General features: G+C 32.4%; 5 protein-coding genes across 10 annotated transcripts in view; 2 read left to right on the forward strand and 3 right to left on the reverse strand.

The window, feature by feature from the left end:
• LOC134721799 (uncharacterized) overlaps positions 1-9957 on the reverse strand; it is a 21404-nt gene extending 11447 nt beyond the window's left edge. For 4 of the 6 annotated variants that reach the window (XR_010107926.1, XM_063585026.1, XM_063585027.1 and 1 more), the window contains exons 1-5: positions 9209-9474; positions 8920-9009; positions 6566-6677; positions 4690-4835; positions 684-2123 (exon numbers count right to left, since the gene is read on the reverse strand). Coding sequence is in view for 5 of the 6 variants with exons in the window: in XM_063585026.1 (XP_063441096.1) it covers positions 684-2123; positions 4690-4835; positions 6566-6677; positions 8920-9009; positions 9209-9247 (1827 nt within the window). In the remaining variant the exon portion in view is untranslated. Of the gene's footprint in view, positions 1-683; positions 2124-4689; positions 4836-6565; positions 6678-8919; positions 9010-9208; positions 9475-9798 lie in introns of those variants that run through there. The other 2 variants (XM_063585024.1, XM_063585028.1) reach the window with 2 other exon arrangements.
• Positions 9958-21452: 11495 nt separating this feature from the next.
• On the forward strand, positions 21453-25039 carry LOC134722974 (uncharacterized). Its single transcript, XM_063586608.1, has 3 exons — positions 21453-22341; positions 22615-23660; positions 24998-25039. The coding sequence occupies exons 1-3, from the start codon at positions 21453-21455 to the stop codon at positions 25037-25039; spliced, it is 1977 nt and encodes a 658-aa protein (XP_063442678.1).
• Positions 25040-29531: 4492 nt separating this feature from the next.
• LOC134721800 (synapse differentiation-inducing gene protein 1-like) lies at positions 29532-33403 on the forward strand. Its single transcript, XM_063585029.1, has 3 exons — positions 29532-29675; positions 31832-31960; positions 32906-33403. The coding sequence occupies exons 1-3, from the start codon at positions 29613-29615 to the stop codon at positions 33047-33049; spliced, it is 336 nt and encodes a 111-aa protein (XP_063441099.1). The 5' UTR covers positions 29532-29612; the 3' UTR covers positions 33050-33403.
• Positions 33404-37748: 4345 nt separating this feature from the next.
• On the reverse strand, positions 37749-44830 carry LOC134721801 (heat shock 70 kDa protein 12B-like). Its single transcript, XM_063585030.1, has 4 exons — positions 44476-44830; positions 40116-40334; positions 39182-39335; positions 37749-38881 (listed from the first exon to the last, which is right to left on the reverse strand). Exons 1-4 carry the CDS (start codon positions 44818-44820, stop codon positions 37830-37832), a joined length of 1770 nt encoding a protein of 589 aa, XP_063441100.1. The 5' UTR covers positions 44821-44830; the 3' UTR covers positions 37749-37829.
• Positions 44831-71796: 26966 nt separating this feature from the next.
• LOC134722975 (uncharacterized) overlaps positions 71797-72089 on the reverse strand; it is a 1878-nt gene continuing 1585 nt past the window's right edge. Inside the window, exon 1 of the mRNA XM_063586609.1 lies at positions 71797-72089. This exon is cut by the window's right edge and continues 1585 nt beyond it. Within this exon, the coding sequence (XP_063442679.1) occupies positions 71797-72089 (293 nt within the window).

A 72089-nucleotide genomic window follows, 5' to 3' on the forward strand; every position in this document is an offset into this window, starting at 1 on the left:
CCTGTTACCAAAGGAGGGAAAAATAAAAAAATACTAGTAACCATGGTAGCATTCAGATACTGAAAAAAATATACCTTACCGTAAAATCAATGAATTTTTGTACACATTTATGGCAGGTTTTGAAACACGGACCCAGTCAACCGTTCTTTCAGTGAAAATAAACCGAAATATGTTCATTCTCATGGGCGTTTATAGATTTTGCTTATTCAAGCAACCTTCTGTTCGAATTAGAATAAGCAGCACGAAACAAAACTAGTTAGACATACATTCAGATCGACTACTCCATATTCTAATTTTAACAAATATTTTTGATACATTTTAGAAATTTTTCGCCAAAAAGAACACAATGAATTCAAATTCGATGGATGAACTCATTACTCTTCATGGGAATATTTTGATACTAACATATATATATGTGTGTTAAAAGATAAAGGAATTAAAATAAGGTCCGCCAACGTTCTAGGGAACTCTCTAGGTAATTTGGAACTCATACGAGGTTATACTTTAAAACTATCTGGGAGATTTGGTAACTCATTCGAGGTTATGCGTGCTCTATGAAAAAAGGTGGAGTAAAAACACTCAAAACCTGAATATTATACACATCGTGCTTTTATACTATTTCTAGTTAGAAATGCAAATATAATTGGTATAAACAAGGCAATGGTCTGGTCATTCCCAGTTACCTTGATGTTGATTTTTTCCAAAGTTGACAGTTCCGTGCCTTTTGCACTTCCTTGATACAGTTCCACGGTGTTAGTGTGACCAGGTAAGTGGTCATTGAGAGCCTTCATGCCTTCTTTTTGTGATACAGGGAATACCACTAATGAATCAGTTATGTCCGTGTCTAGGCGTTTTCCATACCCGCTTGCTTTAAATCTGTTCTCAATGTCCTCAAGGCGTTTTCGGAGATTACTGATGGGTAAAGACTCAGATGAATATCGCACAGGTGATGAAGATCTAGGAATATATGATGAACCTCGTACCGGCGATAAAGCACGTGAAAAATTTCTATGAGACGATGTAATGATTGGATATGAATGACCCTTATATTTGGATGTAATCTCGCCTAAGGTTTTATAACCAGTCTCAAGTCTATTTCTTACTTCTGCTCTGAATGCTCTCGAGTCATCCATATACCTACTGAATGCAGAATCAGATGCAGTTGATGCATATGTGGCCGGACCGGCAAGCATTGGACCCTTTAGTGTAAGTGGACGTGCTATGTAGTGAAATCCCATATTTTCGCCTTTAATGGGATCTTTATATTCACCTTCCACGCTTATTACCAAACTAGCATTTTCGTACTGATCTAAATCTACGTGTTTTAATGCCTCGCGAGCCTTGTGGGCTGTATGTGCGACCACGTCGTGAAATACAAGGTCGTCTTTTATTCGGGATTTGTCCGGATCAAAATCTGGTTCCTTTTTGGACGGATGATAATGTGATACAGCATAATCGATCATACTTGGAACTTGACATTTATAATCATCACTATCAAAGTTCATTCTACTGCGTGGACCAAAGGGAATATATTCAACTGGAGAAGGTGATCTTTCTCTATTTACATAATAATAATCCCCATCCCCGCCATCAGTGACACTTTGATAGTCTTGGTAGTCGTCGTCGTCATCACGATACTCACCGTTAGATACGAGGTCATCATTCGATGCAATAGATTCAACATCTAAATAGGGATAATATCTGGGGTTTGTTCCTGGTCGTACCGCTCGCCTTTGTACTAACTGCTTATAGTAGTTACCAACTTTTCTATGTGGTAATCTTCGTGCTTTATATCTGCGTGGCCCAGTCCCGTCGTCTCTTTCAGGGGAGGATCTTTCGCTCTGTGTTGGTGTCGTGTAGGATGAAATTTCCGACACATCGTCTCCGTTATATAGCTCGGGAATTTGATACTTTTTTAATGGTGACGTCCAATCAAGCTTTGTTAATATGCCCAACGGTTGAACGTTAGTTGTTCCTCTATAGATCGGCGGGGCAAGTCTTGGATAAGCAATTGGTTTCTTTGTAAAAGATGGTGTTATCGAAGATATCGAGCGGGGTGAAAAACGCCTAGCTGGAGTGAGAGAAGTAGTCTTCTTATCTTGGATAGCAGGCATCGTTGAAGGCTGCATGAATATGTTATTGATTCCATATAAATTTAATATTCGTATTTAGGATTTTGTAGTTGGCCTATGAGTTGGAAAATGCAGCCTAAATAGTATACTGTGATGTTTGAGATATGTTAACTCGTAATATTGTTTTTGCGAACTAGAAACTTTTCAAAAAGAGCCATCCTCCTAACAAGGTCAGCATATCTATTATGGGAATATAAGTGAACTTAGTTCCTATCCGTTTCTAATGACATTTATATTGTACTATGTTGAAGCATTTTGTAGTCCAACATTAAAGATAAGACATTGGTGCTTCGAGACAGTATAACATCAATGTCAAAGACAGCCGGCTTATCCCCGACTTTGGCTTTGTGTGTCTAAGCATTTCAAAGTTGTTGACATGTGAAGAAAATGATTGCTACATATATACACTTTGCATAGACAATGCCTTCATTGAATTGTTTTTAAGAGGGCAAATAGAATATAAATTTTATGCCAAACTGGAACTTAAATTTTACGTATTAAACAGATGACATATTTTAAAAATGGAACTCAACCAAAAGAACCATCTTAAGTACAGATTGATAAAAGCTTCAAAACAATCGATAGCTAATAAAAAAGCAAGAATATAGTTAACAGGGTTAAAAATTATTTCGCTGATATCTATTGTTTTTATTTTTGCCACTTTAAAGGAGGTAAGGGGTTTCAACATACATGTCAACAGCAATTGAATACTAGACCTTTTTTTTTTGGCAAAGTCGGAGACAATAACTTCATTTTTTAAAAGATTTTTTCCTAGAGATATGATAACATTCAAATCTCGATCAAACATCCGATCAGCTTTTAAGACAGATTTGTTGTAATGTTACAATTTTGCTCTTTTTCTAAATAAACAAAACAAATCATAGGCCAACTCTTAATTTAAAACTAAATTTATTTACTACGGAGGAAAAACAACAAACATAATCAGGGATTTGATTGAACTGGGTCCATGAAACCATAAAACGGCCTGCCATATTGTCCGTTAGATATAATTGAAAAATAAAAATAAAAACTATAGGATAATAAATATTCGTATCTTTTATAAACACATTGTGTCAGAACTATTTGTTAGAGTCGCTTTTTTGTCATATTTGAATAGTTTAATATGATGCAACTTTCATACAAGTTAGAGGTTTAGCGCTATAAAACCATGTTCAATTCACTATTTTCTACATTTGAAAATGCCTCTACCAAGTCAGGTATATGACAATTGCTGTCCATTCGTTTGATGTGATTTGTTATTTGATTTTGTCATGTGATTTGGGACTTTCCAACTGAATTTTTCTCGGAGTTCAGTATTTTAGTGATTTTAATTTTTATAACCTATGATAGAAAAAGTCTGATATGGAATATGTAAAACAGACACATTTTTGTTAACTAATTTGATGTATCAATTCGAATGTGTGGCAGATTGCCATTGATATTACATACTCAGCAGGTTGTAAGTGTTCACTCTACATTAAGATCCGATAGATCGATGTTTTCTGCCAATTTTAAGTAAAAATACAATTAATCACGAATTGCAGTTTTGCCAAAAATTATTAAACAATAACCCCAGAACATCTTGTAAACGACATACATCGGTTTTCATTTAAGTGTTTCCATGACAGCGCAATTTACCATTTGTACCTTAAGTATATCTTTCACCAAAGACTACTTTTCTTAACTACATTAAAATGCCTTTTAGTTAAGTTAACGCTTATTTCCTACACAATTCGATTTTTTTTCGAAGGATTGTAAAATTATATTGATGATGTAGGATGATTTTTTTTGTAAATTATTTCAGAGACTTGTTCGAGTAAAAATACTACAATGCGATTATGGCCATTAGAACCTTCAGGTAAACCTGAAAATAATTAGGCTTCAATTTTAAACAAACAATAAAAAAAGAATTTCGTTTCAATAATGACATACCGGGGTTATTTTTTTTTAATCTTTTATACAAAAATATAGATATATAAGAATTGTTTGGACTACACAATTATGATGTGAATCGCATTTTTTTGGGGTTGAATTATGGTCTTGACGACATTGTTCCTAAGGTAACGAGAACCGACAATTATACCATTATCCCAATGAAAAATATCGAAATTATACTACAATAGTTTAACCAGTCCAATGTGAATTGTAACTGGGTCATTTAAAAACATGAAATAGTCAAAATGACACCACTCCCCGGCGCTATATCTCATTTTAATGATTATTTAACGGCAAAATCTGGTTCATAATCATAATAAGTCGTATATTGTAAAAGGTATACATCAAAATAAACATATATTTCAGGTTGATATGACCACAACTTTATGATGGTAACTACCTGAAACCAAACATTAAACATGATAATGTACGAACGAGCGTACCGTACCGTCGGTCGCACAAATCCGAAAACATATACATTTTTGTGTAACTTTAAAATCCACATTGGTCTGGTTAAATTATAAAGTTTCAAAACGTATGGTAGTTTTCTATAAAATTTGAACAATAATCTTATATCAAAGTTCATTAATGTAAAAATGAATTAAGAAAAGTGCAAACTTACAAGTGCCCTTGCGGCGTCTCTCAACAGCTTTTGGTCTCTACTACGTGACATGGCTGCTACATCGTAGGTGTCGTCCATTAAATTTGATGTGTACACCAGCTCATCGTTGACACCTCGTCTAATGTCGTTCTCCTCTCTAGATGTGTCTGATAAGAAAATAAAATGTTGTGTTGACCATTTTATTCAAAAGATGGCAATATTAAAATTAATAACTTGATTGTAATATAAATTCTTCAAGTATTGAATAATTAATTCGAGTAAAACATAGGAGTACAATGTGCGATACATAGGGGGAATTATTATTATGTTTGAGTTTCATAAGAATTTTATATTATAATGATCGCTAATTCAAGCTACGACTATGAGAACACCTAAAGTTTGCTATTCCAATGCGAATTTACATAAATCATAAATCGAGTTTTATGAGTAAAATTTAATTAATGAATGCTTTATTGTTGTTGGCTTAACCTCCAGTGATAAATATTATTTCGAACAAGAATAAATTAATAGTCTGAGTGTTGGTAGACCAGATGGAGGGAAGACATTTCGATGACAGCTAGAAAGGCATAGTCTGACAGCATGCATCCCGCTGACCTATGAAAGAGTTCGTGCAAGGGTTGTCCAACGTACAGAGAATTTATATAAAAGAAGATAAGGTATGATTGCCGATGAGACAACTCTCGACAAGAGACCAAATGACACAGAAATTAACAGATATTGATCCCCGTACGGCCTTCATCAATGAGCAAAGCCCATACCGCATCATCTACTTTCACAAGGCATCGAAATAAATGTTATTATATTCCGACCGTTTCGTCGAAGGGTGTGGTAAACCAGACATGACCATATTTTATACATTTGAAACCAGACCGATAATAGATATAAAAGTTTATAAAAAGTGAGTTATGCAAAATTGATCGACTGGAGTGAAGGACTAAATATTTGGACAGCCTTTGGAGAAATGTACACGGAAAGAGTAATACTCTCCAAGTACATGTGGTATCAGGCGTCTGTGGGTATAATTAGTTATCAAAGGAACCAGGATTACAATTTAATACACAAGACGCGCGTTTCGTCTACATAAGACTCATCAGTGACGTTCAGATCAAAATAGTTATGAAGCAAAAGAAGTACAAAGTTGAAGAGCATTGAAGACCCAAAATGCCAAAAAGTTGTGCCAAATACGGCTACAATAATCTATGCCTGGGATAATAAAATCCTTATTTTTTTTCGAAAAATTCAAAGTGTTGTAAACAGGATATTTATAAAAATGACCATATAATTGACATTCATGTCAAAATACACGCATCCCGCTTAGCAAGAAAACTAAATCCCCAACCCCTCCCTATATGTATGTGGTTTTATTATCGGATCGGATAATTCCATTTAACTATATCCTTACCCTCCATCTTTGGTGTCTATAATTCAAGGGCAGTTGTTCAAATGTAGCCGTTGACAAAAGAAGAATTTTGATTAAAAGATTTTCATAAATTTCTACAATTACTTTTGGTTGGGGGAAAAAAGGGGGGTCATGTCAGTTTCGCCGTTTATAGCTTCTCGTTGAAAAATGTGTGTGTGTGTTTTTCCCCAAAGAATAATTTTGACCTATATTGATACATACGATTGACATTTTAGAAAACAAAAAAGTAGGTCTTATTATTTCACTTTGTCTTTAGTAGAATTCAGAAAGAAGTCAATATTGAGGCCCACGTGTGTAAGGGTGGATCATTCATTATATGTAATAAACATATCCTATTTCGATTCTCCTTTGTCAAAAATTTGGAGTGACAATTGTCCCAATAGCAGCTATGCCAAAGCACCATAAACGTTACAACTTGTCAATGCCTGGGCAAAGCTGGATGATTTGGTGACTTACCATAGTATGATCTTGGTCTGATGACCTCGGGGATATAGGTATCCTCGTATAGGGCAGATCTTGATTGTGGGGCATATGACCATCTCTTGAGTGCTGAATGTCCTTTTGTGCTCTGTTTAAAGATGGAAAACAAAGCTAGTTTTATACATTTAAATTTACATGTTGATCTATTAACTTTAACATACACTGATATACGTTTTAGTGCTTTTGAAATATTTAGTTCAGTGTGAACCTGAATAACACTATGTTTTAATTTAAAAGAAAAATACATGTAAGTTGTGACTGACTTCATTGGATTTTTATAATCACACGATTGTTTTTCAATTAAGAAAACATTAAGAACACTTATTGATCCATTTTTCTATTAAACAGGGGAAAATGGATAGTCCTTACAACTGGTGTGAGGGGTTATTTTTTTTAATTTATTTTTTTCATTTACAAAATTGAGACAAAAGTAAAAATACTACCATATAAATCTAGCAAAATTTATCAATATTGTGTGGTCGTTCAAAAATCGTTTTCACTCTCAAATTGTCTTTCAATTACACCCTTATCACTTAAAAAATATGCATTGTCACCGTATCAATAGAAAGTTTGAAGATGTGAAAGTCAAAATTAAAAAAAAAAAGTTAAAGATTGGACATCAAGGGTGATGGACTCGTGTATAAATAATATTCAACTTTCTATAAACATAATATTAAACGACCAAGCCTGTAGATTAATCAGTTTAACAAAACTGTTAAGTTTGTATGTTGTACATTCACTTGTCTGTACTAATAATTGATAGCCTGTTTACGAACTGCTGATGCCAGTCATTACATAGAAGCTATTTCACCTTGAATATTTGGCAAGGCCGTGGTTGTTTCTACTTTTAGTAATTGGTAATCGGATACTTCTTGCGCGAGCGGCATGTGATTAAGGTAAAAACAAAACATGACTGTACACTAATGCTATTGATATTATCTATTTATTATTTGTTTCATCTTAATAATAGTTATCATATGTTTCCAATAATAAAAGCTTAATTGATTGATTTTGCTGATTGATTGTGTAATCTTCAGTATATATGTCATTATTGTGATAAAGAAAATATGTTAAAGTGTGTGGTTTGATAGCAGAATTACACAAACTTGTATATGATGACGTGCAGACATCACATAAAGATAACCTTCTTCTACCAAAGTAGCAATAAAGATAATTAAAAAAAGTTCTATATGTTATATTATCTGATCATCGTCGATATTATAAGAATAATAGTGACAATTGTATAGAAATACTGTAGTTATAAAATACTAAAATCATAATTATTGACATTTTTTATGCTAAAGTATAAATTGAAGAAAACCGAAATCAAAACTTTCTAATACAATTCAGCGAATGTAGAAAACTATACTGTATCTCCTTTACATCAGCAGATTATAAATATCTATAATATTCTACATTTGGTTCCTTTATTATCTACATCAGATACATTGATGAGGGTGTGAGCACGATATATGATGTATCAAAATATTATGGTTAATGTAAACAAAAATAGTTTTCAAAGATTAAGGAGGGAATCTTTCATATAATTCGATTATAAAGCAAAGATAAATACAGTTTATTCCATTACATTTAATGGCACTATGGTGTCAATACAAATACATATGCATTTATAATTACATCTAGAATGAAAAAAATCCTTTTTGTTTTCTATAAGTTCACCGGCTAATATTACAGGTAAAAATCAGAAACGATATTTTTTTTCTTCAAACATTACTAAATAATCAGTTTATCGAGAAAAAAAGAAAATCTATGTACACATTCTATTACAATCATGAAAAATGCACATTGATTTTTATTACCCTGCACTAATAAATTTAGACAAACATATGCTGCGTACGAGTTTAATAAGTATAATGTATGTTGAGCGGACCAAAAATACACAGGGGCGAAAGGAAAACTTACGTTAAAGAGCTAATATGACACCATTAAGATGATAATGCGTAAATGAAAGTACGCATTCCTATAAAATCTTGCATTTACTTGGTTAAGATTTGTTATACAACTTTTCTTCAAGTTGGAGAAATCGATCACGGAAGGGGGGTTTGATTTATTCGAGTTAAACTTAGATGGAATCAAAACTAATGTCGAAATAAACGATTTTTATGAAACGAGCCAATTAAAAAAGTCTATGGACGGGATTTACATTTTTCGGAATGAACATTATGTATACAGAGCCCTTTTTCTTTTAACTGGGATTTTAAACTGACAACAGAGGTATTGCTTTGACCTTTTGTATATCAAAATGTTTGAATTGCAAACAATAAAGCATGTAAATTCCAGAACAAGCATAATATTAAAAAACTACTTACAGCGAAGTATCCTGGTGGCACCGATGAATACCTGCTCCTCCTGACAGTCATTTCGTTTGTTGAACTTGTTGAACGATCTGAGGGTCCTGCCTGCCAACAATAAAGAATACACATTAGAAAGAAAAATAAACAAACTAACTGTCGAAAGCAAATCAAGCAAGCACATATATATTCAATATTTATCAAGCAAAAGCAATGTTTCAATGCTGAACTAATCCTTTTTCCTAAATTTGAAGACTGTTCCTATACAAATCCAAAAAGTTTCCGGAAGTCAGGAAATGTAACGTACCAAGTATTTGTTCCATCTGGAGTTTCCTGGGAATAACATCTTGCCCCTTATGCTTTCTGACTATACAAGAAAGAGAAGTAATATTTCCTTGAAAAGATCCTAAAAGCAGGAAATACTAGTTAAAATCCACAGAAAAAGAGAGGAGAATACTGCCACTCCAGCTAGGCTTTTAGTCGAATCTAGCACTTCATACTCCAAGGAACTTGTGTTCTTTATAAGGTGTGCGCGATACACACAAAAGAATGCCTGAGTATAAACATTCTAAAACATCATCTTTTATCATGAAAACACGTACTGATGCACGTGGGCAGGTAACGGTTAACGAATAGCAAAGCAGATGACTTATTTACTGCTGATGAATCCAATAGATATATTTGAAGACATATCATAAAATTCCTGTTAGCATAGTTATGATAATCCACTAATTTAATTTGTCAGCACATACATGTCAGTCGAGTTGACACAAAAAATAACATGCTACAAAATAATGAACACAGCAAGAATCCAAGTTCTATAAAACAGAACTTCAGATGATATCATAAGAATAAGCAACAATAACAAAACAATAAAGCAATACAATGAAAACTTACTTTTAGGGGTGAAAATCGAAATGCAAAAACTACGACTGTTCAGAGTTACAAAATTATAGAAAGATCCAAAGCCGAGAGTTAGTTCGATGCCACAAGGAAAATGTACTCGGTTACCATGTACATCAATACATGGCCCCATCCATTTAAAAGAGGGTAATATCCGGTACAAAGATCATGCCTTCCTTTTAATCTATCAATACTAATTATAAATATTAATTGATATTAAAATTGCTTTTGACATATATTATTTAGTGTTAGTCACATGTTAACATATTACAATAAGAAAAAAAGGGATGACTAAGACAATTGCAATTAGCGCATAATTAATAAAAACTTAAAACATTTATTATTGTGAATGCACACCCCTGAAGATGGACTGATCCATTTAAGATTCCTCGACAATCGTCAGCATCTGCCTAAAAATGGAGAGTGATACTGAACGTGTTCAGGTATCTCTCTTTGATGTATAGATGTGCTTAGTTACTAGTATACATCGATAGCAACCAAAGACGTAATGCTAATGTTTTCTATCATTTGCACACGTTAATTGATTGCAAAGTATATATATGTGCACAGCAGTCGGAGTTTTTTGTTAATTAAGTGATAAATTTTATATGAATTAACTAATTTTGAACTGATTTTACAACATTCGAAGCATTTGACCTTGTTACAGTACGTATAGAAAATAGAGCAAAGTGGAATATGAACCAAAATCTTTCATTATGCTCGTACCTCATAGTTTACGGAAATAATGATGAAGACGGTCAATATTATAAAAGAAAAATATAAAATATTATTGTAAAACTTAATGGTTTTAACAGTGTATCAATGTGATATAATATTGTAGATTAGACATTCTAGAAAGATTTATTTTTATAGCTACAAAGTTTGATAGAAAATAATTTTTATTCATTTGAATGTGATCGACTTCTAATAAAACACGAACTGAAAAGTAAAATAATAAGATAAGTTTAAAATCTCCGACGATGCTGTAATAAGGTAGTTCCAGTCATATTTATAGCCATTTCAAAGACATAAGAGTTACACCTTATGATATATTTAGTTATATACTGATTCAATATATATCACAGACTGTTAATAACATTCATATCATCGAGGAATTTCCTATTCATCTATAATTATCCCTAGATATCTTGATGTTTTCGTACTGATGTAAATCTGAAATTTGAAAATAGTTGCAATTAAAATAAAAATATTTATAATGCAATAATAAAGGATATGGGATATCCATCCTCCACAGAAAATCAGTGCATGTACGGCAAGTACAAACAAACAGTAAAAAAACAACACTTGTTTTGCTGTTTTTCATCTCTAAGTCAAAGTGATGCCTTCAATATGGAGCAAAAAGCTTGAAGTTTGCCCATGTATTTTGGTGTTGTTAAACTTTTTAGGTGTTTACATATAAACCAGATAACAAATAATTTGTAATAAATAAATTTGGTGTTTTTACTGTCTTCTGATTGGTTAAAATTATTAGTTTTATTTTCAATGTTGTCAATTTTGATGGCGACACGCCCACTCTGACGTTGTGTATTCATACGCCAACATGTGTGTATGTTGTTATTGTTAATATAAACAATATAAAATGTTCTTTGAGCCTTATTTTTGATAGAAATTTATTTATAATGAATGGCAATAATATATTTTGATTTTATTGAACCATAAAACTAATTTTTGACTCTTCACATTTTACATAATCGCTTCGCGGATTATTCAATGTGAAGAGTCAAAAATTAGTTTTATGGTTCAATAAATTCAAAATAGATAATAGCCATTCATTAAATAAAAAAAAATAATTGAAAAACATATCTATGAATTGATCTTCATTCCAAATCCTTCAACTCGAAAATAATAAAGTAGTATAAATTAATTGAATAGCATACTTCAAATACCCATAACTCCCAGTTATAAATTCTGTCTGATAACCGTATTACTTTTTTTAATCTTGTATAACACAAATGCATTGCACAACATTATTTGCATTAATCAAAACTAAAAAGAAAAATTAAATTATTAATCTTATTTTTGACACACCCTTGAAAGTCATAAGTTTTTGATTGATTATATTTATTTAATGATTTTTTATTGGCACTCATACCACATCATTTTATCATTATATCTATATCGACTTTCAACGTTGTGTTGAGAGATACTAATTCTAGATAATTCTGAATACTACCAGCAAGTCTCGAATCAGTTTTCTTCATTGATGTCTGTGTCCTTTAGTTTATATAACATTTTTAATTTATATATGTATTATATGTTCTGGTCGCTGAAATTTTTCATTAGGAAAGAATTATAAAGAAACTAATGATTAAATTCGTTTGCTTTTGCTTGATAGATTTATATATGTTTTCAATTTTTGCATGATTGAAATTTTCATGACTGATACTGACATTGTAACTGTGTCCCATTTACCGCAAATTGTTCCATTTGATTCCTTCGAGGAAAAAATCAAAACACAATTTGTAACAATTCAATTTTTGTTCCGACACATTTTGTTAGGAATTTTATTTTAAAAGAAACATTCTCTAGTGGCCTAAAAACTATTTTTTAAATATTATAGCATTTTTAATAGAACTAAACAATGTTGTTTTCTTATATTGTCTCTAATTTATGTCTAATCTTACGTACTTGTATGTAATGTCATGAAAGCTCTTTATAGGGCCCTTTAGTTGGAAATAAAATATTCTTATTCTTATTCTTATTCTTATTCTATACCTTTCACATTTTCTTTATTTATAACGATTAATATTTTTTAGACAAAACTTGAATTTTACCCCTGTGTTTTATTTTTAGCCATGTCAGCTATGATGGTTGGCAAGCGGAGTCAGTTGACGCATTTTTATTCAAAGGGCAATAACTCTTTAAGGGGTAAATTGACCATTTTGAACATTGGAGTTATTTGAGGATCTAGCTAACTAGCTTGAGGTTTGCTGAACAATTTTGCCGTTTACAGTTTATCTCCATCTATTATAGAATTCAAGATAATAACAAAAAAACTTCAAAATTTCCTTAAATTTACCATGCAGTTTAGGGTCAGCATTCCGACAAGCGGTTGTCTGATGCGTCTGAAATTACAGAGGAGATAGATCTTGACCTAGTAAACATGCTAACCCCATGTCAATTTGCTCTAAATGCTTTAGTTTAATAGCTATAAGCCAAAAACTGCATTTTATTTTTAGCCATGGCGGCCATCGTGGATGATTGGCGGGGTCGTCGGATACAATTTTTAAATAAGATATCCTTATGTTCATTAAGGCCAAGTTTTGTTTCGTTTTGCTTAGTAGTTTCAGAGGAGAAGATTTGTGTATATAAGTTAACGGACGACGACAGACGCCAAGTGATGCCAGGTGAGCTACAAAATGGCATTCCAAACTCCCCACCTTCCCAACTTGATTTTTAAAGGTAGCATTTGACACCGCAGCAACATCGGTTTTGAAACAATTTCAATCTAATTCCCCGGTATAAAAATAAGTTCAAGAATCCTTGTTGAAAAATGAATTCGTTATCTTGGTGCAATCAGGGGTGTACGAAATTTTACATCGGTGCTGTAATTGCATATCCACACTATTCGGCAACACCATTGTAAAGAGAACATTATACACCCCAGATCAAACCAAGCTAATTTAATATAACCAATGTTATCATCTTTGTAAGATGTATTTTGAAATTTGAATATATAATAAAACCCGCTTGACATATATCTTATATATATATTTTACCAATACATATGTAGCAACAATTCCTACAACAGAATGTTGGTTTGGATCTAAAAGCAAATTCAACTGAATACATTTTTTTGTAATACATACTTAAAGTTAGTCAAAATCTGTCATATATGCAATTTTTAGCTATATTTTCATGCGATCATTTATAATCATTTTGGACAGCTGTTTAGAAACAAGGCATGATACGAGGTAGCAACCCGAGAGTACACACATGGAGATGTTCTGTGGATATAAGTAGTGATATAAGTCATGGTAGACAAAACATTAGTGGAAATTGATACCACCACTTACCAAATCAATCCATACTAATCATCATTAAACAAATTTGTACCATGAACTCTTTTAGTCATCTTTCAGTCCTTTTCGGGATCTTCAATCATGCTTTAGATCAGATAGATTTAGATTAAATAAAATGAAACTGTTGATTATATAAGGTAAATCTGTGTCCTTACTTGAAGAACTTTTAGGAAAATAAAAACAGTATATTTTGTTTGATAGATGATCATTATCTGAAATCAAAAACTCACAAGTTTTTGTCCCTCGGGTTACCTGGTTACCAAAAACATAAAACCGCAGAGCAATCTTTGATTGGCAGTTACAATCAACACTGTGTCACTCTAGTAGTAAAAACTTTTCAAACTCGGAGTCTTACTCGAACTCTAACTGAAACTTTAACTTGATGGACATAATATTGTGCTGCTGTTCAACCATTAGGAATAAGAATATGAATATGACATTATGAAGTGGTAGACATCAATCATGGCATTTGTTTTGCATGATTATCGGAGGAGCTGGTTTCGGTTTAAGCTTGTTCTATGGTATGGTTCCCTGTTTGACATTAAATATATATCGTGCGGTAAAATTTGTCGTTTATATATTTTAGCGTCTTCCCTCATTCAATGGAGAGGACTGCTGAAATTTTACCTGAGTTTACATCAAATTGATATACCCTGCACAAATATTTATAGAGAAGGTAAACTGGTGCTTTATTTGTTTTTTTTTTACTGAACCGTCCTGCCGGCGAAAATTAAAAAAAAAAACAAAAACGAGTAGGTTCTGCTGATTATCTAAAAACACACTATCTTCAATATACACAGCCACAGTATAAATGTATGCCAAATATGTGAGACTTTTTTGCACAGAGCCATTTATCTTGTACAGTATTATATAAGATATAAGCATCGTGAGTGACGTACGGCTTGATTCACAGTGGCATACTTCTTAACTATCTACTATATAATGGTTATATTGTAAACTCATATCAAAATAACATCTTTAGTATGCAAAGACTTGATCATCTGGTATTGAAGATTATTAAGTACATTGTATTTTTTTCTCGATGTAGAGGTATCATAGATACTAGAACACACCCGCGAAATCGCGGGCATTCAGAGCGAAGTTTAAAGTATGTAAAGTGTTATTGGAACAATTTTCAAGTTGTAAAATATTGAATGACTGGAGAATTCAGCAAAAGTATCATAAGTCATAGCTGGTCCAAGGACACAGTTATCGTCCTTTGGTTTTCGAATATAGTCCCTAGTGTAAACAGTGTATAACTTGCATGTCTTATTTGATACACTTTCCCAATTTATTTCTTGATATTAAATGCATGAAATATCAAGTAGGGGGGTGTAATTACATGTAAAAAAAAATTGGGTGCTGAATCTTTATGTTAAGAAGTAAATTGGTCCAGTTCTAAAAGGTCAAATTTTAGCACGTCTGAAGCTGTCAAATTGAATTTTACACCCCCTTAACACAGAATTGTCAATATTTTGAGTTAGAGCTGGTAGAAGTTTCTATAATTTTGATATTATTTGTCTCACTGGTAATAAACTACACTGTAAAAATCTTGTTGAGAAAGAGCAGGTGCGATTTTTTTAATTTGAATTTATTGTCTAAAAGAAATGCACTACGAAATAACTGTGTTCTCGGGCCAGCTATAGGTTATTGGGGACAGGAAAATGCTTTTTTTTTTTTTTATCCCTCCTCCTTTATTTCCAATCTTCTCATTTTTTGGTATTCTATCAATTTCAATATGAACATACATTTAGTATGTTATGAACATTCAAGTAAGGAGCCTGTAATTCAGTGGTTGTTGTTTGTTTGTGTGTTACATATTTGTTTTTCGTTCATTTTTTTTGTACATAAATAAGGCCGCTAGTTTTCTGGTTTGAATTGTTTTACATTGTCAGTTCGGGGCCTTTTAAAGCTGAGTATGTGGTATGGGCTTTGCTCGTTGTTGAAGGTCGTACGGTAACCTATAATTGTTTATATCTGTGTCATATTGGTCTCTTGTGGAGAGTTGTCTCAACAGGGCAATCATACCATATCTTCTTTTTTTTTATAATCAATGAATTTTGTAAAAGATTTAATGACTGGAGAATTTCAGAAAAGGTATCAAAAGTTCACATGAATATTTTTAGCGCTTATCTGTTTATTATGAACATTCATTACTATATAAATATAGTGCATTTACTTTCAATTCTAAGTTTACTAATCGATCCATAGTGATCATTCATATAGTATACAGACCCGCTCTATTTAATAAACTCTGTGACTGCCGTGGATAGTAAACTTGAAAATGAAAGCAGATAGAATTCTGAAAATACACTTTATTCTTTGTATAGTATGTTCAAAGTATACAGAAAAACGCAAACCGGAAGTCTAATCCGACTTAAAATTTCGTTCAATGACGGGACAATATCCGGATGCCTTTTTTCTCGTTTTTCTACAAAAATAACTCAATCTGAATAATCATATGAATGGATGACAAATGGCACTATGCACTGTACCTATAGGACACAGAGGCGTGTTGATCAATTAATTGTGGAAAGAAGAGAAGCGACACCCAAAATGAGGTCTTCTCGTTTAATAGTATAGAAGATTAAGATTCCTTATACTAGAACCTGGGAAAAATATTTTAGAATTTCATACCTGATTTGTTTTAGTGGTCTATTTAGACTGTATGAAAGCATCCTCATTTATACAATTAGCCGGAAAACCAATATGGTTGGAATATTTATTTTTGAATTAAAATCACATTAACATGTTAAAAGAATAATATGATCAACTGATTTTGAGTAAAGTGAATTTTTAATCGTGGTCAATATATTAAAAAAAAAAAAAAAAAAAAAAAAAAAAAAAACCCCAACATGATTAATCGAAAATAACATTTATTTTAATCTTTCGTACTTGGAAATCAAATTGTTATGATTGACGAAAGAGTATCCAGGATTTATAAAATATAACACTTATGTTCCTTTCTTGCATATCTCAGCTGAATGTTATAACACAATGAAATGTTTATGAGTATACGAATCACAAATGTATTCCTAAGAAATGTCAGAGACATATAATATGTCTCTGGTAATGTCAATCAATCAATCAATTAATCAAGTTTGAATATAATTCAATCATTCAGATGATTTATTCAATGATAAATCAGTTTAAAAATATTTGATCAACAAATTAATAATAAAAAAAACTTTCAATAACTATTGTTGGCGAATTGCAAATAAAAAACCAACATGGTAAAATGGCTATACTCAGGCCTTTTACATCGTCAAATTACAACCAAAATCGTGAGAAGTAAAATAATTAAATGTAAGTTCGTTTCGTGATGTTTTTTTTATTTATGTACATGTATCAATTTTTATAATTGAACAGTGTTGAATGTGCATGGTGATATTGCACTTTTAAGTATGGCACATGCATTCTAAATTTATGGCACATGCATTCTAAATTTTTATATTGTGTACTTAATATTGTATTGATTTTATACTTGTATACATGTATGTGGTGAGACTAAAATAAACTACTAGTATTGAATCTGCATCTGTTATTTCCGGGGGTTTCAACAAAAGATATGGTATAGTTTACGAAACAACCGCAAAACTATCCAAAAGATATGAAAAAGCTAGAAACGTGAAATAGGTACATTTAAACTGTGCAGCATATCTGATCTGAGAAGGTTTAAACACACCCAAGTTATGCATTATCCAGGTTATATAACACTAACAACAACGAGATGTTGCCTATGTCATGTGTTAATAAAAGCATAAAACTTAATAACATCATCATGATTATGCCATCATGGATAAATAAGAAACGAAAGCTATTTGCTATAAATCTTAGTAACGTGTAATAACTGAAATTAAAGCCAAACTCACATAAAATATTGACGTTTTTATACAAATATTCATAACAGATATCTATTAAAACTTCAAAATATTATATCATTAAAAATCAAAGGCACACTTTTGCTGATGGGTCATTCATCATTTTATATATGATATCACCTACTAGTGTGCTCGTACAATAATTAATAGAGCGACATTCTCCTGCTGAACAGCACTCGTATACTCTCAGACTCCGATATGATGTTTGACAACCATGCAGGCAATTATAGTGTGCCCATACAAAATGAGTTTTTAAAATTCATTTCATGAGTATCCTATCTATAATTTACTATTGAGAAAAATGTTTAAAAAGGGGATTTTACTAGCATCTTATAAGTCAGAAAGTTCAAATAAAAATGTTCTGGTTGTGGTTTCTTGCAAGATGTCGATATCTTGTTGCGATTATTTAAAAAATTTAATGGCATTCTAAGAATTACAAATGAATTTTAACTACAGCTTAAAGGTGACATGCCGATGCACTTTCCACCATAATTTTATAAATATGTCAATTTACACGTATTTTGAAATATTTTAATAAAAATTGATTAACCACAGTTTATCACGGTACCATAATGAAATATTGTATAAATGAAATCTGAATTTAACATGACCCATGATAATTAAGGCTAGTATGTTCTGCTAGCAAAAAATTTCAAGTAGCGTGTTATGCAAAATATTTAATAGAAGGGATATATACAAGTACGGATCCAAGAATTTGAATAAGGTGGCCTTGCTAATCCAATGTTTGAACAGATACCTGTAAGAAAGTCGGCTGTGCACTTAGCTTATATACATGTAATGAGCTCTTGCTTCTGGTATACACATATTATAATAGTTGTATAATCCATGCACTGCACTGGTACTATCAAATTCTAGTTAAAGTTCTGTAAACGGTTATAATAAAACAAAAATTGAGATAGAAGACTTCACACAAAATGTGATTTGTTCAACGCCTGTTTTTTTTTTTTACTTTTTTTTGTTTTTATCACTTCCTTTATTTGTCATCGACAAGAACTGCATTAATTTTATTTCAAGTTGAAACTTGCTGGTTGCATGGTGAAGGTAGACCATGATTTCTCTTGTTTTATATACAGCATATTACTAGAATAGTGTCATTATCTCTAATGTTCCAGACGCAGTAACATTTTCAGAAGATGTTTTGTAGTTTTTGATTTGGAATGAAACCTTAATTGTTTCTATATTTTGGTCATCAAATTGATACCTTTTTGTATGTCTTGTATGGCAATAAATGAAACTTATAATGATATAAATGCTATCTTGGCTTTTCTTGTTTTTTGAATTGCAAAACCTGATTTTTTTTTTATGATTATTGATAACACCTGTATGTAAGTATTTATAAATCTTGATTATTTACATATCGAGGAGGACAAGAATTATTTTTATCGAGTCGTTTACGGATAAGTTTAACGTGTTTTAGCAGTTTTTCGACTGTTCCTTTTATGTTTTAAAATCAAAGCGAAAATGGGAAAGCAATAGTAAACCAGTTTATTTATAGACGACCTGCCTTGGGTTAGAATTAGAAACTTACACTTACCAGGAAACAAGACACAGGCTTAAAGGATAAGAAAAGAGCCATACAATACAACAAAAAGGAATGCAAGTTTTGCTCCCGCATACATATCTTCTTTCTACAATCATGACAATAAAATTAAAACAGCCTGGCACTGTCATTTATCAGGTCAGGAATAACCACCTATTGGTGGATTATACCTCAATTGATGTATAATCCACCAATTGAGGTATATTGGTATAGACCAATTGGTGTATAATGCAAGTTTTTTGTAATTAAATGCTAGTGTGAGATAGGAGCATCATGTCAACTCGTACTTTCGGCAACTCGTTCTCAGCCAACTCGTACTTTTGGCAACTCGTACTTCTACCAACTCGTACTTCTACTAAGTCGTACCCAATATTTTTTTAGCATTATAATATAAGTTTTCTACGTTTATATCCGTAGATATGGATATTTTAACGCCCTGAAATATCCCAGTGCACCCTGAGGTAGATCCATAGAATATGAAAAGGGTATTTTTTAGTGAACATTGTGTTGAACATGTCTTAGTTTTTTCGCGTAAGTAGGAAATATTTTTAACATTATAATGCTTCATATTTTATTATTTACCTACTGATTTATCTACTGATAGGATTTATATCTAAAAAAAATCCTCGAGTGTCAAAGTGTGCTCGATCCTTAGAATTTTTGAAGAGATTTTTTACTGAATATTGCGATAAACACTATGTTTTTTGTTCTTTTTTATATAAGTATGGCAGTCAGTTCGTTTTCTCGTTTGCATTGTTATACATGGTCATTTTATAGCTGACTATGTGGTATGGGTGGGCTTTGCTTATGGTTGAATACTGTACGATTACCTATATAGTTGTTCATTGATCATTGTTTCACACCTGAAGCATGTCGATTACCAGTAAATCAGCCCTTATTCACACACGAAGTGTGCCATTAATTAACCGTTATCAACACTTCACACCTGATCTAATCTTTCTGCTTGTACGTTTGCACAATATTTTAAAATGTATATTTTACCATGGTTTATATATTTTTTCTCAAAGCTTGGTTTTTACAACGTTTAAGCCATGCATTTTCTTTTCGGTGAAGGTAGTGAATATTGTTTAATTTTACTCAACGGTCTTTGATGTTCATAGTGCCGCACTTATACCGATTTTTTGTTTTCATTTACTTCTCTCTGTTTATTCTACTTTTAACAAATCCATTCTATTTTTGTAGGTATCTGGGTATGTTATCCACTAATGACCACTGATTAGCATATTGTGTAATCATAATTATTTTGATGTGCATATCAAATAAATTGCCGTCCAAACAAAATTCAAACAATCAATTCTAAGGAATACTAATGATTATAACGATTAGCATTTTATAAGCTTATTTAAAACAATTATGATTGCATTTTATTAACAATGAAAGTTTTTTTTTTATTTGTATTTTGCTATATAATGATATACGAAAGAAAGTGATAAATAACTATGCATATATATAACTTTATTTCCTCTATTATAGAGATTTGGTGTACATGAAATATATAAATTACAAAATTACAAAAAAAAAACCCCAAAGAATTAAAGTCACTGTTTAAAGTTAATATGAGAGAAAATTAGCACTGTTTATAATATCGATAAAGGACACATCTTCTACCGATTGTAGAAATCTCTGCAGATTTTTTCAACATGACGAACACAAGTCTTAGAGAAAAAAGTTAATTCATCATTTTCTAATTCATCAGAACTCTCAACAAGAAGTTGATCTGATATTATACTATATATAGCTATTTTTCATTGAAATTGTATTTTTATTGCTTGATCACTACTATCAGAGATACTTATATAAGTATACATTATATCTAAGATCATATTAACAAATTACCTTCAGAGCTATATTTTTGTCAATTATAAGCAAGCTCCAAGAAAGAGGTCTTTGTTAGTTTATAGATTATTTTGATTTTTTTTTAGTCATATATTTCTTTCAAGAAATTTTTTATTTTATTAACATTACTGTTAAAGTATAATGTCAAGATTTTCAAACCAATCCTCCATTAAAATGTGTTTCTGGAATGTCGGGGGCTTAATTTCAAAATATAATGATAAAACACATGATCCTCTTTTCATACAAAATATTGAAAAATATGACATGGTCTTTTTAGCAGAAACACATACAGGTCCTAACATAAACATGAACAGAATGGGATCTTTTCACTATCATGCAATTTGCAGAAAACAATCTAAGCATAATAATAGATATTTTGGAGGCTTAGCAGTTTTGATTAAAGACAAATTAAAACCATATATTAAAATGTTAAATAATACAAACCCAGATTATCAATGGGTACTTTTGCAAAAGAATTATTTTGGTTTTACAGAAGATCTGAATATATGTTTAGTATATTTTCCACCTAGTTGTTCAGCATACACCCAGCGACTCGACCAAGACATTCTAGATTGTATTGAAAATGATATCTCCACATTTCAAAAACAAGGTAAAATTTTACTCTGTGGAGATTTTAATGCTAGAGTTTCATCGGAGCCTGACTTTATTGCTAATGACAGTAGTAAATTTATCCCAGTAAATACTGATTATACAATAGATAAAGAACTTCTCACTAGAAAAAATCAAGATAAAGTTTTAGATACTAGGGGAAAAGACCTATTAGATTTATGTATAAGTAATCAACTGAGATTTTTAAATGGAAGAGTGCTGGGTGATATGTTTGGTACATATACATGTCATACACCAAACGGGTCTAGTACTGTTGATTATGTTATTCTGTCGGAGAGTATCCTGGACCAAATCTTGTATTTTAAGGTCTCAGATTTTATACCAACATTGTCAGATACTCATTGTAAACTAGAATGGGAAATACTTGCTACATATAAGCAAGAAAATCTATTTCAAGACAAAAATACACATCCCTTGTCACCTAATTTTAAATGGGATGATGATTCGGCTAATAACTTTCTAATGGCACTGGGTTCTGCTGACATTCAAACCCAATTACACAATTTAAACAATAAGACAACACACAACTCACAAATCTCAGTTGATGACACATGTCAAGAGCTAAGTAATATTATACACTTAGCTGCATGCAAATCTTTAAAAAGACCAAAAATAAACAGTAAAAAACATAAAAAACACAAAAAATGGTTTAACAAGGACCTAAAAAATATGAGAATGCATCTTTTAAATTATGGGAAAATATACTCAAAGCATCCAAAAGACCCACTTGTTAAAAATCATTTTTACAAACTTTATCGTCAGTACAATAAAACAAGGAAACAAACATACAGACAATACAAACAATCCTTGCTTAATCAATTAGAAAATTTACACGCAGACAATCCAAAACTATACTGGAACCTTATAAATGACTTGAAGGACACCAAAAAACATGATGAAAATTATTCTACAATTGATTCATCTACATGGTTTTCACATTTTCAAAATCTGAATACTTTACAGGACAAATTCAAGGCACGCCTGGAAGAATTACAAAAACAGCTAGATAAATTAGAGACAGTAAAATGCTTTAATGAGCTTGATATTTCCATAAAAGACACTGAAATATCAAAAGCTTTAGCTAAACTAAAACCTAACAAAAGTCCAGGGATGGATAACATCTCAAACAATATGTTAAAACATGGTCAATCAATTCTATTACCTATTCTTAAAAAACTTTTTAACACTTGTCTTTCTTCTGGAATTAATCCCAAGTGCTGGAGTGATGGTTACATCTCAACAATTCACAAATCTAGTGACATTACAAATCCTAACAATTATAGAGGAATCACAGTGACCAGTGCCATTGGAAAAGTGTTTAATAGTGTTCTAAATAGTAGGTTTGATGATTTTTTATTGAAACATAAATTAATTCATGAATGTCAATTAGGTTTTACAAAAAAAGCTAGAACTTCAGATCACATGTTTATTATTAAATGTATTTTTGATAAATACTGTAATTCAAAGGATGGAAGAGTTTATGCCTGCTTTGTGGATTTTCAGAAAGCTTTTGACACAGTCATTCATATTGGTATTAAGTTGAAATTACTATCTGCGGGCGTGGGTACTTCATTTTATAATGTTATTAAACACATGTATGAATCAAGTAAATCTTGTGTTAAAATTCAATCCAGAGTAACAGATTTTTTCCAAATAAAACTTGGAGTTAAACAAGGGGACAATTTAAGTCCCAATCTATTTAAGTTATTTATAAATGACTTGCCAGAGTATTTAAAAGAAAGTGAAGACCCTGTAATACTTAATGAAAAACCAGTTAACTGCTTATTATATGCAGATGATTTGGTCCTTTTATCAACATCTGCTAAAGGATTGCAAACAAGACTAAACAACCTAGAAAAATATTGTAAAGATTGGTGTTTAAGTGTAAATCACACCAAAACAAAGGTTCTGATATTCAACAAAGCAGGCAGACACATTTGTGAAAAATTTACTTATGAAAATATGTTGATTGAGAGTGTAAATAATTATAAATATCTTGGTTTGCACTTTAGTGCATCAGGGTCATTTTCATATGCTCAAAATGAACTGTATAAAAAGTCCTTGAAGGCTTATTATAAATTGTACAAGAATTTATTATCACTTAATCCAAGCATAAATACCAGCTTACATGTATTTGATCATACCATAAAACCAATACTCCTATATGGGTCTGAAATATGGGGAACTTTTAATCCATTCTCAGCAAGATTCAGAAATGGAACTTTACCATTTGAAAAAATCTATTCCAGTTTAAAATGTGAGCGACTACATATAAAATTTTGTAAACTGGTTTTAGGTGTTCATAAAAAATCCATGAATTTTGGAATTTTATCCGAGCTAGGACGATTCCCACTATATTATGATGTGATTAAATCCATGTTAAATTACTGGTATCGCTTGGAAAATCTTGATTCCCAATTTTCTCTTCTTAAAGATGCTTATGTAACATCACAGAATCTTTCTCACTCAAAAAAAACATCTTGGTATGGCTCTATGAAGTCAATTCTTGAAATGATCCCAGACATCAATCATCTATCTTCACCATTACCAAAAATTAATAGCTTCAAAGCTAATATGAAAAAAATATTAAAATCATATTTTATAGACTTGTGGAACACTGAATTGGTAAAGCATTCAGATGGTAAACTTAGAACTTATGTTACATTTAAATCAGTTTTTGGAAGAGAAAAATATCTTTCCATTATTGGGAATTTTGAACAGAGACGAAGCTTAACAAAGCTCAGAATTTCATCACACCACTTAAGAATTGAGTCTGGAAGGTATCAGGGTACTCTCCTAAATGACAGAACTTGTACTCGTTGTAACTCCGGAGATGTGGAGGATGAATATCATTTTTTTTCCAATGTGTTAAATTTAATGATGACCGGAATCATCTATTTCAAGAGATAACTAAAAGTTGCCCCAACTTTTTAACTCTTAACGCAAGAGATAAACTGATATGGCTTATGAACACAGAAGATAAGTCCATTCTCACTGCTGCATGTAAATTTATTTCGAAAAATTGTTAATTATGTGGCCTTCTTGTCTGCTTCAGACACGAGGAGGACTGTGTAAATACCACAGCTCCTTGAGTACCGCCCCTTGGTGTCTGTTGCAGTAGGGAAACCTACACTATTCTCAATACCTGTTTACTGCAGTATATGTTATTTGCTGTGAATATACATAAACTTTTTTCATTTGTGTTTGTTTTTCTGCATCAGATACGAGGAGGATTGTTAGAGCTTTTAAGATCACAATCCTAGAGCATCGTCCCTTGGTGTCTGTTGCAGCTAAACAATCATTTATTTTATATTTTATATTTATACATTTTCAGCAAAATATTATAAAATCAAGTGAGAAAAAAAAAAAGAAAAAAAAAAAAAAAGTGGGGTTTGCCACATCTCTGGAGTAGCAACTCTCAAATACTTTTTTATTTAACAAATAATACCTGTATGACTATTCCAATAGTTTATTTTACAATGTTATGTAAAATACTGTATGTTGTATCAATCATATATGTTATGTGTATATGCCCCCCTGGGGACCTAATTTGGAAAATAAAATTTATCTTATCTTATCTTATCTTATCATATGACGTATTGCAAGAGAGAATTGTTGTTGTGAATTCATGTGCCGAAAGACTGTCCATAAAAACACTGAACTGAATGGGATTAATGTTAATAATGTCTTGCCATAAATCATCTCTTTTGTCTTGAATAAAATCACAGATAGTAAGTGTTCAACAATATTCAGGAAGAACTTTCCACATTTATCGCAAAGTAAATGTTCATCTTCAAAACGTACTATAGAACATAAGTCAATAACATACTTGGCAGAGGCACGAAGTTCGGGAAACTGTTTCGCAATTGTCCATGCTTTATGCGGTTTGATTGCAGAATGAATACGTCTAAACATATAAAAGTCATTATCGCATGAAATTCGGTAAGACCACCATGTTTCTTCACTTGCGTTTATATTCTGATTTACAATAACTGACCAAAGTTTTTTTGATGGGAAAGAACCAGTATTTGCAAAATTGACAATATAATCTGTAATGTTATATTTTTCGGCTGCTTTATAGATGTCAGGTATAAAACCAAGTTGTTCTGGAACACATTTATGTTTGAATTCCATAAGTCTGCTTATCATTATTCGTTTTGGTAACGCAGAAGACTTTAACCTACATAGTCTACCAAAAAATAAAAGTTTACAACTGTTGATAATGCTTTCAACTGAAAACCAACCTAGAAGACTTGTACATTTATCAGAACGGGTTCGTTTTGGAAGTCCTTGAATGATTTTACACACAAATCTGTGAGATCTTTCTAACATCGTAATTTCTGTTTGAGTCAAATTGTTCCATAACTCACAACCATATAGAGCTTTGCTGTAACATATTTGAAGTATTATCTTGGAACACGTCAAAGGATTTAAAATTGATGGATGAATTCCAGAATTTAGAACTGAAAGAGCAGTTGATCCCAACACTCTACAAGCATTCAACGTCTGGCCCAATGATCTAAATTTACAGTTCAAAAGAATACCGACATGTTTGGCAGACGTCACGAGTGGTATGATGTCATCATACAAAGTGAGATTGCTTGTAACATTCTTGTTCTTCTTTGAATAATGTAAGACGTTGCTTTTAGTCGGAGAAAACTTGAATGCCCACTTCTCGCTATATGTCTGACAAATGTTAATAAGTTGTTGCATTCCCTTTTCTGTTGTTGAGAGTAACGCAATGTCGTCGGCTTGAACAGAGCTGCTTACACTGATATCTAGAAGAACGCATCCCAGTTTAGAATCTTCAATGTCACAATAAAGATCGTTTATGTATACTAAATATAACAAAGCTGATAAGATGCCACCTTGACGAACGCCTCGTTTTAGTTCAAACCAACGAGATAGCCTACCATTGAACAGTACAGAACTACGCATCTCACTGTACATTTCATCTATGAGCAGCCATAAATCACCGGTAACTCCATATTTATGCAGTTTACATAACAATGCATCATGCCATACGGTGTCGAAAGCTTTCGTGCTGTCTAAAAGAACAACTATAACATCGCTGTTACGTTCAATATAATGACGAATCGGTTCTTGTAAGTTAAATGAAGCGTGTATACTTGATAATTCCTTTTGGTATGCCATCTGAGATTGATGTGGAAACTTTATGTGCAAGGAGTCGAATCGAGAATAAAGAGACTTTTCGAATATCTTAGCAATACATCTTAGATAAATAAACTAGATAAATAATATCAAATAAAACATGGTTACGAGTTGGTAAAAATAGGGTACGAGTTGGTTGAGTACGACTTGCCGAAAGTACGAGTTGTCGTGTACCCGATTTTGCAACTTGCAACCTATTTCCCAGATAGCAATACTTTGTTGGGACAACATTGGTGATTAGTTGGCACAGTTGGTAAACAGTTGGAGTTGGCAGGACAACAAGAGACCAACGTTGGCCCAACAACACTCAGCCAACAGTTATTTTGACACTGTTGGCCCCTCGTTGTCCCAACAACACTCAGCCAACAGTTATTTTGACACTGTTGGCCCCTCGTTGGCCCAACAACTTGGCAACAACTGTCATTTTTGTATGGTTGGCCAAATGTTGGCCCAACATTTTCTTACCAACTGTTATTTAAGTAGTTGGTCCAATGATATTCGACTTATGTCGACCATTGGTTCAGTGTAAGTTCACTGAACCAATTTTAAACAAACTTTATTTCAATGCTCATTCTTATGATACATTTCATGAAAATATTGAAATATAAGCCAACATTGTGCCAACAATATGCCAACGTATTCAGTACTAATCTCCCCGTTTTATACCACAGATTTTTTTTTTTTTTTAAATATTATTCCAAAGTGAAAACAAAAAGATGTGCTCTTGATCATTCTCTTTATCTAAGATTTTCTAATCTGTGTAGTCATCTAAATGTATTTGTCTTATTGTTTGAATATTTTTTTGCGCAAACAAAATATATTTAAAACCAGCCCAAACAAATAAATAAAATTTGAATATAGTTTCATTGAAAAAAATTTCATTAATTACTTCTGATGAATTGACATGAGTGGATTTTCTCATTCCCCAATTGACAGTTGATTGTATATCATCTATATATACAATACAGTATAGTCCATACTATATTGATTACTAGTAAAAACTAACGTGGTTAAAGACGTTGGCAAACTGTAGCTAGTACGACCAACAATGGCCCAACATATTTTCAAACCTAGACAACGTTGGTAGACTGTTGGCAAACAGTTAACATTGTTGGCAGATTGTTGGCCAACAGAATGCCAACGTGGGCCCAACACATGATTGCTATCTGGGTTCATGACCCTTATTGAGTCCTCCGAAAGTTTCAGTTTGGTCAAAGCCTGCTGCATCTCTTGAGAATGCATGTGTACAACAATTCTTTTGTTGAAATATTTGTACTATTGACCATGATTGACTTTTGATAATGAAAGTTAAGTATTAACAAAGAGCTCCATTCACCTGTGGAGTTGTACTCATGATCACATGACTGCAGACAGTAATGCTGTCCATTGACAGGTGATTACAGATAACTGTGCCAAGCAAGAATTGACAAGATAACAATAGAAGAAACTTCAAATATAATTATTGACTAAATGCAATATGTTATGTCCCTATACTAAACTAGGAATGTTTGACAAGTTTTCATACCATAATATGGTTTTAAGAAAACAATGCTCCATTTTGGTTGGAATAATTTGTTTTGAAAAAAAAAAGAATTATACACCAATTGGTCTATACCATTATATGTCAATTGGTGGATTATACGTCAATTGAGGTATAATCCACCAATTGGTGGTTATTCCTGACCTGTTTATATGCTGCGAAAATACAAAATTATAAAAGCTGTAGGTTCTGCTACACTCTTACTGTTACGTAGTTACTTTTAGTCTACACACAGGTACGCGTATCATAAATGTTTTGGGACGGAAATATATTACAGTCGACTATTATGCGTTATGGTCATACATTCAACATTGTGTTAATAAAATATATTCCAGTTGACTGGTATGCATTTTACATTGTGTTAATTAGTATTGACAGTCACTTAGCATACAGGTATATTTCCGCCCAAAAACATCTATGATACGCTACACTGTTATTATAAGATAAAAGAATGTACTTTCTGTCCATTTACCTAAAATAATTAATGTAATAACTCTAGATATCCATGTAGTTACAGTAATCAGGTACAATACTGGAATAGCTTACCAATAAGATGATAAGACTGTTAAATATAGAAGATGCAGAGGCACTCAAGAACAGCCTCACATCTTATTTAACTGTTTAACAGAGTAGTCTCACAACATGCCAACAGACATTCAATTTAATTTCACATGTAAATATGTTTAAATGTGCACCATATTGATTGAAATAATTAAAACTTGCGTGATGGGTCTAAGACCTGTAGCATTTGAAGGATATAGATGTAGATTTGGATGCATGGATTTTCTTTTATTTCAGGGGCCCCTGTACTTACATTTGTAACTGTTACCGTAGGGGTTTCTTTTCTTTTCAGGATTCTGAATTTGCAACGCTTTTAGGATTTGCCACACTCAGAATCCTCAAAGGTATAAAGTTATGGTCATCATTATGACCATCTGCACTTGTTTCATGCAATGTTAAAGGAACTCTGCTACCTATGATAAACTTACTTATTATGTCTGGATTTAATATCTTGATTTTTTCAATGAATTTATTTATTTTTCAGAGACCATGTAGCTGTATGTATAATGTGAAAACTGTATAACTATTCCCTTGTAAGATCTGATGATAAAGTTTCAATCAAAATGAGAAATCAAGGTTATGGAGCCATGAATGATCAGCAGGAATCTACTCCATTAAATCCTAAGGTAAAAAAACTATGATTAAACATGAAAATAGGAATAAAAAAGTATGCCTTACTATGTAAATATCAAATACTTACTAACATGCTTTAATACAAGACAAGAGAAACACACAAGCCACTAAATAGACACACAAGACAAAACAGACATACACAAAGACAAAACAGACACACAAGTCAAAATAGACACACACACAAACACAAAACAAACACACACTAAGACAAAAAGACAAAACAGAGACACAAGACAAAACAGACACACAAGACAAAATAGACACACAAGTGAAAACAGACAAACAAGACAAAACAGACACACAAAAAGACAAAACAGACACACAAGACAAAACAGAAACACAAGACAAAATAGACACACACAAAAAGACAAAACAGACACATAAGATGAAACAGTCACACAAGACAAAACATACACAGAAGACGAAACAGAAACACAAGACAAAATAGACACACACAAAAAGACAAAACAGACACACACAAAGACAAAACAGACACACAAGATAAAACAGACACACAAGACAAAACAGACACACAAGACAAAACAGACACGCAAGACAAAACAAACACACAAGACAAAATAGACACACAAGTCAAATCACAGACACACAAGTCAAAACAGACACATACAAAGACAAAACAGACAACACATATGACAAACAAACACACAAGACAAAACATACAAAACATATGACAAAACAAACACACAAGACAAAACAGATACATACACAAAGATAAAACAGACACACAAGGCAAAATAGACACACACAAAAAGACAAAACAGACACACACAAAGACAAAACAGACACACAAGATAAAACAGACACACAAGACAAAACAGACACACAAGACAAAACAGACACACAAGACAAAATAGACACACAAGTCAAAACAGACACATACAAAGACAAAACAGACAACACATATGACAAAACAAACACTCAAGACAAAACAGACAACACATTTGATAAAACAAACACACAAGACAAAACAGACACACACACAAAGATAAAACAGGCACACAAGACAAAACAGACATACAAGTCAAAACAGACACACCAGACAAAACAGAAGCACACACAAAGACAAAACAAACACACTAAGACAAAAAGATACACAAGTCAAAACAGACACACAAGACAAAATAGATGCACACAAAAAGACAAAACATACACACAAGTCAAAACAGACACACAAGACAAAACAGACACACACAAAGACAAAACAGACACACAAGTCAAAAAAGACACAAAGACAAAACAGACACACAAAGACAAAACAGACACACCAGACAAAACAGACACACAAGACAAAACAGACTCACACACAATGACAACACCATGGTCTAGATAGCCTGATTAGATACAGGTACATACTTTGGATGGGTCAAACTAGTTTTATGTGCAAACAATTTTTTTCCTTTGCCTATCCGGCCAAAATGTTATAAAAGTAAATAGTTACAATAAAATAAACCTTCACAGTGTTGTCACTACTTACTGGAACAAGGAAATAAACTGCATAATTTAAAAGATTTGTCAAAGGTCATCTTTGCTAGATAACAAAAAAATAAAATAACAGTTCTACTAAGTTGTTTCATGAAGTCTCACCACTAAAATTCTTTGAAATTAGCCGTTTTTGATTTTATTAGAGGACAGTAAGTATTTATGTTGTCAGACCATTTGAGAGTTCTGGGATATTTCTGTGTAAATGTGGGGATTGAAAAAGTCATATGTATGTCATTTTTATTCCACCGCCGAATTTAGCCATTTTGAACACAAATCAACAATGGACTCTTCAATGGAGAAAAAAATAAGACAAAAGAATAATAAAATTTCTACAACACATATGATTGACAATATACATGCTACAAAACTTAGTGCTTAATATAAGTAAGTTGTAAATTGAGACAAAGACATTTTGTTTTTGTATTTTTACTTTAAAAAAATTAGTGCTTTCCATATTCAAGTAAACTCATCAAAGATACCAGGACTAAAATTTGTGTATACGCCAGACGCGCCTTTCCTCTACAAAAGACTCATCAGTGACCCTCGAATTCAAAAAAGTTAAAAAGGTAAAAAAAGTAAGAAGTTGAAGAGCTTTGAGGACCAAAATTCCGAAAAGTGTTGCCAAACTATTTTTTTTATTTTACAGGGTTCTGGACTAGCTCCAACAGTTGCCTTTGTAAGACGACAACCAAAGGACTATAAATTTGGGTCTATATTAGTTTCAGTCTTTTGTTTCTTTCCAGTAGGTCTTATTGCATTGTACTTTTCATATCAGGTAAGCTAAAACTTAAGTACATGTATTATATGTTAGCACTATCAAAACATTTGGTGTATTTTTCCTGTTATCTTTTTTTGTGATAGTTTTTGATCTTTTGGTTCTTGCTTCAGATTGAAAATTATTGTTAAAAACTATGGATTGATTGATTGTTGGTTGATTAACGTTCAGTGGTAAAAACTGGATAATCTATAAGTCGTGGTATTTAATTCCTGTCAAAAAGAAAACTTTCCTATGAAAAAATTCAAACATATTTTTTAGAATTTTTTTTTTGTCAGGTACTACTTTTTTACAGTGGAAAAGCCAACCTGCATAATGTCAGAAGTTTTATTTAGCTTTATTCAGTTATCTCCAACTGCTTTCTGAGAATCTTCACCAAGGATTAGTTTCAATTCGATTTTATTATTTGATTTGTGGAAAAGCTAGATTATTTTACTTCAAACAAAGAAATTTCTAGTGTCTAAATTAGATAATGTTGTTATCTCTGGAAAAGTTTGCCATCTGAAACATTATAGAACTTGACATGTATCATGTGTTACTTTTTAATATAATTGTCTGAAGAATAAGGTTTTAAAATATAAAATATGTCCCTTGACTTATACCATGATCAAACAGTTTTAATTCCAAACTTTAGCAGGTATATATATTCTTATAGTGTTAGAAAACAAAAACACTCTATGATATAAACTTGATTTTATTGACATTTATTGAAAACAAATACAATGTATATAATATTCTGACTAATGAGGAGATACTTCCAGTCAACCAACTAAGATATCTGTGAAGTCTCTAGTATATTTTTAAATTATTTTGTACCCTGACACTAATATAAAAAAAGAAAATGTGGTATGATTGCCAGTGAGACAACTATCCACAAAAGACCAAAATAACACAAACATTAACACTATAGGTCACCGTACGTAACAATGTTTTCTGATGTTTCAGGTTAGTAAATTCTATATGAGAGGAGACCTAAACAAATCTGTGACATCATCAGAAAGAACAAAGTCTTTAATACAGATTACTGTTGTGATAGGCTGTTTGATATGGTTTGGTGCTATTTTTGGACTCTTATACACTACATATTGATACAATTTTGGATATTGTTAGGTTTTTGTATTCTCAAACACTTAAGGGACATAAAATTGTTTTAAGTTGCAATGTTCCAAAAACAATAAAAGTCTTCTACATATACATGTATACATGTGCTTGTAAAAGGTATATTTTTATCGGACGCAGCTCATGTATTGTTTTAGTCTTTTAATTTTTATATGAGGTATAACAGAAAATGGTTTGTTGTTTTACATACGACTTTGCTAGATATGATCACATAATATGCAAACCATTTTCTCATTTGTTCTATCTATAGTTAATCTTGCCATACATGTATACTAATTTCTTGAATTTAATGGTTTAGATGTTGCAGATGTGAATATGGATTGTGTTTTTGGCACAACTTTTTTGAATTTTGGATCCTCAATGCTTTTCATCTTTGAACTTGTTTGGCTTTATAACTTTTTTGATATGAGTGTCACTGATGAGTCTTATATAGACAAAACACACGTCTGGCACACAAACTATTGAAAACCAAAAAGTATATTTTTGCAGTATAGCTGTAGAAAATATGTGATAGTCATAGAAGAGAACAGTGCATGATTCCCTATAAAAGTTGCCTTTTTATGCTGACTTGTGCTCCTTTCTGAAACATATAATTTTAGTTAAAAGCTTATCTGGTTCTATAAAAGTTATTTTGATACTGCAACATTCAGCATATTTAACAGTTTAAACAGAAGACACAAAAGAAAAGAAAAATATGTGCTTTTTTGATACTTAAAGTACATAAATGTTTGATAAAAAATACTTCATTTTTCTTTTCTCTTCAATAAGAAATAAAGGAAAAAATTACCATATATGCTTCTTCTCTTCTCTGAATCTGAAAACAGGAAAACCCTTCTTCATAAGAAAATCAAAATTATTTAAGTTCTAAAAAGTATGAAGTATGAAGCCTTCTCTATTATTAATTTGATTTTGTGATTACGTAAAGGAAACAATTATAGTCCAGAATTTAACTCTCAAGATCTCAGAGACTACTGACAATCAGATCTTTTCATTTTGTACTGTAATAGAAATTTGATAGCAATCATTTGTTAGTTTAGTTTAAACATATTTTTTTTGCAAAAGTAGCAAAAGGGATTGGACACAAGTTATAACAACATTAGAGACGTCCTCTCCCAAATCATTTGTTGATATGCCTGTGAACATTTTACTTGTTTGTAAAATTACTTTTAAGCTCACCTGCCCTGAAAGTGACTATGAATTAATTAGCAATGTTGTGTGTCCATCAGCAGTTGCAGATCAAAAAAAATTTAATGGGGGAGGGGCACTGACTGCCTTAGAGGCGGTTCCTCCAATCATGTTTTAGTCATTCGTTTACAGAAGAGGGACAGGGGTGTCTTTTTTCATATTTTCTATTGAATAACTTCCATTCCCTCGGATACCAGATCTATATAAATAAAGTGTTACTATTAATCCAATATTTCCCCCTGAAGAAGGTCTGTGAAGGAGCGAAACCAGTCAGTTCATGAATCATTATCAGGCTCTGTTAATTATGTGTTTTGGCATATTCTATATTTAAAATATACTACATATTTAAAGACAGTAGTTTATAAGAAGATAAAGCAGTATGACATTGCAGTAGATGATATGTTCATTCAAATGTAAAACTATGGCAGTTTTTTTTTATTGAAATTAGTTGACTTATATTGTTATTGATTTAATAAGACTTGTTTCATATCTGTTGGTGTGTTTAACACTGAAAACAAGGCACTTATAGATATTATTAGATGAAATACATTTGTTTCATATATATATATATATTTTTTGAATAAAGAAATATGTATAGTTATTTATTTTTGTTAAACTGTGACCATATAAAATATTTTTTTGATAATAAATTTATACAGTATTAAGTGGCCATAGGTATATTTTGTTACCTGGTATAACATCTATACAAAACTCTCATTTTTTATATTTAATTTATATACTTTTTAAGAGTATTGAGTTACTCCCTGAATTTAGGAACACATAACATGAAAAAAAAACAAAAAGTGATGCTGTGGATACCAGCCATTGGTGTGGATTCAGAAACCATTTTTTGGGAAAAGGTTCTACTTTTATATCAGTAACCTTGAACTTAGCCCTATTGACCAATATCAATAGATTCTTCCCCTTCCATATATCTTTCATCTATTCATTCCTACTCAGCAAAGGGAACTCGTTATTTTTAAACACATTATCCATATGGTTAGTAAAAGTAATCTTGATCTTTGAGTCTTACTTTTTGACACTAACATCAATTGTTTCTCCCACTTCCCTAAGTCTATCCAACCAATCTTATGAATGATTTGTTAGTGACAAACAATCATCAGTGAAATACTTTTCGATAATTGAAGTTTTGGATTGCTCAAAGTTTTTTACATTGGATTTTAATGTAAATTTAGAAGAAATTGCTGGGAACAAATGTTTATCTTTAGGTTCTCACTTCGATTTGACATCATATCATTGTATGACGTCAGAGGGGTGAAGCTACATGATTAATTTCATATGTAAACGATATTTTTGTTTTTACTTGGCTCAGACTTTCATTGCAACAAATGTAACAACCATATATATGTAATACATAGTAACACATTTCAACTTGACTTATCTCATTGAACTTGAACAGATTTTAATCAGTTATGCAATGTACGTTATGTCGATCAGGTACACTAATTTACATTTTGATATTACTCTTGTCTATATTTTACTGCAAAGACTAATCACAGAATTTTGAAGAAAAAATCCTTACAGTCTTTATTTTCTATGTTGTGTCTTGTCTGTCTGTCTGTCTGTCTGTCGTTGTCAGTTTATTTTCGATCTATGAGTTTAAGTGTCCCTCTGGTATCTTCCGCCCCTCTTTTATACCTTGTTTTGTTTATGTCTATTGTATAGTAAATACACTCATCATAGAAACCAGGACTAAATTTTGTATATACGCCAGACACTTGTTTCGTCTACAAAAGACTCATCAGTGACGCTCGAATCCAAAAAAGTTAAAAAGGCCAAATAAAATGTGTGAAGTAACTTGGCGAAAAATATTAACAATCATTGCCTATTTTTAATCCTCATGTTATACCTTTAATAAATCATGTATATACATATGAGAATAAATGAAGTAACTTCTCTTTTGATAACATTGACTATTGTCAGAAATTATGTTAAAATGACATTCAAACTTATAGATCGAAAATAAATTTGACAACATTCATAGACTGACGTAGATGTTTTTCAGTTCAAGCTTTTCTTTAAATTTACTGTTGTTTATTAAGTAATACTAGAACACACCCGTGATATCGCGGGTCCGTGACTGAATTAAAGTATATAACTATCGCAAGCCTTATTTTAGTATTAGTATTGTCATCTGATAAAATCATGCCGATTATAAGATACACAGTTTTCTCTGCTTCCAAATCTTTCTGTTTGATCCCGTCGAACTGGAATTATCAATTAATGGTATGAATATTAATTATTTGGAAAACAAAAGGACCTGGAATGGAGTATTTTTTAATCAACAGCATTGTCCTATATTAGTTATAAATAAAGTTGAATTCTTTGATTCGCTGTTTTACGTCATGCCCGCTAACAAATTGAAAACTGTACCTATACGCCTTATTTTTAGGCCAGATTTTTAGTATTCGTATTGTTATCTTGGAAAGTCTTACTGATTAAAATAGTACAATAGGTAACAATTTGACAATTTAGTAGTGTCAACCCTGTGATTATGGCCCGTGTAAACAGAATATAATAGCATATTTATCCTGAATACACCGTTTGGTGGTGCGCCTGTCAGATGCAGAACGCAATCGGAACAACTCGGCCTTTCTGGTTGCACGAAGAAATAACTATGTACTGCGTAGCGAGAATGGCCGAGTAGTTACGATTGATGCAGAACGTACAGATAAAGTAATAGGTAATAGGTGATTATACTATTGGTATCGGTATCGGACTCGACCCGGAACTTCTTAATTATTGGCAATTTTAATTACTCGGAAAACAAAAGGGCCTGGAGTGGTGTAATTTTTAATCTACACCTTTGTACTATATTAGTTGTATATAAAGTTGAATTCTTTGATTCGTCGTTTTTACGTGATGACGGCTGATAAATTGGACCTCGTAATTTTAGTATTATAGATATGCATTAAAAAATAAGTTTATTTTTTCATGCATATATTACTTAATAAACAACAGTAAATTTAAAGAAAAGCTTGAACTGAAAAACATCTACGTCAGTCTATGAATGTTGTCAATTTTATTTTCGATCTATAAGTTTGAATGTCATTTTGGTATCGTTCGCCCCTCTCTTGAATGAATTCCAGAAATTTGTCCATAAGCTTTGTTTTATGTTCTACAGTCATTAGCAAAAATAATCATAATAATAAATTCATTCAAAAGCCTTGTGCACGTATATGGGTCTTCAGTATTTAGATATTACGTTTGTGAATAATTTTGAGAATGCTCAAATTATACTATACTATTGAGAATTGAGAAATTAGTTTTGTATCCTTTTCATGTATGCTGAAGGACGCCTTCGGGTGCGGGAATGTCCCGCTACATTGAAGACCTGTTGATGACCTTCTGCTGTTGTGTGTTTTTCTTCTATGGTAGGGTTGTCTCTTTGAAACATTCCCCATTTCCATTCTCAATTTTATTATTGACAAAACAATAAGAATATCGAAGAAAGTAAGACACCTCTGGTATGATAACATTATTATTAATGAATGCATGATAAACGGTTACAAAAGGAACGAAGAATCCAAGTTGAATGTTGAAATCATAATTTAAATTTTGCCTTGCATGGTGTTAAGGACGGAATTTCCACTGCAGTGACACTTAGTTCAGTATTTCCAAAATGAAACTCCACTGCCAATTGGTGGTTTTCGGCGGATGGGTTTGGCACATTGATGTCTAATTCGCCAAGAAGACTACAGCCGTCATCATCGACATATTTTGGGTCTTCAGAGGGTGTGTAGTACACCCGCAATCCCATTTGAGGCTGAAATGGCGAAGTGGTTGTATAGCCTTTAACGACCTTTTGACCTGCTAGAACAGACGTGTCTGCTTTCATAAAACTACTGAAAACATCATTACAATGTGCAACATTTCCAATTCTGTATTTTTTTCTTTCATCGTGTTTTGCTGGATCGAATTCTTGCGCAATCTTAACACCGTATGTATATCTTGCAATACGAGACGAGATGAAATCTGGTCTATGACCAAACAACACAGCTCCTTTCAGAACGGAAATACCTGAATCTTCTGGTACGATAACTCTTGTGTTCGGAAATGCTTTTCGGACTGCCTCTTGTATCATTGGCGACTCAGAAAATCCCCCAACAAGTAGAAAAATGTCAACATTGCCGGACTCTTTCTTTCGAAGCACGTCCTTCACATGCGTTATGATATTATCGATTGTCGGTTTGAAAAGGGATTTCATAAATTCCGCATCAAAGCGTATCTTGTCGCCGAGAATAGATAACTTGTCTGCGAGTGTTGATGCCTTTACTGTTTTTGGAAAATCTTCGTCCAAATCTTCCTTGCATATTTGATCCAAAACTACGTATGGAACTGTAAAATTCACTTTCCCCGATGTGCTATTTTTAATTGTTCGCTTCAATGTCTCAAACTCTCTAAATAGATCCATGTAAGACGATGTGTACTTTTTCTGTAGTTTTCTCATTACTGGTCCACCAAGAATTTTCACAAATGTTTGAAAGAACGCATTGTCAACTGATGTCCCTCCACATGCATCCCCCGAGGCTTTACACAATTCCTTCAGTCTGGTTCCATCCAGTTTTTCATGGACAGTTATGTCAGCAGTTCCACCTACAAGAAAACAATGTATTTAATTTGTACAAATTGGGAAAAAAATAGAAAAAATGTACAGGATCGAAATCACAGTTTTTCTCTGAAAGTTTTTAATTAAACTAAGTGCACAAAAATAGAGACAAACTTTGCTTTAGGTACTGGCCAACGACTGTATGTAATGCATGTGTTAACATATCGTTAACTTCATCTGATAAAAAAAGTATTAAAAACAGCTACTTCTATTTTCAAATGGAGCGGTGTGACTTATCCAATATTTTTAGAGTTACTTTTGATACATATTTCATAAGTAAAACGTACCGCCTAAATCAATTATCATGAATTTTGTTCCTTTTTTGGACATTGAAAATCCAGTTTTTGCTCCTTGAAGTTTCTCTATAGGAAGATGTTGACAATATATAGAGGCTGCTTCTGGTTCTAATGCTATCAGTAGTCGTTCTCCGGGTATTTCTGCCTGTAAATATAGTATAAGTAATAGTTATTTACAACTGTGAATCGTTCACTATAAACGATATAAAATAGTGAAGAAACTATAATTTTCGATTCGACGTTTTCCGTAAACATTTTCTATGTAAACAAAAAAATACAAGTAGCTGACTAGTGACATACTTTGTATTTCAAATAGGAAAACCTGCCGAAAAGTTAACCCATAAGGTTCAAGCGTCTGTAAGATATGAGTATATGACAAATTCAACATAAACTGGACCTTTGATAGTTTAATCATAAGGTTATAAACTCTCTTTCGATACCTCTGCTGGTGGACTATCAGTCCCCGAGGGTATTATCAGCTCAGTAGTCAGTGCTTCGGTACTGACATTATTTAACAAACTTTACTAAAATTGTCCGTTTATAAATTTTGAAATTATTATGAAACTAAGGTTTCAACTCCCTCAGGGAAAGTTGACTTTGAATAAATTTGGCTATTTATTTTAGGCATTTTTGACATATAGCTCTTCAACGATTTTCGGTACTTATCTTTCTGCGGATTTCCAATGTTTGGCTTTGAGCGTTCCTTATGAAGGTAAATACAGAAAAGCGCTTCGGACGCAATAAATTATTAAACTTGTTGTTTTTCCATTTTTTTTTCCAGATACCAGAGCTATTTTATAATGACGTATGGTATTGAAACCATGCTTTGATATTTACAGACAACTTCAACAGCTTAAGATAAATTTACAACTTCTATGATTACAAAAAGCATTAGAACATCACGCATTTTTTTTTAATAATATACCTTCTCAGCACTGGCACGCATGAATTGCTTTGCTGAATCCGACCAAATTGCAGGTACTGTAAGGACCCACTTTATTTCATCAACTTTCAGTCCCGTCCCTTGTTTCTCTAGTTCCTCGAGTAAGTGGTCCTTTAATGCTCTGATGGACATAGAGAATACATCAATTGCTGGTAATGTTCTTCCAGTTATATCTTCAACAGCCATGTCGCTGGTAATATGCTAAAAAGAGTAATCATCTTTAAAACAATCAAATATTTGTTTTTTTCCTCAGGCGCAGATTCAGGATTCGGTGCTTTTAGAGGAGGGGGTGGCATAAGCACAAATTTAGCTGTATTTTTATCTGGATTTCAAATTTTTTCATATTGAATGGAGAGTTGCTGGATGCGTCTCATTTGAATATATATATATATACAACTCGTCTAAACATCAACCCAACAATGTTAGATCTGTAAATTTGCTTTCGCAATTTTTTGGTTCTTCCCTCGCCGGGATTCGAACCCATGCTATTGTGATATCGTGACACCAAATCGCCTGCACTGCAGCCGTCCCGCTAGACCACACGACCACCTGGGCTCTCAAAAAAGAGCTTTCGGTGGGCATGTGTTACCTTTCCACGTCAGTTTTAATCTAGCGGCGTACTACAGTACATGATATATAAGGCATGAAGATGTTATTGTTACAGATCAGCTAAATTATCTATAGTAATTACAAATTAATGTAAGATACAGTCACAGAAAATAATTATATTCATAAGTACGTCTGAGTCAGTGACAACCCTACAACAGATGTATCCATCGGATCGCCATCAATGATGGTGATACATGGCTGTGTACATAACGTATATACAACTTGTCTAAACATCAACCCAACAATGTTAATTCTGTAAATTTGCTTTCGCAAATTTTTGGTTCTTCCTTCGCCGGGATTCGAACCCATGCTAATTTGATATCGTGACACCAAATCCCCTGCACTGCAGCCGTCCCGCTAGACCACACGACCACCTGGGCTCTCAAAAAAAGAGCTTCCGGTGGGCATGTGTTACCTTTCCACGTCAGTTTTCATCTAGCGGCGTACATGATATATAAGGCATGAAGATGTTATTGTTACAGATCAGCTAAATTATCTATAGTAAAGGATCCTACAAATTAATGTAAGATACAGTCACAGAAAATAATTATATTCATAAGTACCAGTCGCAAAGCAAGCCCTTAGAAACGACCGTTGTTGCTACTTTCTTAAGACAACAATGGAACTGATATTAAAACCCGCCATTCTGAAATTGCGTTAATTTCGCGGAATTTTTTTTTGGCGCCAATTTGGAAGTTTATCCCTTTTTCAGTTTCCTACTAGCCATAAGGGTCTGTAATATATTTATTTCGATTTGTTAAGCATGGATTATATTATCAACAGGAATAAATTCTCAAACATGTCAAATTGGCCGTCTTTTAACGATCCCGTAATGCCGTTGATCGTCGTTTAAAATTATTTTCTTCTCTTTTTTCATAGATTTAATAACAAAGACTATATGTACTATACAAAAAAATAATAACACGTATTTCAAAATAAAAATAAAAGCATCAAGTATAACGTTCTATCACCCCTTGGGAAACCCCGTTTTAACTAAATTCCAAAATAAGGACACTTTTTTGACATTGTAGTTTTTCGGTCTTACACATTGATGTCACCTTGCATTTAAACACAGTCAATGTACACATATATCTAGTAGGTTTGTTTGAAAAAGTAATGGCGAGATCAGCTGTGAATATTTGACTGGATTAATATATTCTCTTAAGACTAAGTCAGTGAAATGTATGACTTAATTAACTAAAACAAGGTAAGTAAATCGTATACTGTCTTTGCTCAACACTAACTGCTTTAGATGACCGACATAAAACACATTTTGTGATTTTAAGGAATCCTGCAAAAGTAAATGAAAAAGTATTGTCCTAAATTTGAACTTAGGCAGCCAACAAACCATTTGATTTTCTGGTGGGATAGGGGTTGGTGGCTATTGAGTATTGATTGTAATATAATTTGGTTTTTTTCCCTGAGAAAAAAAATGTTTCTTTTACCCTCAGCTGCCATTTAATGAAATGCTAAAATTGAAAAGAGAAGAATTGTTTTCAACTTGTCAGGGGAAAAAAATCCATAGTTCCCCTCCCTGAAAACAAATGGTTGCTGCCCAAACAATCTCTTTCAGAGTATCATTTTAATCAATCTTATTCAAAACTTTATCATACTGACATGAAGTGTGACTTAATTTTGACTTGTGATCTAAAACATAATTGTCCACTTAGCCCCCAGAAACTGCTCTGAAATACTTTCACATAAATATAAAAATGCATAGTTTTTTTAATGTCATTAATTATAATTTTTTTCAAATAGAAAAAGAAAAATATTACTGAGTCTATTTTAATCTTATTCATTTTCAAGTTCATGATTAGCACCATTTATTTATTGGTTTAGTGTGTCATTTTATAATTTGAGCCCATTCAGTAATTTAAAAACTATAACTTGCATGAAATCAATGAGATAACATTTATTGATATATTTAGATTGTACATACAAAGATTGCAAATAATTTTCCTTTTATTTAAAACAATGAACAGAAGATTTTACATTCAGAATACTTTCATTATAATCTCTTTTAAGTTTAAATGAAAAAGGTAGGACCTACTTGCAAGTGTCTGAAATGAAAAGGAAATCAACTCTTGATTTTTTTTATCATTTTCATACTGTCTTGATCCATTATTCATGAATATTTAGACTACCCCTTGTATAAATTGAGTAGACATTTATTTCTGTGTTAAAATAATTTGGTTGCAGCAGTAAAAATACCTACCAAAACATGAATATTAAATTAACTCTTGGAATATTAAATTAATATTAAATTATTAACCCTATTATGGCACATGGGGACACATTTAGGGCCTATTTCACTGGGACTGAGTTCTGAAAAGTGATAAAATGTGTTTCTCTATTTTTTGGCACATGTTTATAGTATCAAAATGTATATAAGAGATTATTTTAATAATATCCACTTGTAAATAACAGCATATGGTGTTTGATATAACAATAGTTTTTCATGATAGTGTCAAACAAAGGGACGTAACTCGTGAATTACCGTCGGCCCCGCTTCGTCAGAAATATCGACACTTCTAACTGGCACATTTGCGTATCTGTGCATATCAACTGGCACAAATTTGACATATCATAGTCAAAGTTATGTTACATAACATAATTTAAATTCAGCATAGCTTCCCGAGAAGTTAAGAAAGAAAATTACGATTTAAATTTTTTTTGACCACATTTTTTGGTCAATACCTACACTTTGAAGACATATTATGAAAGAAAGAAATGAGTTAAATCCATAATTGAGTTAATGAAAATATTCCTTATATACTCAAGAATGTTCACTTAAAAGCAAATTAGTTTTAATTCATTGTAACAGCTACAAATTCAAAAAAACGGGCTTCCCTTTTTTGGGTAAAAAAATGTCCATATATGGTAATCACATGACGTCCATTGTTGCTTTAAGAAATGGGGTCAAACCGGGGTCAGCTTTCCGACTGGTACGTCTGAGTCAGTGACAACCCTACAACAGATGTATCCATCGGATCGCCATCAATGATGGTGATACATGGCTGTGTACATAATGTATATACAACTCGTCTAAACATCAACCCAACAATGTTAGATCTGTAAATTTGCTTTCGCAAATTTTTGGTTCTTCCCTCGCCGGGATTCGAACCCATGCTATTGTGATATCGTGACACCAAATCGCCTGCACTGCAGCCGTCCCGCTAGACCCCACACGACCACCTGGGCTCTAAAAAAAAGAGCTTTCGGTGGGCATGTGTAACCTTTCCACCCACTTCAGTTTTAATCTAGCGGCGTACTACAGTACATGCTATATAAGGCATGCAGATGTTATTGTTACAGATCAGCTAAATTATCTATAGTAAAGGATCCTACAAATTAATGTAAGATACAGTCACAGAAAATAATTATATTCATAAGTACGTCTGAGTCAGTGACAACCCTACAACAGATATATATATATATATAATATATATATGCTGGATTTTTATTCGAATAATCCACATTAATAGAAAACTCACAAGCATACAACATACATTTTTTTTTTGGAAAAAAAACAAAATACTTTTACCTAAGGAAACTAAGTTATTGCGTTATTTGAATAAATACATAATGTTCAACCCTTAATTTATCAACCGCCCAAATAATTATAAGTTCATCAATTTTACCTTATTCTTATAGAGTTTCATCTTATATGTATAAAGAACCTTAGATTCAACCAATAATTAGTCAACCGCCAGAATAAGTTTAGGTATTTCACCTTATTATTATGAAGTTTCATCTTAAATCGGTAGAAGTAGTAATATTTGTCCTGTTCTCCGTCCATTGCAAGGTTAGCGTATTCATTTTCTGCCTCGTATCCAAACGATACAAACTTTTTGTTATTGTCTAGCAGAAGACATGTCGGTGTTTTCAATGACAAAAGCTGTCGACCACCAGCATTCCAAGCCTGGTTTGCGTGGATTTTCAGAGGGTCTTTCTCGTAAGTGTGTCGTAGTGAAAATGCGTAGCCAGAATAAGTGGTGCCAAAATCTATAGCTGCGACCAGCATAGTCTTGTCTGAAGCCATATTGTATATACCTAGAAATGAAAAAGTTAGAATCATAAATGATTAAAGAAAGCTGTTGTATTATCTTACTCGTGCTTGCGGGTTTGCTGTCTATTGAACTGGTATGTTATAGTTCAAACTTTTTTTTTCTGAACTGCATGAATTCATTATACATTCGTAAAAGATGGGGGCAGAGTCTTCAAAAACTAGTTCAACATCAGTCTCTTTATTGTCATATAATTACATTAGATGTATGTTTCATTATAATACGTTATTCTGATTGGCTAATTGCACATCAAATGTTATTCCGTAAGCAGTTGCATGAGACAATAACATTTCATTCATGATGACACGAGGTCCCACGATAAAGTGCACAGGTGAATTTAAAAATTTAACTCCATGAAAATCGTGCTTTTATAATCCTAGCTAAAAAATGTAATTATAAGTATTGAATGCTTCTTTTTGTAACTTTATAGGTTTGTAAAAGCGTTGACCGTGCGTACATTTTAAGAATGAAGCGCTTCCGCGCTTCATACAAAATGTACTTCGGTCAACGCTTTTACACCCCAATAAATTTACAAAAAGAAGCATTCAATTCTTAAATGAATGTCCAAAGTGAGTTTGAATAGTTATATTTTAAAGTTTTAATAAAATTTTATTTTAAGGAATTATTTCGACCGTATGTTATTTAATATTTTTTATGTTTTTTAAAATAAATTATTCAGATGATGTTTTACATGTGTTATAATTGTTTCTAGTCGATGTTTTAATGCATGCAGTGCCAATTCTTCGTTGTGTTTTATATGAAATAAATGAAGCGAGCTCAGATATGGCCTTCGAAAAATCAAATATTTTAAATAATCAATTCATAGATATAGGAAGATGTGGTGTGAGTGCAAATAAGACAACTCTCCATCCAAATAACAATTTAGAAAAAGTAACCATTATAGGTCAATGTACGACCTTCAACACGGAGCCTCACACCGAAAAACAAGCTGTAAAGGGCCCCAAAATTACTAGTGTAAAACCATTCAAACGGGAAAACCAACAGTCTAATCAATATAAAAAAAAACGAGATCCGAGAAACACGTATAAATTACATAAACAAACAACTATTGTACATCAGATTCCTGACCAGATGCGCATTTCGACAATACATGTATCTTCAGTGATGCTCGTGGCCAAAATATTTGAAATCTGAAACTTACAAACATGGTCGTTGCCAATGACACAAATATAGTTTTATACAAAGGCATCCTAGTAATACTTTAAGGGCCGTGTCTACACATTCTATTCGTAAATTGATAGTACCAAGTGTCAATACTGTCATATTCAACTTATTTTGTACGTTATTACATGTTGACAGCCAATGATTAGCGTTTGTTATACTAAAAAGTTGGATATGTAAATGTTAATCATGTTAATTGAGGCAATGATTGAGAAAAACAGACCAGAAAACCTACCTTAACCTGTTACAGTTAAACAGGAAGTAAAATACCCGTTATCATAGTTGATTTACTTTATCACTGTTGTGTGACGATTGACTGATCAAATATAAATATACAGGTGGAAGGTATTGTAGAACATTACATATTATAGACAAAAATAGTGCATCAACGATATAAGGATGAGGCTTAGAAACGGGGAAATGCGAGGCTCTGATTGAGAATGAACTAAAATATCAACAATACGCATAAAACATAATGATTTATAGTTTGCAAACCAAAAATAATAACAAGTAAAATATGTTTTTTTCTAAAAAAAAAATTGGCAAATGAAATAAGTTTGAGGGGGGGGGGGGAGGGGGGCACTTCCTATGTAATGAGTGGTAGGGATGGAAGAGCCGGTTGAAATAGAGCTTCATGATATATGAAAAGGGTGAGAAATTCAGATTAAGTATATCAATAGGTTGATATTATCACCAGAATCTATGACAAATATTAAAAACAACACGTAATTAATTTCTTGCGTCCGAAGCGCTTTTCTGGATTTACCTTCATCTGGAACGCTCAAAGCCAAACATTTGAAATTCGAAGATGTATAAGTACCGAAACCGTTGAATAGCTGTATGTCAAAAATACCTAAAATAGATAGCCAAATTCATCTAAAGCCAACTTTGCCTGAGGGAGTTGAAACCTTAGTTTCTTAATAATTTATAAATTTATAAACGGACAAATTTTAGTAAAGTTTGTTAAATCATGTCAGTACCGAAATACTGACTACTGAGCTGATGATACCCTCGGGGACTGATAGTCCACCAGCAGAGGTATCGACCCAGTGATGTAAAATATTGAAAACAACACGTTATTAATTTCTTGCGTCCGAAGCGAGACGAGACGATTTAATTTTTAAATTATCAATTTCCGACACCATAGTAGCAACCAGCTTCACCTTCATATGGGATAAACATTTCCAAACTTATTATGCATTGAAGAGCATGTAGCTTCTACTCACTCCTTGTAAAACGTCACCAGTGTCTGAGCAGAAAGCTGATGAACCAGGAGTATGTTGAAGATCGTCTCGTCCTTTTTCTAAAAAAGTTTATTAGAAGGTACCAAGACCTTTTTGATGAATATTCAGTATCAACTTCACAAATGATACATGATGGTCTTAAAGTATAAACTCTGGATACTGTCGTTATTTACCGTTATTATATTCTTTTATTGTCTTTATGGTTATTACTTTTACTGTTTGGTCTGGTTTTTTTTACTGTGATATCCATTTGACGTGGCTCTGTACATATGCATTTCGCGCCAATGTTATTGTTCTATGATAATTTTTGTATACTTGTTTTTGATTTTTGTTAATATGCTTTGTATATACACCTTTTTGTGTTTCTTTTTAGCTCACCTGGCCCGAAGGACCAAGTGAGCTTTTCTCATCACTTGGCGTCCGTCGTCCGTCGTCGTCGTCGTCCGTCGTCATCCGTCGTCGTTAACTTTTACAAAAATCTTCTCCTTTGAAACTACTGGGCCAAATTAAACCAAACTTGGCCACAATCATCATTGGAGTATCTAGTTTTCAGAATGTGTGGCTCGACCCGCTTAACTAATCAAGATTGCCGCCATGGCTAAAAATAATACATAGGGGTAAAATGTAGTTTTTGGCTTATAACTCAAAAACCAAAGCAAATCTGATATGGGGTAAAATTGTTGATCAGGTTACGATCTATCTGCCCTGAAATTTTCAGATGAATCAGGCAACCTGTTGTTGGGTTGCTGCCCCTGAAATGGTAATTTTAGGGAAATTTTGCTGTTTTTGGTTATTATCTTGAATATTATTATAGATAGAGATAAACTGTAAACAGCAATAATGTTCAGCAAAGTAAGATTTACAAATAAGTCAACATGACCAAAATGATCAGTTGAATCCTTTAGGAGTTATTCCCCTTTAAAGTCAATGTTTAACAATTTTTCGTAAATTTTAAATATCTTTTACAAAAATCTTCTCCTCTGAAACTACTGGGCCAAATTAATCCAAACTTGGCCACAATCATCTCTGGGGTATCTAGTTTAAGAATTGTGTGGCGTGACCCGCCAAACCTACCAAAATGGCCGCCATGGCTAAAAATAGAACATAGGGGTGAAATGCAGCTTTTGGCTTATAACTCAAAAACCAAAGCATTTAGAGCAAATCTGACATGAGGTAAAATTGTTTATCAGGTCAAGATCTACCTGCCCTGAAATTTTCAGATGAATCAGAGAACCCGTTGTTGGGTTGCTGTCCCTGAATTGATACTTTTAAGGAAATTTTGATATTTGTGGTTATTATCTTGAATATTATTATAAATAGAGATAAACTGCAAGCAGCAATAATGTTCAGCAAAGTAAGATTTACAAATAAGTCAACATGACAAAAATGGTCAATTGACCCTCTAAGGAGTAATTGACCTTTATAGTCAATTTTAAACAATTTTCATAAAATTTGTAAATTTTTACAACTGTAAATAGTTATCAAAGGTACCAATATTAAAAAAGTCAAACAAGTACGAAGTTGAAGAGCATTGAGAATCCAAAATTTCAAAAAGTTGTGCCAAATACAGCTAAGGTTATCTATTCCTGGGATAAGAAAATCCTTAGTTTTTCGAAAAATTCAAAGTTTTGTAACCAGTAAATTTATAAAAATGACCACATAATTGATATTCATGTCAACACCGAAGTGCTGACTACTGGGCTGGTGATACCCTCGGGGACGAAACGTCCACCAGCAGTGGCATCGACCCAGTGGTGTAAATAGTTATCAAAGGTACCAGGATTATAATTTAGTACGCCAGACGCGCGTTTCGTCTACATAAGACTCATCAGTGACGCTAATATCAAAATATTTATAAAGCCAAACAAGTACGAAGTTGAAGAGCATTGAGAATCCAAAATTCCAAAAAGTTGTGCCAAATACAGCTAAGGTTATCTATTCCTGGGATAAGAAAATCCTTAGTTTTTCGAAAAATTCAAAGTTTTGTAACCAGTAAATTATAAAAATGACCACATAATTGATATTCATGTCAACACCGAAGTGCTGACTACTGGGTTGGTGATACCCTCGGGGACGAAACGTCCACCAGCAGTGGCATCGACCCAGTGGTGTAAATAGTTATCAAAGGTACCAGGATTATAATTTAGTACGCCAGACGCGCGTTTCGTCTCCATAAGACTCATCAGTGACGCTAATATCAAAATATTTATAAAGCCAAACAAGGACGAAGTTGAAGAGCATTGAGAATCCAAAATTCCAAAAAGTTGTGCCAAATACAGCTAAGGTTATCTATTCCTGGGATAAGAAAATCCTTAGTTTTTCGAAAAATTCAAAGTTTTGTAACCAGTAAATTTATAAAAATGACCACATAATTGATATTCATGTCAACACCGAAGTTGAGTTATCAAATACAAACAGGTAAATGAAGCTATTCCCTTAGAACGTTTTAAGCCTTATGTGTGATCAAATCTTTTACTCTATCTGTTATAACCACGTAAACATCTTTTCGTATATGACCAATGTCCCCTAAACAGAAACTGAAAACGTAAAACTATTATAAAACCTAATAGCAAGCAATGAATACATTATCAACTGATTTTTCGCGTGTATGATCTAAACCAATGGTTAATGCCGCCGATATTGATATCGAAAAAAACTCGCCTAATTGTCGAAATAGCAAAAAGAAAAGTTAGGATTATATGATATTTTTAAACTGATGATTGATTGGTATAAAGGTTGAGAAGTAAATGTTACTAAACACAACCATTTAATTTGCTGTATTTATGCTAAAAAGTAAAATAACAACAATACTGAACTCCGACTAAAATTCAAAACGGAAAGTCCCAAAGCAAATGGCAAATTGTGTATGTGCCGGATTACATTACACCATACTCACCTGTGGTATCCAACCTTCTTTGATAATCTCATCTGTAGCCTGAGGATTGTGTTAATATCCTTTCATTAACTGTGGTCCATTAAAGCTATTGTTTTTTTTATTCAACACTTTACTTCGAAAGTTTAAAAAAAAACAACTAAAAACGTGTCTAAATAAGTGTGAACGATTCAGCTCTGAAAATCGGTCAAGTGCAATTTAGAAAGATCGACACTATTTAGCCAATAATATGGATATGCAACGTTTAAAACAAAATGATATCCCTAAAAAAAATACAGCAAAACAGCGTTTTTCATGAGTTATTTTAGATTGAACGATAACCAACATTTTGTGCAACAGACTCAGTATTTTCTTAAGTTCTTTATACACAACGCAGATGTGGATTGGTTTGACTATATACTACAGACTATAGAATACCAGATCGCAAATTCTGTAATGTCTCGTCTTCTTTCCAAATGATAGTATATTTGTTGAACGTCTATTATACCAAGGATTTTCCTAGAAGTGTCAAATGCGCTTAAGATTGTCAATGGTTCATAAAAAAAGTTCAAAGTTAGATGAACCATGCCATACAGATCTCTACAAATATCCCGTACACCAAAAAAAATGTGTTCCGACTTTTGCAGTGCCTTAGAAACTGACAAATGTAAAAGTTATGCTTGGGCAATTAATTCGGAACATAAGGTCAAAAGTATATGAACCCTGACCGACAGCCAGACATTCAATATATCAAATACAATTGACGTCATCATGGTCATATATGAAACATGCAGACAGACATGTACACCGTACACGAATTACCGTGGCGCTATAGCATACAGGTATATATCCAAAAAAGGCTAAACAACATTGCCGAATGATGCATGATAATGAGTTTGATGTTATTTAAAACTACTAGTATGCAGAAGCCGAAAATCTACACATTACAATCATAACAACAGACAGTTATCCTTTTTGAATTTTCGTTGGAGTTCATTATTTTTGTGATTTTACTTAACCCAAAGCTTAACGAATCCGCGATACGGACTTGACCACAAAAATGAATCTTCATCCATGAAATGAGGTAAATTCGGAGTCAGTTGAATCCTGTCTGACGGACATGTAGTTTATAGGATACAATATACAAAATGTGGGTATCCTTTAATTCGTGATAAGTGAGTACTTTACATGACAATAAAAAACTTCATTCTACAATCTTCCAACTATTTTACATTTCATTTTCTGAAAATATTAGTACTTTGAAATGCTTAAACCTGAATTTAACTAGTATCTGAGCTCCTCAACAGCCGGACCTGTCAGAGCGACAATTGACTTCCAACTTGCCCTTAACAGTAAACAGTTATAAATACAATTCGCTAGTTCTAAGCCTAACTAAACTACATGTATCTAACACAGCTCGAATTCCTGTAGTTTTATTGAAAACATCCCTTCTATTTTTGACAATAAATAATTCTTTAATTTTCGAATGTCTTCCCTGACAATCCGCTATTCCGGAATTATACAAAGCACTATTCTCGATGTCCGGATCCATCATGACACACGACAGAAAAAAAATTGATGTTCACTCAAGTAAGGCAGGGCTAGAAATAACCATATCTACACCTATTATTTAACACAATAAAGTTTCCCGCCCAAAAAAATCATATGCCTACGTGCCACGTAAATTTGGAATTCTTCGTTTGTTATGAAATAAATTGTTCGACTGATTTGTTTATTTAAACGGCCTTTGTCGGCTTGAGAAGAACTTTTCTCAGTACAAGGGTGACACATCGTTTCTATGGTATAAACCATCATTGCCATACCAGTGAGAGGTTTAAATATAGCTATAAAACAAGGTTAAATCAACCATTGTCTACATAAGAATATGCCTGTACTAATTCAGGAATATATAAATTGTTATCCATTACTTTGAATGTATTTGAGCTTCTGATTTTGCCATTTGATTAGCAACTTTCCGTAATGAATTTTCCTCGGGTTTCTGAATTGTTTTCTTTTTTTGTTATTTTAATTTTTGCATCTTGTCTGACTGTAATCAGTCGAAGAAATATTTATTGTCAATGACACAGTGTAGATACTATTCTGTACGCTATCCGGAAGTCGCGATTTTCGAAGCGAGAACTTTTTGGATAACATTTTAGATTTGTTGGATATACTATATTAAACGGTAAGATGTTCATCTGTACCTTGCTTGATGATTTATTCAGCTGACATCGATATTCACAAATGGTTGATAATTAAATTTAGCAAATTCATTATTCGTATATTTGCCTTAATCAAGAGATTTTCAAGTGCATCACTAATGCCCGCGTCACACTGTCCCGATTTTTATATACGATGGACACCCGAATGCGAAAATTGTAATTTCGTAAGAAGTTGTTCCCGATCTCGTTGAAATACCAAAAAGTGACCGAAGCAAGTACGATGAATAACGAAGTCTATACGATGGTGCCAAAATTATATACGATAGCAAAAGATGGACATACGAAGGTTAACCGAAGACGGGTATTTAAGCTTCATATCTCAACCGAAGCCTACACGATGGATTACGAAGGCTACACGATGGATTACGAAGGCAACACGATGAATTACGATGATGTCGCGATGGCCATACGATGTATAAAATATGTCGTGTACAGCTTACGGTGCATTTAAATTATGTCACAGTGGCAGTGGTAATACAAGGCAATATCACCCTTGTGGACACTCTAAAACAAATATACTTCAAAAGATTTTAACCACATTTGGTATATTTTTCCTTCTTGTAATGATCTGCCATTTTTTACGTTCAAGGCCAAAAGTTAAGGTCATGCAGATGGACTTGTTTTTTCTCCTTGAAATAGCATAATAAACAGGAAATTGGTTGCTAATTTTTTGACCTGCTGACTTTAAAGACAACATTAGAGGTATTTCCAGTTACTGAATGTTTTGGTTGATTTCTTAAAAAATAGTTTATGTATCAAATATGCATATTCAATTTACCATTTTCTGCATGTGTCATATACAAATATAGTGTAAATATTTGTCCCCAATGTGTTACATACGAGGGGATGCCACGCTCGGCATTGCCTTGTTTGAACTGTAAAGTGTGTGCACTAGTCTGAATAATCACCCATAAGTATGCCCATGTTTACTGATCTATCTTAAGGGTAAGGTAATGGGTTCGTTGATCCCTTTTATTCAAAAAGCTCTTTCCAGGAGAATATCATAATAATATAGACAAAAGGAAGGATGTGGGAAAGCAACAAATGCGGCAAATATGACATATAGAAAACAAAATGGTTATGAAGTAAACCCTGATTCGCGACAACAACTCAGACGATACATAAAAATAAAAATAATGAAGAAAAAGTTAGTTTCTCTAAATACGTGTACCTGCAGTGTTGGTGTACGAGGCGCGTTTATGATTTTCTTTATGTTACCTGATATAAAAAATTGACAAAAACAATATTTTACTTGTAAAGGTAAATCCTGATTTAGCCAATAATAGCTGCTCTTTTTGTTACATTTGAATTAATAGAAACAACGCTGTCGCCTTTCTTGTTCTCATAGAATCATATGATATGAGCTCCATGTTTTGTGAACGTCTTTCTTAACTGTCGTATTAGACTGACCAGTGCATATCGCGCTTGACACTTAAAATGTATTTAAGCGAAAATTAACTTACATTTAGCTGGATTTATTGCCGTCGTAGTTCCATCTTGTCGCCTTCGTACTTTTATTCGATGACAAGACGACGGGATTACGAGGTCTTCACGAAGTCGTGTTGCCATCGTAAGACCTTCGGGTAGCCTCGTGATTCATTCGTGTAGACATCGTAATGTCAAAACTGCCCGATGGAAACGATGGAAACACGAATGCAATACGATGTTAAAAGATACATTCCCGGTGACATTACAGTATATACGATGGTGAGGATGGTGATACGAACTCAATACGAACCCTCAACTTCGGACGCACCTTCGGGGATTTTTTAACATGTTATAAAATTTAGAACCTTTCCCGAAGTTGTCCCCGAAGGCTAGAAAGAGTGGCCGATGGTTCTACGATGGTTAAAGATGGCACTACGAATAGCCCGATCTGGATACGATCAGTCCCGATTTTGAAAATTTCCATAATCGTGTTGCCATCGGCGTAAAAATCGGTACAGTGTGACGCGGGCATAATGTTTTGACATTACGATGTCTACACGAATGAATCGCGAAGCTACCCGAAGGTCTTACGATGGCAACACGACTTCGTGAAGACCTCGCAATCCCGTCGTCTTGTCATCGAATAATAGTACGAAGGCGACAAGATGGAACTACGACGGCAATAAATCCAGCTAAATGTAAGTTAATTTTCGCGCTAAAATACATTTAAAGTGCCATGCGCGATATCCACTGGTCAGTCTAATACGACGGTTAGGAGAGATGTTCACAAAACATGGAGCTCATATCATATGATTTTGTGAGAACAAGAAAGGCGACATCGTTGTTTCTATTAATTCAAATGGAACAAGAGCAGCTATTACAGGCTCAGGATTTAATTTTACAAGTAAAATATTATTTTTTGTCAAATTTTCATATCAAGTAACATAATGCAAATCATTAACGCGCCTCGTACACCAACACTGCAGGTACACGTATATAGGGAAACCAACTTTTTCTTCATTATTCTGATTATTTATGTATCGTCTGAGCTGTTGTCACATGAATTTTTACTCCATAACTATTTCGTTTTCTATCTGTCATATTTTGCCGCATTTGTTGCTTTCCCCACATCCTTCCTTTTGTCTATATTATTATGATATTCTCCTGGAAGGAGCTCTTTTTCAATAAAAGGGATCAACGAACCGTTCCATTACCTTATCTTTAAGATAGATCAGTAAGCATGGGCATAATTATGGGTGATTATTCAGACTAGTGCACACATTTTACAGTTCAAACAAGGCAATGTCGAGCGTGGCATCCCATCGTATGTAACATATTGGGGACAAATATGGACACTATATTTATATATGACACATGCAGAAAATGGTTAATTGAATATGCAAATTTGATACATAAACTATTTTTTTAGAAATCAACCAAAAAATTCAGTAACTGGAAATACCTTTATTATTGTCTTTAGAACCAGCAGGAAAAAAATAAGCAACCAATTTCCTGTGTAGTATGCTATTTCAAGGAGAAAAAAACAAGTCCATCTGCATGACCTTTGGCCTTGAACGTAAAAAATGTCAGATCATTACAAGGAGGAACAATATACGAAATGTGGTTAAAATCTTTTGAAGCATATTGGTTTTACAAGGTGTCCACAAGAGTGATATTGCCTTGTATTACAACTGCCAATGTGACCTTGACCTCTGAACTTTGAAGTCAAATGCGCTTAAGATATTCTTAACGAGTAAACACCATACCTAGTTTTGAGCATTTTGATTCTAGAGTGTCCATATCAATTTTATCTACACACAACTTACATGTAGAAGGCAACGGGATAATAAACTAAGTTTTATAAGAATTAGACAAAAAGATCGATTTCCCGCCATGCGTTAAGTTTTACCCTTCAGGCCCACGACCTTCCGTCTTAAGATTAAATCAGAAATGAAATGTACTATCAGATTATTACATGTCATTTTTCATATCGCATGTATTATCAGCACTAGGTTCAATATCAGCCCAAGAGCCGCATGGCTTCAACGATGGAGAAAAATCACAGATTCATATATTATATATTGATCCTTATAAGTGGTTCCCAAATAGAAGTTCAAAGAGTGGAAAGTTCACGGACGTCGGACCCCAAATTTAGTACATTCAATATGAAATCTTTCTATCATATGCCTCAACAGAGAGGAAAAACATTAAAATTTTGACAAAACGACAAAAAATAATTCAAAAATATACATAAAGAACACTGTTTGGAAAAGTTAACTTTTTTTTAAAAGTCAGAACTTTCTAAAATTATGTTTGAAACTTTAATAAATGCAATTTTATAATAAATAATTTGATTGTGATTTAATAATTTGATTGGTTTTTTTTAAATTATCTTACAAATTTAAATTCCAGTATCCAAATAAATGTTTTCAGTGAAAACGTAGCATTGAGGTATATTTTCCGGAATTTGCCGAGTTTCACCGGAATGCCATGCGATAACGTTACGGAAAGGCATGTGATAACACTCGAAGCATGTGATAAACTTTTCATATCAGCCCGCTAAGCACCAATTCGAAAAATATGGAATTTACGTTATTTTATTGCTATTATCATACAGACAAAATTATATGTTATTTAGTCTAAGTATATGATAACATCAGATTATTACATGGCATTTGTCATATCGCATGTATTATCAGCCCTAGGTTCAATTTCAGCCCAAGAGCCGCATGGCTCGAGGGCTGATATTGACCGAGGGCTGATAATACATGCGATATGAAAAATGACATGTTATGATCTTTTTATCATATGCTTCAACAATGGAGAAAAATCACAGATTCATATATTGATCCTTTTACGTGGTTCCCAAATAGAAGTTTAAAAAGTGAAAAGTTCACGGACGTCGGATCCCAAACTTAGTACATTCGATATGAAATCTTTCTATGCCTCAGCAGAGAAGGAAAAACATTTAGATTTTGACGAAACAACAAAAAATAATTCAAAAATATACATAATGAACACTGTTAGGAAAAGTCAACTTTTTTTTAAAGTAACTTTCTAACGAATTATGTGTGAAACTTTTAAAAAAGACATTTGATTAATAATTTGATTGTTGTTGTTTTTTTTGTTTTTTTTTAATTATTTAACAAAATGTACTTTCTAGTATACAAATAACTGTTTTATACACTACTTTGTAATGTTTTTCAGTGAAAACGTAGCATTGAGGTGTATTTTCCGGAGTTTGCCGAGTTTCACCGGAATGCCATGCGATAACGTTACGGAAAGGCATGTGATAACACTCGAAGCATGTGATAAACTTATCATATCAGCCCGCTAAGCACCAATTCGAAAAATATGGAATTTACGTTAATTTAATGCTATTATCATACAGTAAAAATCATATGCTATTTAGTCTCAGTATATGATAAAATTTAGTATATTATATTTCTTCAATATTTATCAAACAATTTAAATTTATTTAAATGCATCGTAAGCTGTACACGACGTCTTTTAGACATAGTATGGCCATCGCGCCATCATCGTTATCCATCGTGTAGCCTTCGTGATCCGTCGTGTAGGCTTCGGCTGAGATATGAAGCGTAAATACCCGTCTTCGGTTAACCTTCGTATGTTCATCTTTTGCTATCGTATATAATTTCGGCACCATCGTGTATACTTCGTTATTCGTCGTACTTGCTTTGGTCACTTTTTTGGTATTTTAACGAGATCGGGACCAACTTCGTACGAACTAACAATTTTCGCATTCGGGTGTCCATCGTATATAAAAATCGTGACAGTGTGACGCGGGCATAAGGAACATCAGTCGGTGAACCTAAAAACAATCTTTTTGCACCCTTACTGTATAAATTAACATAAAAACCAGACTTAATTTACTAAATAAAGTATATTTTAAGTAGTGGTAAAAATTTCAGCCAGATCTTTGAAGCCAGATATAAAAAAATTACACATGTTTGAATTTCTCACTGTCCGATCAGTCTAGCTTGTATATTTTGAAACTGTATGATCAGTCATTATTTCACTCTAGTGGTGATTTCAAAGTTATTTACGAAACATTAGAAGATGACATTTTTCTAAATAACACAAATATGTTTTAATAAATTCACATCCTGAAAACATGTTTTAGCTTAATAGCGTGTACTCGACTTACTACATTAAGTATACGGATGTTGCTGAAAGGTTTGTTTGTTTATATAAGTTTCAGAAATGTCCTCCGTTATACTTAAAATTGTACAAACACACAGATTTAATTGTTATATAAAATACATGTACCTACAAACATTCGAGGCCGTACTGTAGCCTATAATTGATCACAGTTCCTTCACTTTGTTTTGGATGTACATCTGTCTCTTTCACACTCAATTGTACACCACTTTGTAAAGCGGTGGTGTATAGTGATAATGAAGTCCGTCTTTCCGTTCGTCCGTTGGACCGGTACAACATGTTTCGCCGGTTTTGTAAACGCATCTCCTCATAAACCACTTAATATAAATTGGGGTTTCCAGACATTTTTAAATGGAATGGGGGTCCAATCCAGGAGAAAAGAGGATTCAAAATATATGTCCCCATACAAATGCAATGAAAGTTAAATAAGAGTTTCAAACCGCCGGATCCAACATTTTCTTGAATCCATCAGGGGTATTACTATTAATTATTTTTTCTCGGATTCCGTATCATAAATGATAATATAAAAAAGAAGATGCGGTATGATTGCCAATGAGACAACCGTCCACAAGAGATCAAAATGACACAGACATTAACAAATATAGGTCACCGTATGGCATTCAACAATCAGCAAAGCCAATACCACAAAGTCAGCTATAAAAGGCCCCGAAATGACAATGTAAAACAATTCAAACGAGAAAATTAACGGCCTTTTTTAAATAAAAAAAGGAATGTTTTTCGAATTTTATTAAAAATCTTTTATGGGATTTCTTTATATAAGATACGGACTTGAACATTGCATTATATGGGGGCACCCATCAGGTATTTTCAACCGTGACCTCCAAAACCAATTGTTAAACTTTTCTAAAATTGCTCCATTTTTAATCAATTAATGTATTATGGACCTTCTATTTCGAATTTTTGGTAAAAATATTTTTGATGTTTCTATATATATATAAAATAACCTTATATTGGGCGTACCTATTTTATATCCACAACTTCCTTCAGACACTTGTCATAACTTAATGAATCTTTGTCAGATTCCTTATCATTTAATTCAATTGTGCACCTCTTATTTTGATTTTTCGAAAATTCATCAGTTTTCTATTTCCATAATAAGGGCTTTTCCACTACCTTATTGGGTGGTACCCGTTTACTATACGCAACTTTCAAAAACTTACCATATATAAATAAAACTTCCTCATATTCGTTATTAAATGATGCCCAAGTGCACCTATAATTTAGTATTTCTGGTGGTTTATTTTTTTTCTCCAAAATATGGACTATAGAAGTGGCGGGGTGTACTTTTGTTAATTCTTTCCTCAATACCTAAAGTTTTTAAACAAAGCTTTCTCTATCTATTTTTTGTCATTTTAAAAGAGACAGGCTTGATGTATGTTATCACCAATTGATTAACGGCAGACGGTGTAAATAGTCTTTAAACTGAATGTAATACCCCACGCGAATCATGTATTGCTTTTTAGGCATTTGATTTTAAGTAAGACTGACGGAACAGAAATATAATTATTTTGACGTCTACAAAAATCATCAGAAATATATTTGTATTGTCCGATGAAAGAAATTACACGTTATAGTTCCATGGACACAATCATAATATCACATAGACACGTATATACCTTCAAATTGCCGTTGTTTTCTTCTTCAAAATCACGACTGGTCATACAGACAAAAAATCTGAAATCGCTTCTAGAATACAGTCAGTTTTAGACTGATCGTACAGTATTTTATTTCGGGATCCTCAAGGAAAGCATTTTTTTTTTGAAATACGAACATTCTACTTAAATACGGTAAGAATATTGAAACAGTATATATTTAACTACAAACTGATGCAAATATTTGCAATAAAAGATCAATTGCTTTGTAATACGAGAGCAAAAATGTCAATCGATTTCACTTTTTTTCTATGAAGTTGGTGTGATGTACACGTATATTTTATATTCTACTGCATGTTTTTGTTACAGTTACTCATATCAATGATGCTATACCTACATTTAAGATGTGCAAAGCACTTTATAGATATAGGAGTAAACAAATGATGAGAAAAAGCACCAAAACAAAACCGTTAGCCAGTTTCAAATCCTCGCATCGAAAATTGCGACTTCCGGATAGCGTACAGAATAGTATCTAAACTGTGAATGAGAGCTAACTTGTTTGTTAGTGCTACATGTTATAAACCTGAATTTTATAAAAATTGCACATTGCACAGAAAAAAGTTAAAATTATCAAAATACCTAGTTTCGTTGTCGGTTGTACTTTGCTGAATTCAATCAGAAGAAAAATTAATAAGTCAGAATAGATGTCAATTCAACCAAATAAAGATAAAACAACAAAGAACAGATTTGTTATGTTCGAATAGGTTTGCATTGATTGATGATTATAATTATTATGTGCATATACACGAAATAAATAAGAAAAAGAACAACAAAGAAAAGATTACACATGATTTTTTTTCAAAAAGGAAAAAACATAAAAGACAATTGATAATGCAAAGATGTCCTATTAATTTTTGCTATTTTAGTACCGTCATGCTTTAGCATCACAACTAAAAAAAGTAATTTCTAATTCAAATTCAACAAAACAAATCCATCGATTTTTCGTCCATAAATGGAAATAAGACAGGTCGGAGTTAATGAGATGTCGTTAAAACTTTAACAGATTAGAGACAAGGTGAATAAATAGATTAAATTAAATGATTTTTAAATCAATTATTCAAGGATTTAAATCCTCTCTTCCACCTTTATATATACTTTTTAATTTTCAAATATAATGGTCTCTAGCATCTCAAAAGCGACATTAACTGCCAACATGTTCGTTTGGTGAAGAGTTACAATGGTACCGTGTTTTATGTACATGTATATGCACATTTGAAATATAATGTTACTGTTAAGAAAGGGTCTTTCTTGAGAGAAATACGAAGAACCAACTTGAAAATGAATTGGTAAGCGGAAAATGCAACTTAACAAACAAGAATCAAGATATAAATTCTTTATTTCTTAACTTAAAATGTTTTGCATTAAAATTGAAAAGACATTTGAACAAAACCATCTGCAAATATTACACATCTTCAAATCATAATATAAGTGAATTTTGTGTTTTATTTCAAATTTAAATTAAAAGCACTTGTATTCCACTTCTAAGTACTTGAGGGTTCCGTAGCAAGGATCCCCATATAGATGATGGTTTGCTGCCACTCTACAAATTCTTTTGCCATTACATTGCCTTTTGACCATCAAATCTGACCTTGCTGAACGGCAATGAGTTGTTCTGATTGGTCCAGGGCAAATAGATGCATCGGTGGAGCGCCCATATATTGCTGACGAGACCGATATTCTGGACGGGTATGGACATTTGATGTACCCAGACCTAGCCTCACATACAATAAGGCCACATCCAGAGACTGGAATATAAAGAGATAATAGTCATTTTCAAATATCTTTGAAAAGTCCGTAGATTTGAAACTACTAAGCCTCCTCGAGCGACCAATGAGATTACTGCAGTAATATTATTTATAGTGGTTATTTCTTTAAAAAAAATGCATTGATAACAGACCTTGAGAAATGTACTGCTTTTTACCAAAGAGACAGGGACGCAACGAGGCGAAACGATTTTTGTTTGTACAATTTATTATGTTGGTTCTCGTCTGTCTTTCGTCTTCGTTCTCTCTTTTTTGTCATAGTTTTTTGTTACCTCAGAAGATGTTCTCTTACTTTTGTTTTTCATTTTTGAAAGAATCGGAAAAACAATTATTTTATTATATATACAATGTACAATAATGCATGAATGAACAAATGAATAAATAAATAAATAAATAAACCTCACCATGTTTAGCCAGTATTGCAAAAACAAAACAAGAGGCAAAAATAACAAGCTGCATTCTGAAAAAAACCCAATAAAAATATATCTATAAGAAAGCGAAATAAATTGTAGATTTTTCTTATATACAGGCTCCGTGTTCAAGGCCGTACATTGACCTATTATGTTTTACTTTATTACTTTATTAAAAGTTATTTGGATGTCCAAGAGTTGTATCGTTGGCACTCACACCACATCTTCCTATATATATGTAAACACAATTCTTAATAGTTCTTACACGAAATTTTTCAGAACAGATAAAACAAATGTTTTGGTTAAGGATTATTAGGAATGAACGTTATTGATGTGTTAACTGTACTCCTGACTAACACATATAAAAGTCCTTCTGACTTAAAGTTCGTGAGGTTATCGTTCGAGTTTATAAACATTATCAACTTTGGAGGTGTTTAAGCCCTATAATGATATGAAAGTATCATCGAATGGCTATCTATCTCTAATTCTTAAAATAATTTTCTACAAAAGCAGGTTTTCCTTTGATTCTAACATTGGTGAGAAATAAGAAATGATTCGATACATTATTTTCAAAATAAGTAAAAAATTAAAGATTATTTGTTTATATTCTTTCAGAGTTTAAGTCAATTTCACAAGATGATTTACCTTAATCATGTTTTCAAATATTTTTATCTTATATATTTTGACAAACTCTATGATAAAGTTCAGTAATAAACATATTTCTATATTTTTACCTTCATTGGACTCCACAAGCTTCAGTAAAATGAGAACAATCAAAGTACATGTAGATGTGTCCCTTTTATTCAGTAAACATTACCAATTAAAAGTAATCTTTCCCCAGGAAACGGATGTTTTTCCAGATATAGGGTTTCCTTATATATCCGGTTTAAATTAGGTCGGAAACAACCTAATTTTTAGAATTGCTACATTTGTTTTGTATTTTGTCAACCTTCTTTAAGATTTCTTATCCAGTCTTCTTCTGTTTTCTATATGGATTCAATTTAGAAAAAAAGTCGTCACGCAAGTTAAAAATGTTATTATAATGGCACAAAACCAAGTTGGAGGACATTTCACCTAACACATTAGTTTCAACAATATCTTATTTAAAAAAAATATCAAAACATACTAGTATACATTTGTTATACATGAAATTAATAGGACTAAGAATCAAGAAAACATTGCTTTATTAATCTAATCTGTCTCCTAGTATAGAAATACATTTCTTATATGGTTATAATAATGTAGGTTTGGCATATTCTAAGATAGTCAGTTTTTAAGTACCGAGTGAACGCGGTAAATAGTATATTTAAACATATTTTATTTTAAAAAATCATGTAAATGACAAACACATATAAATACAGTGATAAAATAATACTAAGTGATTTGGAAACAAGGTTTCCCTTATATCAATCCGTCTCCCTGTAAAAAAAAGATAAAATGAAATAACTGCAAATAAAAAAGTTCATTTTTTTTTCGTCCGATCTTTCCTATATATATAATTCAATTCAATTCAATGTTTTATTAAAGTCTCATCTCTCAACAAGTACAATCAATCTTTATACAATAGTAACATTGTAAAATAACACTAAATAAAATGAGAGCCATTCTATACAGAATTATAAGAGACTATTAAAATGCATAGATAATGATAATACATAATATGAAATAAAATACTATGTACAATATATAAAATTTCTACGTCTTTTTAAAATTAAATGACAGGTTTTGGCACACACACGAATCATATTTACATCTGAGAATAAAAACACTAACTTTTGATTATCATCTAAAGTATTAAAATTATCATTAAAAGTTTCAGCAACATGATATAAAATTTTAATGGTTTCTAAAATCGTCATAAAGAGGACATCTTAATAAAACATGCGTTTCATCTTCAATAAAAACGTCACATATATGGCACACTCTATTTTCTAAAACAATATTTTCATATCTCCCTGTTCAATTCTAAGGGGAGCAACACCACATCTAAATTTAGCGAAAGCACTTCTGTGACTGAAGGGTAAAGCTATTTTGCAGTATTCCTCCGGTTCAAAATTTTCCTTAAACAGTCTGTAAGTTCGTAGCTTATTGCCACCTCTACCCGATATAGATTTATCAGAATGTAAAACAGCATGCCAATTATCGACATGTTTTCTATGTAATTTTGACATAAACAAATTTATGACATAGTTAGTGTCCATATTTTCAGGACACGATAAATGACTTAAATTTAGTTCACAGAAGGTTTTCTTTACTAAAAAAATCCAGTTTTTAACACACTTATGCTTAATACTCATACTATCAGCCCACTTGTGAACTTTTGCATTTAACCGATTTGAGCTCATGTTATTTAATCTACACCACAAACGAATAATACTTTTCCACTGCTTATCAAAAATAGGTGTTATACCTAAGTCTCCAGTAACTGCAGCATTTGGTGCATATTTTCCTACACCGAGAAAAAATCTACAAGCCCTATTATGAATGGAGTTAATACAAGAATATGATTTTACACCCCATATACCTGCTCCATATTCTATTATAGGACAAACCAAACTTTCATATAATTTTACAAAAACATCAAAACAAACACCACCTAAAAGTTTACACTTGGCTATTACCAACCCTAAAGCCCTATTTGCTGAAGATGCAACGGCTTTTGCAGTAACATTATAGTCTAAATGCTCGTTTAAAACGAGACCAAGATAAGTATAATTACTAGAAAACTTAATAGTATGACCATTACAATTAAAAATTACATCAGATCTAGGTATAGATGGCGGTCTAAAATGTACAACGTTACTCTTGTTTGCATTAATTTTCATACAATTGTCTTTACACCATGTAGATAAAGCATTTAACAGAAGTTGTAGCTCTTTTTCATCGTTTGCTATAATTACAACGTCATCAGCATATAATAAAATACACAGTTTTTCATCACCTATTTCTATTCCGCAGTCAAAGGACTTAAGAAATGTAACTAAATCATTAATATAGAAGTTGAACAAAATGGGCGACAAGGGACATCCTTGTTTCAAGCCACAGTTAACATCAAACCAGTCTGTGAAATGACCGTTTATTCTTACAGAACATAAAACATTTGTATAAATTGACTTAATAGCAGAACAAAAGGTCTGTGCAACACCCATTTTATTTAATTTATACCACAAAATATCCCTTTGTATAGTGTCGTAAGCCTTTTTAAAATCAATAAAGGCGCAAAAGGTTGATTTACGAAGTTTTTTTCTTACATCAATCAAATTAGTAAGACAAGACAATTGGTCAATTGTACTACGTTGTTGACGGAAACCATTCTGCTCGTCCGCCAGTACATTGTTATCATCTACCCAATGAGCTAATCTATCGCTCAGTATATTACAGTACAATTTGTAAGACACTGCTGCAAGGGCGATCCCTCTATAACAAAGGGGGTCTCTCGCGTCTGACATGTTAGATTTAGGAATAGGATTAATAATAATTATATTCCATAAATCAGGAACATTACCATATCTTAAACAAATATCAAATAAATGGTATAGAAATAGAGCTGAACTTTGGTTAAGAAAAACCTCCCCCGGTAAGTTATCGATGCCAGCAGATTTACCCCTTTTTGTCTTTTCAATAACATGTACTGTTTCTTGAAACGAAATGGGTTCCGTCAACAAAAAATCATTAAAAGTACTCGCTTCATTTAAACTGGTACAAGAATTAGAAACCCTAATCGTACTGTTTTGCTGATTAAGCAATTCTGAATGAATGAATGAATGAATGAATGAATGAATTTGTCAAGAACATCTGTTAATTCAGAACTTACATTACCATCATCATCGATTACTTCCTTTAGAAATTACATGTTTACGACTTTCTGCAATACCTATTTTACCAATCTTTTTCCAAAACATATGCTGATTTTTGCTAGATTCAGAAAGTAATTGCTCCTGCATGTCATACCAATACTTCCTCTTACTTTTTTTAACCTCACCATCAAAATGTTTCCTCTTTTGTACATAAATAGCTTTTAGCTGATTTTGATGCATGTTTTTACATCTATTCCATGCTTTTTCAGCATTGCACATCTCATACCACAATTTACTCAAAGATTCATTCCACCAGGGTTTCTTATTCCGATATTTTTTATTTGATTGCTTACCACCAACAAAAAAAGTCTTACTTGGTATTTTATCAGACATCTCTGATTCAACCGTTTTACAAAAATCATCGTAAATGCCATTTACACAATTTTGTTGATGTTCAACAGTCTTAATTAAGGCTTTCTATTAATGAACATATATTTTGATAAACGTTATTGGTATTCATAAAATTTGCAGGAATTTTATTAAAATCAAATTTCTCAAACTTCGTAGAAAATGTCTCGTCTTTATCATTTGTTGGTTGTACATTAGACATAAAAGCATTTAAATTTATACTCCATTTAATAAGTGAATGATCAGGTATCAGTTTTAAATCTACCCCGTTCACGTTGAAGTCTGCGGACGTGACCAGATCATTCGCTCGTATAACACAAAAATCTTTAAACAAGTTTAAATTATCATAAGGTACAATGCAATAATCAACCACTGAACAACCTTTCGTCGATACACATGTATAATCATTGTTTACAAAGTTTCTACCATTGAGTATACAACAATTAGCACTAATAAGGAAATCAATAAATGCATTACAGTATGAATTACACTTAATAATAATAATAATACTTTATTCAGAAGCAATACAGCTTATAGAATATACAATTTTACAATATTTTTTGAATGCATCAGTGAAATATAAATACAACAATTATACACAATACATGCATGGCGGAGAATGAGACAAAAATTCATATGATAAATAAATAATACAACTACATATTACGAATTTTTTCAATATTGAACAAAAATTTAGCTAAATTATTAAGTTCTTTTACATTGTGAACTGATAACAACTGTATAAGTTTAAAAGTGGATGGATATTGCCAATAATATTTCTTAATGTATAGTTTTCTTACATCACTATATCTATTACATTCTAGAATAACATGGTATTCATCTTCTACAATATTGTTAGTGCACATAGTACAAAATCTATTTTCTCTATCTACATTGTAATATCTGCCTGTTTCTATATTGAGGCTATGTGCGTAGATACGATATTTACATATAAAAGGTTTATATATTTGATTAACAGGTCTATCTAAATAAAACTGCAGTATATCTGTGTCATATATATATCTATAAAGTATACATTTTGATGAATTATTAAAAAAAAGAATTAGCATCAGCAATAAAGGTATCTTTCATTCTTTGTTTTAGCTCATGTATGAATATATCAACATTATTTACACTTTGTTTTAGCCATACATCATGAAAACCATAACTACATAATATATCTTTGACTGAACAAGCCCAATTCGATTTGTCATTGGGTTTTTTAAATGAACTCTCCAACATATCTTCATAACATGCTTTAAGTATACAGTTATCAGTATTTAATAATTTGAACCAAAATTGAATCAGTCTTCTTTGTCTTTCATAATACATTGGATAACGTCCCAATTCACAGTAAACCATGTTATTAACAGCAGTTTTTCTAACCTTTAGAATTCGTTTTAAAAAACATAAATGTACTTTCTCTATATCACCAGCTTTATGATTACCCCACACTTCACAGCTATAATTAAGTATACTAGATACATAGGTATCAAATAAGGACAGTAGTGTTTCACAGTTATAATATTCATCTACAATTTTACTACATAATGCAAAAACAGCTTTTCTTCCTTGATTTGCTAACATTTTTTGAGTATGTAAAAAACTGCCATTATAATTAAAAAGAATACCCAAATATACAAAACTGTCACATACAGTGGAGATCACTTCTAACCTCTCGTTAAATCTGTCAGAATCTGTCAGGAGAACAGTTCTAGAACAGTACGTAGAACTGTCAGCCTGACACCTTTTAGTCAGTTCTAGGTTATAACTGTTCTAGCTAGAACTGATTTGGTCAGTTCTACCTAGAACTGATTTGGACAGTTCTACCTAGAACTGATCCTGACAGTTCTACCCTAGAACTGATTTGGACAGTTCTACCTAGAACTGATCCTGACAGTTCTACCCTAGAACAGTTTTAGTCAGTTCTACTTCTAGAACAGTTCTGCGGTTAGAATTGATTACAAATTCTACGGCTAGAATTGATTTATAAATTCTACGGCTAGATTTTGATTTATAAATTCTACGGCTAGAATTGATTTATAAATCCTACAGCTAAAATTGATTTATATATTCTACGTCTAGAATTGATTTATAAGTTTTCAGAACTCTTTGTCTAAATATAAAGGCTTCGGCAAAATAGCGATTAATATTATAAAGAGTTTTGCTATTTTGCCGGTTTTATTTCAAATTTTTCGTCGGCAAGAGAACATGTTTAACCCCGCCATATTCTGCATGTATGTGACTGTTCCAAGTCAGGAGCATGTAATTCAGTGATTTTTCTGTTGTTGATGTGTTACATAAATTATTTGTTTTCTTCCATTTTTTTAACATAAATTAAGCCGTTAATATTGGGAAAAGGGGGGGGGGGGCATTTTTATTTCAATTGTTTTACATTTGTCATTCGGGGAGTCAGGATGACTCGATTTACATAACAAAATTATACGTTATTCCGGCCCAGACCACCACGGACGGATCTAGAAGTTTTAAAAGGGGAGGGGGGTCCCAACCCAGGAAAAAGGGGGAGGGTCCAACTAAATGTCCTCATTCAAATGCATTGACCGTCAAAAAAAGAGGGGTCCCCTACTGCTCTGGATCTGCCAGTGATCCACTATAGACTAAACCTGATCATATTTGATTTCATCAGATAAATCTATATACATTTAGCTGCACACTGTAGGAATCCAGTTTATTTTTAGGCAAGGACACCAATTATATTGGAAAACATTAATGATTTCAAAATTTTATTTGCACTCAATTTATAGTACTAGCATGTCCTCTTTTTAATTAAAATATTGAATCGTAAACAAATGTGAATATCCGTTTACAAGTAGTTTTCATACATGTACCTCGGGACGGACCTGTTATACAAAAATCTTTTGACCGCATCACTCTAAACTGACCTTATTTGCTCTTTCTTCCTGCAAATCTATATAGCTGTAGTTTTCAGACGGCGTCGTGTAATAAAATATTTTGACCGCATCAATTTTAACTGACCTTATTTGCTCTTTCTTTCTGCAAATCTATATAGCTGTACAGTAATTCAGCTATAATTTTAGGTCAAGAGGGACTGTAATATACAAGTTACAGCAATATTGGAAAACAATGACCTCAAAATTTTGTTTGCATGCATTTATAGTGCCAGCATGTCCTCTTTTTATTCAAAGTATTGAATCGTAAACAAATATTAGCAGTTTCCATACTTCAGACCGAGTCGTGTAATAAAATATTTTGACCGCATTAATTTAAACTGACCTTATTTGCTCTTTCTTTCTGCAAATCTATATCGCTGCACAGTAATTAAGTTATAATTTTAAGTCAAGAGGGACTATAATATACAAGTTACAGCAATATTGGAAAACAATGACCTCAAAATTTTGTTTGCATGAATTTATAGTGCCAGCATATCCTCTTTGTATTCAAAGTTTTGAATCGTAAACAAATATCAGTAGTTTTCATACTTCAGACTGAGTCTTGTAATGAAATCTTTTGATCTCATCAACCAATACTGACCATATTTGCTTTTTTTTTTAATGCAAGTCTATATACATGATATAGTTGGACAGTACTTCAGTTATAATTTTAGGTCAGCATGGTCAAGAGGGACTGTAGTTTATAAATAACTTCAATATTGGAAATCAACAACCACAAAAAAAAAATTGCATCGATTGAGAGTGCCAGCATTTCCTACTTTTATTCAAAATATCGCATCAGAAACAAACATTAGTTAGTTTTCATACCTTAGACTGACTCATGTAACAAAAATATGTGTCTGAGCAACAACAACTCCACCATAGAGCAGACAACAACCGATCACGATGGATTGTATAATTCAAATGACAGTGTGTCCTCTTTTTATTCAAAATATTGAATTGTTAACAAATTTCAGTAGTTTTGATATATCAGATTGAGTTGTTTTAATAACAAAATTATTTGACCGCATCAACCAAAACTGAACATGTATTCTTTATCATGTAAATATGGCCTCATTGTAAACCAATAATATTTCTATGTCAGGACAGATATTGTATGATAAAGAGGACACCAAATTTTGTCCACATCAATTTAGAGCGCCATTATTTCCTCTCTGTATCAACAATATTATTATTTAAGAAATGACTGTAATATTTTTTCTGTTTATGAAGAAATAACATAAAAAATTTAGTGCACACTGAAAAATGCGCATAGTGGGTTTTTTAACAGTGTACACCACATTTTTTACATTATTTCGAATAAACAGAAAAAAGTATTACAGTAATTTCTTATACATGTTATAATTTAATTCTAAATTCCATTGTAACAAAATGTTTAAACCTTGGCAAACCCTGAAAAAACGTTGATGACGTTACGGTCACATGACTACTAGCTTATGTCTATGGGTGCTGATAACAAAACAAAATAATGTCAGAAGACCCGTTACATCCAAACTTAAATAATTAAATAATGAACCGTCACAAAAGTGACTTTTTTAGTCCGTAGATCATGATTTTTTTTTTAAATAAAACTATTTAACGGCATCATCCAACACTCACATGACTGATTCATATACTTTATTTTAAAATTAAAAGTACATGTATGAGAAGTTCTCTTCTTGGAATATTATGAGTTGACTATACTGTTAATATAATTTGAAGAAGGACAATGATTGGTTTTGTTTGTAGCCTAACGTCCAGTGGCAAATATTTCATTCATGTTCAGATCGAGTCTATTTTTCTGACGTTCCAGACTCCAAGATATTATTCATAATGGTTATGGATAAGTTTGGCAACGAGATAATGCAAATGTACATAGTTTTTTTACGTTTAACAACACTGTTTTCATTAATCCCATAATTCATCCACTGTACAATTTTCGTTTGAACATTTGTCAAAACAGAATCCTAAATCATGAATGTAAATCCAAGGCAAACAAGGTAAATTAAGATTAAATGTCCTTGAATTAAATGCAGAGTTATATTTACGAAGAGACTGTTAAAAACGGGGAACGAAAAAACGTAAACAATGATGTTTCATTTGCAATCTTATAAAAATATTTCTCCGATGATTTGGATAACCTCCTATCAACTTCGATATTTGTACATGTAAATTTTTATCAGTAAAAAATATAGAAAATCTGCTATTATATATAGTAAAGTAATTGGAACTGTTTTTTTTTCTTATAAATTCTAAAGTGCCCTTTCTGCAGTGACGTCATTTAGAACTGTTATTCATTCCTGATTGATTTGGTCAGTTCTGCTGACAGTTCTACGGTTAGAACTGATTTGGTCAGTTCTACCTAGAACAGTTTTAGACAGTTCTACCCTAGAACTGATCCTGACAGTTCTACCTAGAACTGATTTAGTCAGTTCTACCTAGAACTGATCCTGACAGTTCTACCTAGAACAGTTCTAGGGTAGAACTGTTCTAGCTAGAACTGTTCTAGGACAGGTTAGAACAGTTCTATGACAGATTATTCTGACAGTTCTAATGAGAGGTTAGAAGTGATCTCCACTGTATATCTATTTGGTTGTTATTCAAAAACCATTTTTCTTGACTTTTTACACTACCTCTATTTCTAAACACTACAACTTTAGTTTTAGACATATTAATGTATAAACCATATTCCTCTGCCGAAGAATTTACAGTATTTATCATATTTTGCAGATCATCTATGTTCTCACTGAATAAAACAGTGTCGTCTGCGTACATAAGTAAAAATAAATTTAAGGATTTCAATTCATATGACTGACAGCCATTACTGATTAGGTCTACTTCCATATCATTGACATACAACGAGTACAATAAAGGGGATAAAGATTCCCCTTGCATCAAGCCAGTATTACAATTAAAAAATCTGAAATTTTTCCATTACACTTTATACAAGTTTTCAATTTAGAATACATAGATTTAATTACAGTAAGAAGTTTACCAGTAACGCCACATCTAACTAATCTCAACCACAATTTTACATGAAAAACACTATCAAAGGCTTTAATATAATCAATGAAACAACAATATAAGCGTTTGCCTTTTCTTAATGACTTAGATATCAAGGAATGAAGACAGAAGATGGCACCAGAAGTGCCGTATCCAGGACGGAATCCAAATTGTGCATCTGTCA

This window comes from Mytilus trossulus, chromosome 6 (genome assembly GCF_036588685.1).
Source record: "Mytilus trossulus isolate FHL-02 chromosome 6, PNRI_Mtr1.1.1.hap1, whole genome shotgun sequence".
Lineage (NCBI taxonomy): Eukaryota > Metazoa > Mollusca > Bivalvia > Mytilida > Mytilidae > Mytilus > Mytilus trossulus.

Coding starts and splice junctions, on each gene's coding strand:
- LOC134722974 (XM_063586608.1), top strand. CDS start 21,453: ATGAACAGAATGGGATCTTTTCACTATCATGCAATTTGCAGAAAACAA. Junction 22,342..22,614: donor TGACACATGTCAAGAGCTAA/GTAATATTATAC, acceptor ATTTACACGCAG/ACAATCCAAAACTATACTGG. Junction 23,661..24,997: donor GTAAAGATTGGTGTTTAAGT/GTAAATCACACC, acceptor TTTCTGCATCAG/ATACGAGGAGGATTGTTAGA.
- LOC134721800 (XM_063585029.1), top strand. CDS start 29,613: ATGAGAAATCAAGGTTATGGAGCCATGAATGATCAGCAGGAATCTACT. Junction 29,676..31,831: donor CTACTCCATTAAATCCTAAG/GTAAAAAAACTA, acceptor TTTATTTTACAG/GGTTCTGGACTAGCTCCAAC. Junction 31,961..32,905: donor CATTGTACTTTTCATATCAG/GTAAGCTAAAAC, acceptor CTGATGTTTCAG/GTTAGTAAATTCTATATGAG.
- LOC134721801 (XM_063585030.1), bottom strand. CDS start 44,820: ATGATTCTAACTTTTTCATTTCTAGGTATATACAATATGGCTTCAGAC. Junction 40,335..44,475: donor TGAAACTTCATAATAATAAG/GTGAAATACCTA, acceptor TACTCTTTTTAG/CATATTACCAGCGACATGGC. Junction 39,336..40,115: donor TGCGTGCCAGTGCTGAGAAG/GTATATTATTAA, acceptor CTATATTTACAG/GCAGAAATACCCGGAGAACG.